Consider the following 72,089-nt stretch of genomic DNA (forward strand, 5'->3'; position numbering starts at 1 on the left):
CTGCAAAACATTACTCTGGAGTAAATAGCCACCTTGGACTGAGTACACTCTTGAAATAAAAAATCATCCCTAGGTTGACAATTAATGTGAAAATAATTAGGAGTTAAAAAGACACCTTTTATCGCTCAACATTTTGGCGCCATTTCCGGGGAAAGTGTAGCCATTTCTAAAGAGTAGTGTGAATCTGATGAGTGCCTGCTAGGAGAGAATTGGGTATTAAAAACGGAAGTTAAGAACCTACGTACGGAGCATGTAACAACCATGCTTCCTTGCCCGCTTTCTGGCAGATTTGTTAATTTTTTTTTGTATAAATAAACATTGGAGTTGTGTGAATGACTAAGAAAAAAATAGAAATTTTGAAAAACAAATCTCATGATTTCACTCAAGTGGTGATGTAAGCACCACCCACTTCACTAACCAATTGACAGGAACATTTGAAGAAGGAGCCTTGAAAAAAACACATGAAGAACATCTTCTATTATGGTAAGAAATGGCTCACATTGCAACTTTTGAATTTCCTATCAAAGATCTAGGAGGAGTGACACAAATGCACATAATTCCCCCATCTTCTCTACCAAATTTTCATGGTTTGACAAATGAAGACCCAGATACATTCTTATTTGAGTTTGAAATACTTTGTATAGGATATGATTATTACACTAACGATCAAAGGTTGAAAGTGTTTCCTTTTACTCTAAAAGGAGCAGCCCTCCAATGGTTCATGAGCCTAGGTGGGAACTACATCCAAACATGGGAGGACATGAAGAACATATTCTTGAAGAAGTACCAAGACTATTGCAAGGCCGATGAAGATATTTTCAATATGATACAAGGGGAAGATGAAAGCTTGGAGGACTATGTAGAGCGATTTCAATATAACCTTCAAAAATCAAAGCATAAGTATTTGGAAAAAGAGATCTTAAAAACACTCCTACTCAAAGGAATCAAAGATGAATTTTTAGAACTCTTAAATTTGATAGGAAAAGGTGATTTTTTTTAGTTATCATATGATGATGTTTATGAATTGTGCATAAGGTACTCAAGAGGAATCTTCAAGGCTGGTAAGAATTCTAGAGACGTTTGTTCTTTCTTTTCCAAATCTGCTACAAGAACAGGAGATATAAGAGCTAAAACCAATGATTTATTTGAACATTTTAAAATTTATCTTATTAGCTCTTTAAATTCACAATTGGATGTTTTGCAAGTTCAAAAAAATCAAGAAATTGAAGAAGTGTTTTTCCCTCATTGCCAAAAGGAGCATCTCATAGATACTCACTCTTCCTTATCTAGGATGGAAGTAGCATATCAAAGAGATGAGGAAGCTACAACAAGGTCAAAACAATGGAAATCATGGCCTACAGGTATGGTTCAAAACACTTCTTCTCCATTCTCTTACTTGCATAATCCATTATGGAATACTAAAGTGTTAGGGCAGCCATGTCAATCTCAATATAACCACCACCAATCTTGTCTACAAGTTTGGCATGGTTCACCTTATGATTGCATGACTACTCTCCCTCATCTTGTAGCAAAAACACATTTTCCATATTTGTCACCACCTCTTCCACAACATCTTGCTTGCCCATCAAAACCATCCACACAATCCAATCAACCACATCATCAAAATGCTCCATTTCGTACACAATTTCCTGCTCAACTAATTCCACACCGTCACCACAATAAACTAGTACAACATGCTTACAGTGTTGAACTACAAAATTTACCCATCCTTCCCACCCATTCTATCTCACATGCGCCATTAGAGAAAACTTACAATGAGATTCAGAATGTTTCAAATTCAAAAATTGTAGAAGTTATGGGAAAAAATGAGGTTTCTTTTAGTTTGCATCAACAAGCCATTTTAAAAGCTCAAGAACTTCATGATATGATGGCTATGGGAAATCAAGAAATTAAATGATATATTGAAGATTGGTTTTGCTCCATCATTTGTTTGCAGCATCACTCCATACTTCAACAATTTTTAACACCATCTTTTCAAGGGAAGTTGGCTTCTCATACCCTAATATTTATTAACATGCGTTTTTCAAATTTGGGTATGTGCATACTTGAAGCCTTATTTCGAAAATGGCTTCATTGAAAGTACTCTTATATGTAATCATATTCATTTTTCAAATCAAAATAGGTTACTGTAGAAAATAAAATTAAAAAGGAAATAAAATAAATACATTTTGTTTTAATGTAAAACTAGTTGTTATTTGTTGCAACATGCTATGGAAATCAACATCGCTAATTATTTTTTTTAATTTATTTGTGTATGTAGATAAATTATAATGGAAATAATAGTTCTATAAACACTCATATTCACTTTTATCACCAATGAGAAAAAAATTGAATATCATATTTTTTTGGCTTGTGGGCTTGATGAAATTTCAGAAAACACAGTCGGGACAATCATGTTTTGAGGGACCAAAAGGGAATATTTTTAAAACCTATTTCTGTCCTAAGTATCCCTTGATGTTTACTTTCTAACCCAATTGAATTACTCAATTTGGATTTGAAACGAAAAAGTTAGAATTGAAACATTGACAAGATGTCTAGCGGGTAGTTCAGGAACATAGTTGGGACAGTCGGTTTTTGGAGGCCTAAATGACCATATTTTTAAAACTTGTTTCTATGGTAGATTCCCCTATGAATCTAGTTTACAAGGCAATTTTAATCATGCATTTTCGATATCGTATGGGGAAGTTATGATCAAGATACTGACTGTCTATTGTAAATAATCACCCTTAAAACTCTGTCTTTCTAGCTATTCCTTAGAGTATTTGACCTATCAATTCTTTTTTTCTTCAAAACCTATTTCTATTGGAGATAAATAAATTAATCTACTTTCATTTCCAATTTGAATCATTTGAATCCGACATCAAACGAAGAATCTATGCTTAAAACATTCACTGTTGTTCTAAGTGGGGTAATCGAAAACGACTCTGTTATGCAGGTTGTTCTAACTAAAATTGAAATATCATATCATTGATTTTTTTAAAACCTATTTCTATTAGAGATACAACTTTGAATTAGCTCTCATCTGGCTTTGGAATCACTCAATTTGGATGAAAAACAAAAAAGTTGTGATTAAAACACTGCTGGTTAGTATGGTTGATCACTGCTCTCTCGCAGGTGACAAATAAATTTTACTTTGTTATTTTCTCAATGGATTTGTTATATAGAGTAACTACTTGTTGTTTTTTTGCATAATTCTTAGATTAGGGGACTCTGATCACCTCTCTTTCTCCATGATTTAATGTTTTATTGCAGGTAGACACTCGTTTTTTTGTATATCCTAGGAGAAAAAGAAGGTCAATTTATGGACGAGTAATTCTTAAAAGAAATTTTAATGAAACAAGGAAACTTCACCCAATTCATTACCCAACGGATTCATAATTGAAGAAATGAAGAATTTATTTTCATTTGAAGATTCATGTCTAGTCATTGCTGCCAAAACATTTTTCAAAGAGATCATTTTTTTACATAATATCATAATTGTTGTAACTTAATTTATTTATTTACATACTGTTTTTTCTTTTCTAATTTCTCTTATATTTTATGTTTCAGGTGTTGCTTCCTTCAAATTGTGACCTATCCTCAGCATCAATGCAGTGAAAAACTAATTCATTCTTTTGTGTGTCTGCATTTTATGATTGTGAATTTTTGTTGTTCATTTCCGAAGGAACAACACTTAAGGAACAACACTTCTGCATTTTTGTTGTTCCTTGCTGATGGAACAACACTTCTGCATTTTTGCATTTTTGTTGTTCTTTTCCGAAGGAACAACACTTCTACGTTTTTGCTGTTCCTTTCCAAAGGAACAACACTTTTGCACTTTTTCATTTTTGCTTTTCCTTTCCAAAGGAACAACACTTCGCATTTTTGTTGTTCCTTCCGAAGGAACAACACTTCTGCACTTTCGCATTTTTGTTGTTCCTTTCCGAAGGAACAACACTTCTGCACCTCTGCATTTTTGTTGTTCATTTCCAAAGGAACAACTCTTCTACATTTTTGTTGTTCCTTTCCAAAGGGACAACACTTCTGCACTTTCGCATTTTTGCTATTCCTTTCCGAAGGAATAACACTTCTGCATTTTTGTTGTTCCTTTCTGAAGGAACAACATTTTCACATTTTTGTTGTTCCTTTCCAAAAGAAAGTCACTTTTGCATTTTTTCTATTCCTTTCCGAAAGAATAACACTTCTGCATTTTTGCTATTCCTTTCTGAAGGAACAACACTTCTACATTTTTGTTGTTCCTTTCCGAATGAATATCATTTTTGCATTTTTTGTTGTTCCTCTTAAGGAACAACACTTTTTCGCATACATTTTTCTGTTGTTCCTTTTAAAGAACAACACTTTTTTTGGGTGTATTTTTTCGCTGTTCCCTACAGGGAACAACACTTTTTTACATGCACCTTTTTGCTGTTCTCTACAAGGAACAACACCTTTTCGTGTGTATTTTTTCTTTTTGGCATGCATTTTCTTTACTGTTCTCTACAAAGAACAACACTTTTTTGAGTGTTTTTGCTGTGCCTTCAAAGGAGCAACACTTTGTGAGTATTTTTTAGAACAACCCTTCCTTCCTCTTATGGGATTATTCCTAGTTCATCTCAACAACATTTTATTGATTCCCTTTCATGGCATGAAGTACACTACTTTTATGAGGACAAGAATTATGGATTCTATTGAAGCGAGTTAATATCATTCACGTTATGATCTTTAATATGACAACTCCTTGATGATAGATTATTTTCAAAAGGGACACAATTATTTATATATTACTTTACTACATTGTTTTCTGTTGAACATGATATTGATTGATCATTTTAATATGTTAGGGTCCCACCCTAACCCCCTTATTTATGTCATGGGATCACGTCATAATCAAGAGTCAATAAAGCCCATATTAATATTTGTAAGTGGTTAACCCACAATTAATGACGGGACCACAGTTAGTTGCAAATGGGCAGTAGTATTAGATAGATGGTATTAATAAAACCCACAGTATTGGCCCGTGGTATTGCATGTATGAGTCATATATAAAGGATAGAGACTCCCTGCGAGGAGTATCGTCTCTTATTTTGTAATCGAGCTCTGCTCTATTGGAGGTTGCCCCCTCGAAGAGGCAAGTGAACATTACTCTCTGAATAATAAAATCATTGCTATTCTGTGTTCTGGGTATCTTTTCTTCGCATATTCTGTATTGGGTATCATTTTGCAGGTTAAGAGCATAACAAGTGGTATCATAGCACTTTCCAAGGTCGGTGGGATCTCCAATTCTTAGCAAAAAAAAAATTTGGCTAGAGACGTGTTCCGGCGTCTTTAAACCACGGGATCTGTCGTTGAGCGCATAAACCTGCGGATTTGGGGAGGCATGCACTCAGGAAATACAAGAGGTGGTCACGTCTATTGGACTCCCTTGTAACCCCTGTGGGTACCCCTTCGAGTAGTAGCGCATTAGACAGAACCGCGCATGGACTGTCTTCCACGTACCCTCTGGGTATATCGGAAGCCCCTAGGCTCCCTTGAAACCTCGCCATAGATAAACCGTCGGTCGTCTTGTGGCTACAGTACACCGAGAACAGCACTCGGAGAGATTACTCACCGGTACGATAGGGTAGTCGAGTTGTACGGCTAAGGGTACGGTCGATCCTCCTTAGTTAGAGCCCTGAAACATTGGGCCGAGTACTACTGCCAAACCCTTATGTATATTGCGATCTGTAGCACCTGACACTCTTCAAGACCATAGTTCCCTTTTCTATCGGGGGATCGCGCATCATCTATTCCAGATCCACTGGTGCAACGGGGTGCAGCAGCAGCCGACATCAGTCCTGCAGTCTCGAGTTCGCAGATCAGTCATTCAGATCTATTAGAGCCAGCCGATCCGCAGCAGTAGTCTATTCCACCGCCCAGAGCTATCTGATCCGCCATTCAGATCTCTCAGATCCACCAGATCGGAGTTGTTGTGAAGGGTTCCTATACCGAGGTATAATTTTTGCAGGACTTTTGGCCGCATTGACATTTTGAGGATTTGGCAACTGCAGTATTGATCAGGAAGGAGTAAAACTCCGTTAGGAGTTTTCAAAAAAAAAAAAAAAGAGTCTGAGATCTTCCAGGGCGCTTATTGGTGATCTAGCCCATCAAAATCAGGACGACGAGCTGAGCACGGTGGTACCATTCAATTATTAGTGAAAATTTTTAGGTGGTCCCAATTTTTCATCAGGTTGGTGTATGGTAGAAACTAGAGCTCAAGCAATGGCCAATGACAGAATGGACAAACTTGAAGAAACCGTCCAATCCATCAATAAGCAGCTTACCGGACTAAGTCTCCAGGTCCAGCAATTAATCCCGAAGGGCAAGGAGCAAGCCCATGAGGAGGAGTATAATGACAATGAATACAATGAGGGTGAGTCTAGCCACTCTCCTCACGTCTGGCACACCCACCCACCACCCAGTCAGTGACCTCCCAAGTTGGATATGCATAAATTTGACAATTCTCACCCGTCCGCATGGATAGCACAAATGGAGCAGTATTTCAAACTGAATCATATCTTAGATGATGCGACTAAGCTTATGTTGGGGAGCATGTACTTGGACAATGAATGGTGGCAATGGTGGGAATGGCATCAACGTTGCAATGGACCTTTTAAGACTTGGACCCAATTTACCAAAGCTCTTCGAGACCGCTTTGAACAGGAGGACTCTTTTTTGGGTCGTCTTACTAAGCTCCGACAGACAGGTACAGTGGATGAATATATTACAGCTTTTGAAGCCTTAGCCTTCCGCACTTGGGGTCTCTCAAATGTGTTCTACACGGAATGTTTTATCAGTGGTCTTAAAGAAGCCATCAAAGCTCAAGTCTTACTGCACCACCCTCCCACTTGGACAGAGGCTTGCAAGGTAGCCCGTAACGTGGAACGTGCATTAGCAGCCCAATACGGTCGCCCAAATTTCCCCGCTAAAGGTCGTCCCCCACAGGCTCACAACACGACTCAAACACTTAAGGTCCAAAAGGTGTCACCTACGGAAATGGCCAAAAGAAGGAAGCAAGGACTATGTTACTACTGTGATGAAAAATACTCCCCAGGTCATAAATGCAAGGAGCCCAAATTTTTTCAAATAGATGCCACTGACTACAGCTCAACAGAGGAAGATCCACCACTTGAGTAACATGAGGCACTAGAAGAAGAAAACCCAAAGGAGAATGTCTCTGACGAACCAGTTATTTCGCTGCATGCGTTGGCAGGGATTTCTTCCCCTCAAACTCTCAAAATCAAGGATTTTCTTAAACATCGCCCAGTAGTAATCTTGATTGATAGTGGAAGTACCCATAATTTCATCCATCAAAAAATCACAGAAGCAGTGCATTGTTTTGTACGAGCAGTTTTTAACTTCCAAGTCCAAATTGCGGATGGGGGCACAATGAAATGTGAAGGCCGCTGTGAAAATGTAAAACTTCAAATGGGGGATTATCAGTTGAAAACCCACATGTTTTCCATACACATGGGGGGTTGCGACATTGTCCTCGGCGCTGAATGGCTCTGCACTCTTGGGCCAATCACAATGGATTTCCAGGAGTTATATATGAGTTTTAAGCAGAACAACTACACACATACCCTCCGTGGACTCCAGGCGGGAGCCCCCTCTATCATCAACTCGCATCCGATGGAAAATTTGTTAAAAAAGGGCAATCATGGAGTGGTAGCTCAATTTAATGCCATCCAGGTCGTCGAAAGCAAGTCTCTACCAATTCATCCTGAGATGCAACAGATTTTAAATAACCATCTACCGGTCTTTGACAAGCCTCATGAGCTTCCACCCTCGCGAGGGGAACATGATCATAGCATCACCTTGGTTCCAGGGGCCCAACCCCCAAATGTGCGGCCATACAGATATCCGTTCACCCAAAAGAATGAAATAGAAAAAATCATCAAGGAACTTTTGGAAGCAAGTGTCATTCGTCCCAACATTAGTCCTTATTCATCCCCAGTGGTCATGGTGCTCAAGAAAGATGGGGAGTGGCGGATGTGTCCCGACTTCAGGGCCCTCAATAAGTTGATAGTCAAAGATAAATTTCCCATTCCGGTGGTTGACGATTTGCTGGACAAACTCAATGGGGCTCAATTCTTCACTAAGATGGATCTTCGCTCAGGCTACCACCAAATTCGCATGAAGGAAGTCGACATTCCCAAGACTGCTTTCCGAACTCATGAAGGCCATTATGAGTTCCTGGTCATGCCATTTGGTCTTTGTAATGCCCCCTCTACTTTTCAGAGTCTTATGAATCACATTCTCAAACCATATCTCAGGAAATTTGTCCTTGTCTTCTTCGATGACATCCTCATCTATAGTGGCACTTGGGCTGCACATCTTCAGCATGTAGATCTACTTTTACACCTGCTCCGCAAGCATAAATTATTTGTCAAGATGTCCAAGTGTTCGTTTGGCATGGAAGAAGTTAAGTATTTGGGCCACATTGTGGGGCGTGAAGGTGTCAAGGTGGACCCCAAAAAAATCCAGGCAATGCAAGAATGGCCTCAACCTAAGACCTTGAAGAGCTTGAGAGGATTTTTGGGTCTCACAGGCTATTATCGTAAATTTGTCCGCAACTATGGCCGCATAGTGAAGCCCCTCACTCAACTCCTAAAGAAAAACTCCTTCTTCTGGAATGAGGAAGCACAACAGGCATTTACTGCTCTCAAAAACACCATGTGTTCCACTCCAGTCTTAGCACTACCTGACTTCACCAAATCCTTTGTCATTGAATGTGATGCTTCGGGGACCGGTATTGGGGCGGTCTTAATGCAGGAAGGGCGACCTTTGGCCTTCACAAGCCAACAACTAAGTGGGAGGAATCTGGGCCAATCTACCTACGAAAAAGAAATGATGGCCATCTTACATGCAGTCGAGACCTGGCGACCTTACTTATTGGGGTGACGTTTCCAAATCCACACAGATCATCACAGTCTTAAATATTTTTTGGAGCAATGCCTATCCTCCCCACAACAAAATAAATGGCTCACCAAAATGCTGGGATATGATTATGAGATCATTTACAAGAAAGGGAAAGACAATAGTGTAGCAGATGCATTATCTCGCCAATTTGAGGAAGAAAGTACTCTGCTAGCAATTTCCCTCCCCATTCCAGAATGGATTGAAGAGGCTCGCAAGGAATGGTTTTCACACCCTGGGCTATCCCAACTCATTTCTCAATTGCAGGTAGATCCAAATTCCACCAAGGGCTACTCGTGGCAGGATGATATTCTTCGCTACAAGGACAGAGTTGTAATATCCCCAACATCCACCCTCAAAGGTCGCATTTTGGCAGAATTGCACTCATCGCCCATTGCAGGACATTCGGGCTTTCAGAAGACGTATGCTCGCACCAGAAGATCATTTTTTTGGACAGTCATGAAAAAGGACATCCTTACTTTTGTAGCAGAATGCGATGTCTATCAACGCCACAAAGGGGAAACCGTCAACACTCCAGGCACATTACAACCATTGCCCATTCCGACATCAATTTGGACGGAAGTTTCTATGGATTTCATTACAGGTCTTCCAAAGTTCGGGAACAAGTCAATCATAATGGTGGTTGTGGACCGACTATCGAAGTATGCTCATTTCTGCGCACTACCCCACCCATTTACACCAACTTTGGTCTTTCAATATTTCATGGATCAGATTTTCAAATTGCATGGCATGCCCACTTCTATTGTGTCCGATCGCGACCCGATCTTCACCAGTAATTTTTGGTAGGAACTCTTCAGGATACAAGGCACTCAATTAAAACTCAGTGCCTCCTATCATCCGCAAATGGATGGTCAAACTGAAGCCGTCAACAAATGTCTAGAAACCTACCTTAGGTGTTTCACTTAAGAAAAGCAACACCTTTGGGTACAGTGGTTACCTCTGGCTGAATGGTGGTATAACACCAACTATCATGCCACCACCAAAATGACTCCCTATGAAGCAGTATATGGTCAACTTCTGCCTTCCCCTACCTCTTATCTCAAGGGGTGCTCCAAAGTACAAGAAGTGGATCAACTCCTACAACACCGCGCAACCATGCTCGCCCATCTTAGAGAGAATCTTCATCAAGCTCAGAACCGCATGAAGCAACAGGCAGACCAGCATTGCTCAGAGCGCTAATTTCAAGAAGGGGATCAGGTATTTTTGAGGCTGCAACCATATAAGCAAACATCACTCAAAGACAAGGGTTGTCAGAAGCTATCTCCAAAATTCTACGGACCATACCAAGTACTTCAGCACATTGGAGAAGTGGCTTACAAGTTGGCTTTGCCACCTACTGCAAAAATCCATCCAGTTTTCCATGTATCGTGCCTCAAGAAAGTGATCGGGAACAATTACCGAGTTCAAACCAGTCTACCTGAATTGGACGAAGAAGGGTCAATCTGGCTTCAACCCGAACAGGTTCTAGACACAAGAGACAAACACCTGCATGGCCGCATGATTAAGGAAGTCCTCGTCAAATAGAAAGACACCTCTCCGGAAGATGCAACTTGGGAACCAGCCACTATTCTTCAGCAGTTTCCGCAGCTTCAGCCTTGAGGACAAGGCTAGTCTTAAGGGGGAGGGCATGTTAGGGTCCCACCCTAACCCCCTTATTTATGTCATGGGATCACGTCATAGTCAAGAGTCAATAAAGCCCATATTAATATTTGTAAGTGGTTAACCCACAATTAATGACGGGACCACAGTTAGTTGCAAATGGGCAGTAGTATTAGATAGATGGTATTAATAAAACCCACGGTATTGGCCCGTGGTATTGCATGTATGAGTCATATATAAAGGATAGAGACTCCCCCTCGAAGAGGCAAGTGAACATTACTCTTTGAATAATAAAATCATTGCTATTCTGTGTTCTGGGTATCTTTTCTTTGCATATTCTGTATTGGGTATCATTTTGCAGGTTAAGAGCATAACATAATACCATGTTGGTTCCACCCTTCCTGGTTATAATCTTCTCTTTCTGTAATAAATGAGATCATGAGTATATTTTTTTTGACATGTTCAACTTCTTCCACCATCCTTTCTCTTAAGAAGTACTGAGCCTCCCTCTTTTTATCATAAAAATGTGTAATAACAACAAAATTTTGTTCGTAGATGGAAGATAGAGGGTCTCATTACGAGCCAGCCTACCATGTCCATAAGGCAGTAACAAAGTGACATTCCCATTATGGCCACCACACTAGGGTTATGATCCATTAGATAGCTAGATTATCCTTGGAATAGGAGGTCTCATCACAAGCTGGCCTGATCACTTTTGCTACATCCCAGTGAATGGCAGTGTGGTTATCTGGTTACCACGCCAGCACACTGACCTCTTTTGTAGAACAACACTGGAACTCTTTATTTATAAATTGAGGATCCTGGCTCATACAGGTTAAAAAGAAACCCTGCCGAAGCTATGGACACTTGTTGGCAGCAGATGCTCTGCTTATGGTATTGAAATTATATCTTATCGTCAATTATTACTATAATACCCTTTTCTTATTCTTTCTTTTTATCAAAGAAGTTATTTCCTTCATTTTTTCCTTGTTTTGAACCTTTACGCATGAGAAATTGTTTCCAGATCAATCGCATCATTTTCAGCTAGAATACCATCAGCAAAGCATCTTTTTGCCATATTGCCGTCCTTTTTATTTTTTGCATAACTTATCATCAAGCCAAAGCGTCCTATCTCTTATTAATAACTATCTTTATACACTTTGCTCTCATTATAACCATAACTCTTGTTGTCCTATCATTGATATGTGTCCTCTGCTTCATTCACTGTCATATTGTTCATTCCTTTGCCTTGCCATCAGCACAACACCTTTCATAGGTTTTATGGTCATGGAATTCTTTTTCCAATTGGAGGGGGGAAAGTATGCATTATGGGATAGCATGCGATATGATTACTGCACTCTGCCATAACTTGTTGATTTGACAAAATATTAGTATTATACAAAAGTTTTTCTAATTAAAATTTTTGAATGCATCTTATCTGTTGCTATTCAAAACTAACACTGTGGATTCAATAACATTGTATGCAAAAATAGTGATTTGTTTACAGGAGAACAACAAGTATGGGGGGGAAACTCTATTCGCAGCATGACCGCACTATTGCAACTAACAAAAGAGGCTCAAGCAACTCGCCAATGTGAACAATTGTTCAGACATGATGTGCTTGCCCAGATTCCACCTTTTACATCACTTTCAACACCAACTCTACCTACATCAGATTCAACAAATGCCAATACATATATGTCATTCCACATTTTTCTTTTTGGAGGTAAAAATAGCATAATTTTCTAATTTATTACGAATTTAGGAGAATTTCATGAAAATCCATTAAGCATTATTTATCATCATTCATTCCACAGCTTTACCACTTCCCATTTTCAGAGACATCATCTTTCAGTTTGGGGGAGTGTTCCTTTCACTCATTTCTTTCTTATGACCATGTCATTAATATTCTTTATCATCCATTGCTATTCTTATTCATTCTCAACACCTCCCTTATTCCATGTTGTTTTACACCAAGCATAGAATTCAATAGATGGTAGCAACCACCTCAATTTTTTTTTCTAACATTGCATGAGTGCATGCTAATTCTTCAGAGAGGGGGAGGAATTGATACGCATGATGAATGTTTTCTACTTTCTTTCTCATTTAAGACATACAATTTCATTTTTATACAGTGCAGAAATTGATTTCCATAATATTTTTAAAACTATGAACTCAATTCTTATGATCTCTGGAAAACACAGACGTATCATTAAAATACAAAAACCCAGATAATTTCAAGTTAAATTGGATCATAAAATTTCGAAAATCATGCACTATCACCTACAGCCATTTTGTTTATATCTCATGATCCGTGCATCAAAACGATCTGATTTTTGGATCATAGAAGCATTAATATAGTAGAAATCTACTTGCAAAATTTCAACAAAATCTAGTTTGTATTTTTTGAGAAAATGGTTAATGAAGTTTGTTGTTACTTATATCATATTTTGTTGCAACTTCATATACACATAACTTGAACGTCAATGTAAAAATTGTTACGCCTTCATCAAGATTGCTAAAATTGAATATTCATTAATTAAGGAAGAATTCATTTGTTCTATCCATTTCATGAGCTGGGATGAACAATTTTTTTAATTGCTTGGTTAACACATGGGTTTTGTCTTTGGGTTGCATGAAGACATGCAATATATTCAGTTTTTTGTTGCATGAGGACATGCAATATATTCAGTGTGGGGGTGTGTTGGGCCGTTAATATGTCATTATTATTATCACTTTTGAATGCCTATTCCACCCATTTCTACTCTTCTTTATCATGTCATTTATCATGGCTTATCATATAATTCCATCTTATAATGATTTATGCTCTTATGAAAAAATATTATTTATTCTCATTTATCTTTAATAAATGGATGATTATGCATGATTTTATCAATGATGGTTTATTAATAAATTGGTTGTAACATTACTCACCATTTTTAGCCTCTAAGATATTTTCCAGATTGAAAATTTGATCATTAAATGTGCCAACTTAGAAATTCATTGGAATAAGAAGTGACAATTTTTTATTGAAAGTTTTGGGGAAATAGAGAAGAATCTGGAAACTCCAAAACATGGGTTTTGTCCAGAACGAACCAAATTAGTTATAATCTAAGCAGTTTTCCAAAATTCGGTCTGTATTGAGAGAAACAGAAGGTTCACTGAAGACGTTTTTCTCATATTCGCTGTGTGGCCGTTTTTCAAATTATGCCAGTTGCAATGCCAAATTCGACCTATTCCTGTTGAATGCTGATGGAAAGATATCTCAGAGATGATTTTGCTTATCAATTTGTTGAAAACAATCCAATTTTGTAATGAGAATCATATTGTAATCATCACAATTGTAACTGCTCTCTGCTCTCTATGTATTTAAATCAGAACAAAGATCAGAGAAGGGGAATGATGGATTCAAGATTCATGATTCATGATGGATGATTAGAAAGAGAATTAGATGGATTGTTAGATTAGAGATAGATAGGGTAGGATAGGAGGAATGGGAGAATTACTATTGAGAAATTGTAACTGTTATTGTTGACTCTCATTACTAAAGCAGAGAATGAAACTACTGTAATGTTTATGCAATGATTAATATATAAAAACAGTTGCAGTCCTTTGCATCTCCTGGAGTAATCACAGTTGTGCGTCCATGGAGGCTAAGGGCCCGGCCCTAGTGGATCCACTGGCTATTTGTACCATTACTTTACAGTTCCAGTCATGTGATGGTTTGATTTAATTCTTATTTCTTTGAATCGCATTGCTTTACAGTTTCATGTTTTTACAGCGTGCTCTACTAATATTTTATGAAATTGTTTTATTGCATAGTTGTGATTGAATCGCGTGGTCGTTCCTTTCCATCATAACAAAGATTATTATCCTTTTCAACTTATATTGTTATGTTGTTCATTTCAAATATAATGTTGCGCTATTCATATTCAGACTTTGATGTTTACTACATATTGCGGTTCATTTCTATTGAAATAGCTTTGTTGTTCATTCCTACTAAATAAGCTTTATTGTTCATTTCTTTCCTGCAAGTATTTGGTTTTTCTTTTAAGTATTATTGCAGTGAGTGTGTTTATTCCATTTCTGTTAGCAGCATTATTGATTTATCATTTTCAGTTAATTGCTTTAGTGTGGATTGAAAGATCAACCGCTGTTAAAAACATTGACTATAGCTGTCTAAGTTCTCAGATTGGAGATCTTGACTATGATTGATTTTCATTTACATCAGTTTACAGGGGAGAGAGTTATCATTACTGAGTCCTCGGCTGATGATTGTTTGAGTGAATGATTTAGTTTAGAACATTTCAGTTTCTTGCTATTTCGATTAGATTTTGTTTCCAGCATTCATTTACTTTTGCATTTTAAGAACTATACTGCAAAACATTACTCTTGAGTAAATAGCCACCTCAGACTGAGTACACTCTTGAAATAAAAAATCATCCCTGGGTTGACAATTAATGTGAAAATAATTAGGAGTTAAAAAGACACCTTTTATCGCTCAACAATTACTAAGGATTTGACCCATGGTATTGGATAAGGTCTAAGTTATATAAGGATATGAACATAAAAGTGTTTAGTGTGCAAATAATAGGTTGTTGATGAATTTTTTGATCTGAAATAAGGTTTCACAAAGAATGTGATGTGGGATCAGATCTTTTATACTTGAAATGGCTACATGATTTACTTATGGGTTGATCTGTGATAATAATTTTCTAACTTATGTTTGTTACTAGGTTTTCCAAGATTTGGGTTTAACTGAAGTTCTATTGTGCAGTGAAGGAATAAGTCAATACAGATATGTATGCAAGATTGTCTTAGAAAAAGTGCGTACATACATGGGTCTGCCTCTAGATAGTTGCGTGTTGATTTTGCAGTAAGGACAAATATGTACGCGGGTATGCCTCTTGAAATGCATGTACATATGCCAAAGTATTTTGTAAGGGTCGCATACATATGCTAAGGTTTCTAAAGTATGTGCAATTAATGATGTCTGATCATTCTTGCTATGATTGTTGTTGTCTATTGATGAGGTCTTCTTCATAACAATTTGTATGTGATAGTTTTGTTGAAGTTGAATGGTTTGTGAATGAAATATTGAATTATATTGATGCTCGTATGTAATGATCTGTAAGTAGCACAAAGATCTATGATGAAGGATATATGTGTCTGTGATTGATTTCTGTAGTGCAGTGTTTCATTATGAAGGATCAATGTTTTTTAGATCTATACACAGATTCGATTAAGGAAAAATGCGTATACACGGGTATTATTCATAACCATAGCATATACATTTTAACATATTGTTGATCAAGGTTTGCAGTGAAAACAATTGGTTTCAGTGATAGATAACATTGTATGGCTTGATGGTTGACAATGCATTCACATGATCTGTTTTGGATTAGTTTGATTGTTTGCAGTGAGATCCAGTGATTGATTGATATTGGAGGAGGTTGATGCAAGCCTATAATAGGAAAATGATATGGATCTAGACCTAGATGCACTGAATCTACCATAAATAGTAAAATCCTGGCAAGGTAAGGACCCGTTCGCCCTCCATGAACATCAAGTGTGCATGCTAGGTTGAGCGTATATAAGGTAAAAACATATAGCTTCCAAATAAGAGTCAGACTGATAAATATGTTTACTACATTCCATGTCCTAACAACGCAGATCTAGCTTGATGGATCACAGGAGTGGTATTATGGCTCAAATGTATATGGACCTAATATACTGCATGATAAGGCCATGTTTCTTTTATCAATCTCCTAGAAAGATGCGTTAATCTCCCCAAATCTGTGGATACTTGGAGGAGACTTTAACCTAATTAAATCCTTCGATGAGAAGAAAGGGGGATATGATGATTGGAGGCGGAGGCTACTTCATCCTAGGAAACCAAAAAATGCTTAGGAATCATAGAGATCAATACAATTAATGGGGTGTATACCCAAAATAATAGATGAGGAGGTCTACACCAAATTGCCTCAAGGTTGGTTCACTTTCTTATTTTGGAAAACATCTTGGTTTGGGATGTATTCATAGAAGCCTCTATACTCCTAACCCATGGTTCATATAACTAGGAAATCAGTCTCAATCTAGCCTTGAAGACTTGCCTCCATAATCACCCATTTAGGTTTGGAATTTTTTGGCTCAGGCATCTAGAGTTTCTCACAAATTTTCAAATATTCAAAAGTGGTGGGAGGAAATGTGAACCATAGAGGGCTCAATAATGTTTTCTCTCTATAAAAAGTTAAAATACATCACATGAAAATTAAAAGGATGGAACAAAGAGCGGTTTGGGGATATTCTAAAGGAAAAATGAAATCTAGAGCTCAAAATGAAAAGCATACAATAGGGGGAGGCACTTTGAGCTCTAGAAGAATGAAGGAAGTAGAAGGAAATAAGTGGAGGAAGAAATACAAGATTCAATGGCTAAAGGACATAGAGAAGAATATGACCCTTTTCTACAAATCTACGTGACAACATAGACACCACAATCAAATTTATTCTTTGAAAGGATCAAATGGCCAAAATTTTGAAATACACTAAGAGATATCCCATGAATTAACTCACTAATTTCAACAAACCCTCTCAGAACCTTTAGTGGATAACCAAGAGGCCATTATGCAAGTAACTAGGCCCATCCCCTAAATTGTCAAAAAATGAGCAGAATGATGCATTTCTTTGAGAAATTACACATGAGGTGGTTGAATCAACCACTAAGGTGATGCCCCTCAATAAGGCCCCTAGTTTGGATGGGTTCACCATTGAATGCTTCCAATCTTGCTAGTCATTAATTGGGGAGGAGGTCTGGAGGGTAGTGGAAGACTCTTGAAAAGGAAAGACTATTCTGAAAGCATTGGATGCCACATTCTTATTGCTAATCCAAAAAAAGGAGGAGGATCCTAGAGAATATCAATCGATTTCCTTATGCAATGTAGTATATGAAATTATAACCAAGATCATAGCCAACCAACTTAAACCTCTCCTTCCTAACCTTATTTGTCTAGAGCAGACTGTCAGGCAGAAAGAGTCGATAGTGCGGACACAAATCAACCTCCCTAGGAGCCTAAGACTCTCTAGTGACAAACAAGACAAACAAGAGAAATCCTTCTCTAAACATGCATTTACCATATAAGAAATCAAGTGTTTAGATCCTACCTGTAGTCCAACGCTGTTGTAGCAGTCCAGCTCCGCGGATCCGGATGAGCTCCTCCTTCACTTTGAAACCTGCATCCACTAACAATCAAACGATTAAATAGCACTTGATAATCTCATAGAATAAAACATATTTAACACATAGACCAAGGAGTACATGAAACAACTCATAAATAACAAGTTATTGAGAAGAATGGACTCATTTGCATTAATAGGAAACAAAAGGAACAATTACAACCTGAGCCTTGGTGTTGTGCAAGTCCCTCCCAGGGTCCATCAAGAGTTCTCCTTTACTTTGACAAAGCTCACCCACTTCTAAATAGAACAAGTAAAGATGACAATCTCTCCTCACAAGCTTCTAAATGGGAGTCCTAATTCCTGCAGCATCTACCCTTAGAAATGTTTAGCTTTCAACCTCCCCTCCTTCTGGCCCAATGCCTGTATTTATAGTGCTCAAGAGGAAGTTAATCAGGTCCACCATCAATGGGATAATCCCCTCTTTGGATGGGATAGCTCCCTTATTGATGGGATAAGTTCCTCTTTGGTAGGGGTACATGAACCATCTGGAGGCGCTCAATACACGTCGAACAACCTTCTAGAATGCTCTAGAAATGACCACAAGTAACTTTTTAAAGATGAAACTTGCGCATTTTGACCTTTACAGGGGGACGCACCTGCCCCTTTACATACAGAGCGTCCAAGGACGCAGTTTTTGTGAACATTGGGTGCGTACCCGCAGGTAAGGTTGAGAGAACCTGCGTACCCAGAGATAAATACATTTATAAAGACTTTCTCTCTTTTTGGAGTTTGACATGGAGAGCAGAGGCTTAAGACTTACCCAAGAGGATAGCATGACTGTTGATAGAGCCATACTAACTGTACATAGCCATGGTGACATTTTTTAGTGTAACAGATTGCCCCCTAAAGTGCGAAGCCTGTAGTAGATTAGGGTTTTGCAAATCTAGGAAGGGTGAAGCGCTTTATCATTTCAAGGATTATCTCATGGAGAGCCTGGTCAGAACCTGCAATTTTCAACACAAAATACATGTATAAGATTATATCATCACTGAGGTAGGCATTCCCATACTCAGATCAAAACTTTAACTAACTGACTAACTACTCTGATACAGGAATGATCTTGCAGTACATCATAATCATAGACTTTTGTAGACACAGTATGGGCGCAGCCATCTGTTTATGATTAGTCTACTTAGATAATGAATACAAAACTCCTCGCAGCCTGGATAGTGGAAACTAGATCCAGGGTCTTCATTTCCGCTTCCCGAATTGGTACAATTCTAGCCATGCGAATAAATGAGTTGATGTCGAACATGGTAGAAACCACTCGATTACCAGTCGATGATGTAAACTGTTAAAAAGTGTGAGAGAGACCACCAGTAATGTCAATGGTTCTCAAAGTACCCAGTACAGTCCATGAGATGTGAATGAATGAGTTGATGTCGAACATTTCACGGAATCCTTCGATCGAAAGTCAATGATGTAAACTGATGTCAAAGGCGAGAAACCTGCCATTGATGCATGCAGACTTCAAGGCACTGACGATTTCTAAGTCATCTCTCTAGATAATGTGCTGATGTCGATAGAAAGCGACCCGTTGCAGGCAAGCCCACAACACGAAATCATTTGTTCAAGTTGAAGAAATGTTGCTGTAAGGACTGACTCAGGGATGGTCAAATGGATGACAAGTATTTTGCAGATGAAAGTTTCACTTGCAGACCTCTTGAACACATAACGACACAACAGATGGCTTGGTGAGGAATAACTCAAAGTTAATCCCCGGAACCCGGCTGAAGACTTTCAATGTGGTTTGATCAACTGTGAGGTAAAAGATTTCCCAACCCAGGTGAATGAAAAGTGTCGTGTTCAAGAGTGGTAATAAAGTTTCTTCTGAGACAAAAGATAACAAATAGGTTCATTCTTCTCTCTTTTCCCCCACCATTTCTGGCAAGTACCTCTTTATTTTTAACAAGATTGAGGAGGATAACATATGCTTGATTATAAGCTCATCCTTCGGATGAGTCCAACCTAGTTTTGATTCGAACCCTAGGAAGGAGTGGTTCGTTCCTGTTTGTAATTGAACAGGTCCTTTACTGTGAAATTTTAACGAGCCCAGTATAGGAGAAACTCGGCGTTTTTCAATTTTAGAGAGTCTGAAAAACTTAAGAAGACTCCAAGTTGAACTTTTTCGTAGATTTGTGTCCCTCAAGCCTGAAAAAGTATAAAATAATACTTGGGGGAACCGCTTGATCTTGCGACCAAGGAGTACTTTCATAATTAGTGCCACTGGCCTGAAAAGTAAAAAGAGATCAAGGACACGTCGTTTTATTTCCAGTATCGAGTTTGAAACGACAAAAACCCGGCAATCTTTTCCTGTTTTTACGGTCAGAAAAGGGCTATAAGGGGACCGTCTTTTAATTCCATTTTAACGAGTGTAAAAGAAACGCTCGGCAATCTTTTCATATTTTAGGAGTCAGAAAAGGGCTTAAAAGATGACTCTGATATTTTGGTTCGTGAAAAATGACAATTTTCCCTCTAAATCCCTTTATCCTGCACAAAAACGACACATTACTCATACCTGTTCAAGATAGGCAAAAATACATTGAAAAATATCCTTCCATGGTGAAAAATAAACAAACCTAGCATTCATTCATCCAAAAAACCTATAAAAAGACTTTTTACCATGTCATTTTTACCATTTTACTGTTTAGGTTGAGAAAAGGGCTTTTGGCAAGAAACTTCCCGTGGTCGTTGCGGAGAATCCGATCGTCAGAATCGAACGCCGTCTCTTCCAGGTATTTCACAACATCCCCCTCTTCAATTTCATCCAATTAAAATTTTGTTTTAGGTTTTAGTTTTGATTTTTGGGGGGTTTTGGGTTTCAAAAATCGCTCTGCGGGGTACGCAGGTGCCCTAAGGGTGACCTGCGTCCCCCGACTTCCCTTAGAAATGTTTAGATTTCAACCTCCCCTCCTTCTGGCCCAATGCCTGTATTTATAGTGCTCAAGAGGAAGTTAATCAGGTCCACCATCAATGGGATAATCCCCTCTTTGGATGGGATAGCTCCCTTATTGATGGGATAAGTTCCTCTTTGGTAGGGGTACATGAACCATCTGGAGGCGCTCAATACACGTCGAACAACCTTCTAGAATGCTCTAGAAATGACCACAAGTAACTTTTTAAAGATGAAACTTGCGCATTTTGACCTTTACAAGGGGACACACCTGCCCCTTTACATACAGAGCGTCCAAGGACGCAGCTTTTGTGAACATTGGGTGCGTACCCGCAGGTAAGGTTGAGAGAACCTGCGTACCCAGAGATAAATACATTTATAAAGACTTTCTCTCTTTTTGGAGTTTGACATGGAGAGCAGAGGCTTAAGACTTGCCCAGGAGGATAGCATGACTGTTGATAGGGCCATACTAACTGTACATAGCCATGGTGACATTTTTTAGTGTAACAGATTGCCCCCTAAAGTGCGAAGCCTGTAATAGATTAGGGTTTTGTAAATCTAGGAAGGGTGAAGCACTTTATCATTTCAAGGATTATCTCGTGGAGAGCCTGGTCAGAACCTGCAATTTTCAACACAAAATACATGTATAAGATTATATCATCACTGAGGTAGGCATTCCCATACTCAGATCAAAACTTTAACTAACTGACTAACTACTCTGATACAGGAATGATCTTGCAATACATCATAATCATAGACTTTTGTAGACACAGTATGGGCGCAGCCATCTGTTTATGATTAGTCTACTTAGATAATGAATACAAAACTCCTAGCAGCCTGGATGGTGGAAATTAGATACAGGGTCTTCATTTCCGCTTCCCGAATTGGTACGATTCTAGCCATGCGAATAAATGAGTTGATGTCGAACATGGTAGAAACCACTCGATTACCAGTCGATGATGTAAACTGTTAACAAGTGTGAGAGAGACCACCAGTAATGTCAATGGTTCTCAAAGTACCCAGTACAATCCATGAGATGTGAATGAATGAGTTGATGTCGAACATTTCACGGAATCCTTCGATCGAAAGTCAATAATGTAAACTGACGTCAAAGGCGAGAAACCTGCCATTGATGCATGCAGACTTCAAAGCACTGACGATTTCTAAGTCATCTCTCTAGATAATGTGCTGATGTCGATGGAAAGCGACCCGTTGCAGGCAAGCCCACAACACGAAATCATTGTTCAAGTTGAAGAAATGTTGCTGTAAGGACTGACTCAGGGATGGTCAAATGGATGACAAGTATTTTTCAGATGAAAGTTTCGCTTGCAGACCTCTTGAACACATAACGACACAACACATGGCTTGGTGACGAATGACTCAAAGTTAATCCCCAGAACCTGGCTGAAGACTTTCAATCTGGTTTGATCAACTGTGAGGTAAAAGATTTCCCAACCCAGGTGAATGAAAAGTGTCGTGTTCAAGAGTGGTAATAAAGTTTCTTCTGAGACAAAAGATAACAAATAAGTTCATTCTTCTCTCTTTTCCCCCACCATTTCTGGCAAGTACCTCTTTATTTTTAACAAGCTTGAGGAGGATAACATATGCTTGATTGTAAGCTCATCCTTCGGATGAGTCCAACCTAGTTTTGATTCGAACCCTAGGAAGGAGTGGTTCGTTCCTGTTTGTAATTGAACAGGTCCTTTACTGTGAAATTTTAACGAGCCCAGTATAGGAGAAACTCGGCGTTTTTCAATTTTAGAGAGTCTGAAAAACTTAAGAAGACTCCAAGTTGAACTTTTTCGTAGATTTGTGTCCCTCAAGCCCGAAAAAGTATAAAATAATACCTGGGGGAACCGCTTGATCTTGCAACCAAGGAGTACTTTCATAATTAGTGCCACTGACCTGAAAAGTAAAAAGCGATCAAGGACACGTCGTTTTATTTCCAGTATCGAGTTTGAAACGACAAAAACCCGGCAATCTTTTCCTGTTTTTACGGTCAGAAAAGGGCTATAAGGGGACCGTCTTTTAATTCCGTTTTAACGAGTGTAAAAGAAACGCTCGGCAATCTTTTCATATTTTAGGAGTTAGAAAAGGGCTTAAAAGATGACTCTGATATTTTGGTTCGTGAAAAATGACAATTTTCCCTCTAAATCCCTTTATCCTGCACAAAAACGACACATTACTCATACCTGTTTAAGATAGGCAAAAATACATTGAAAAATATCCTTCCATGGTGAAAAATAAACAAACCTAGCATTCATTCATCCAAAAAACCTATAAAAAGACTTTTTACCATGTCATTTTTACCATTTTACTGTTGAGGTTGAGAAAAGGGCTTTTGGCAAGAAACTTCCCGTGGTCGTTGCGGAGAATCCGACCGTCAGAATCGAACACCGTCTCTTCCAGGTATTTCACAACATCCCCCTCTTCAATTTCATCCGATTAAAATTTTGTTTTAGGTTTTAGTTTTGATTTTTGGGGGGTTTTGGGTTTCAAAAATCGCTCTGCGGGGTACGCAGGTGCCCTAAGGGTGACCTGCGTCCCCCGACTTTTTCCCACATAGGAAAAAGGTCGGGGGACGCAGCCTACCTTCAGGCCAGCTACGTCCCGACGCTCTGTGTCCTGAACGCGGGGTGCGTCCCCCGCGAAAGGCGGAATTTGAAACCCCAAACTCCACAAACAACCATCTGAATTTTCCAAAATCAATTCTAACCTTTGTTTCTTGGTGTGTAGGGCACTCACCATGTTGGATTGGAGAGAAAGAGAGCACGAGGACGTTGATTTAGCCGCAATCAATCATCAACCTTCCATTGATGCCCTAAAAGCATGCGGACTATATAAATACTAGGCCATACCTGGCATGAGGGCTCAGGTGAGATTCTTGGAGTGGCTGGTTGAGAGATGGAACATTCATGAGCAATGCTTTTACATCGGAGGACACCAGCTCGAGATAGAGCCCTCTGACATATACTTTCTCACTGGCTTGCCAAATAGGGGCGAGCAACTCAATCTAGCCGGGACTAGGCCGGGTGGCCAATCCCTTGCTAGTCTCCGAGCAGATTGGTGCATACCCAATGCACACCATGCGAAAGGCGTAGAAATCAAACACATCTCTCTGCGTGAACTCAAGGTTATAGCTTTCACGGTTACCAGAATTTGCGGTTCAGCCACTTTACATATTGCCACCGGGTCCCAAATGCGGATGGCGATTGACTGTTTCCAAGGCACCATTTTCAACTGGTGTGATGCTGTGTCGGCCAATATGAAGGGCCAACTGACTAGGGTAAAGAACGGACAACTGAAGACCTTTGGATATGGGCCTCTAGTTGTGAGCTTTGCCTTAGAGAGAGTTCCGATGCTGATCCCTCAGCACCTCACTGTTGAAATCTTGGGTCCTCGGGAGCCAAAGCTGATACGATGGGTTACGGTGATGGCCCGGCATCCTGACGAGGGCGCGGCGGTTGTTCGATTCCCTGATAGTTATTTTCACTGGTTAGAGGACCAGGTTTTTTCGATCCAGGACTTTCCGTATGCCGGAGTAGATTTTCGAGGTGATCCGGACATGGTTCTTCCACAGGGAGAACAATGGGACGATAGAGGTACTTTATTTTTCACAAGTTTTCAAATTATATATATATTTTTTTGTTTTTATATATATCGTCTCAAAACTGACAGTAAAAAAATTTCAAAATGCAGATGTAGGTCCACAGTGTCCAGCCAACCTCCGGCCTTTTGAGAGGAGACATCCAGTTGCACCGGTACCAGCCCCACAAGACGCGGCTGCAGAGTCGCTAGCTGAGTTGGAGCAGGATCTAGAGCGTCTGACGGTGGATATACCTGAGACTACCATAGATGATATTCCTATCAGACTTCAGCGCTATGTAGTCGCAGTCCCTGGACCATTTAGGAGGTTTTTGTGTAAGGTCGCCCGTGCAGTGGTGTCGTATAGAGAGCACCACCAGTGATTGGCTAGTCACTTTTGTAGACACATATGACATTTTGGCTTTTTGTACTTATCATTTTTGCCGATCATAATGTGTTTTTCAACCTATGATCGAAGACGATGTATATTTTTGACACACTCCTATCTATATATATATATATCATTATTACCGGCTTATCTTGTTTAACATATGTGATGAAATGTTTTTTAAATTTACTTGCATGATTATCGTAAATGTCTGTCCAACATTCGAGAAGCAATTGCATCTGCTAATGTATTTAAAGACCTTGGAATATGCTGATATTCAATGTAATCAAATTCACGTTCCAAGAGACGCACTCTCAAAAATAACCTTAATAACACATGATTTCTAATGGCATATACTCTATTAAGCTGTAATACAACAAGTTCAGAATCTAACCTCACTATCAAACGTCGAATTCCAAATGAAATAGATTCGGATAATAATTCAACCACTGCACTGTATTCTGCAATGTTGTTCGTTGTTTGACCGAGGCTTACCCCATGCATAGAGACTAACTCGTCAGAGGGCGAATAGATAACCCAAGCTGCGGAAGAGATATTCCGTGTACTACGACAAGCACCATCAGCAAATCCGATGTATGTTTGGAGAGGCGTCGACATCTGCAATATCAAGAGTAAAACCAAGATAAGCCAGAATAACGACGAAAAACACACTCTCTAAGCTAAGCACACTAACCAAACTAACAAACACACTAGCTAGAAAGAAAACCTAACCTAACTAAAAAATCTCCATACCCACCATTTAAGCATAATACCTCTTTAGGTAAAGTGCATTTCTGGGTTTACCCAAAGAGTCCCCATCAAAATCTACTAGCTCATAGGCCCCTTTTGCTAGCTTTCGCTTTACAATGTAGGGTCCATGCCACATAGGAACGAATTTTCCAGCACCTAGCTTATCGTTAGCTTGATCATATAATAGCACTAGGTCTCCCTCCAAAAAACTTCGAGGGGTCACATTTCTATCATACTGAGCTTTCATTCGCTTCGCATGAGTCTCGATTGCCAATGCAGCGTCACGTCGAGTCTCATCTAACTAAGCTAAGTATAATAAACGTTTCTCCTCTTCGGAAGTAGCTGGGAGTAATTCGACAGCCATTTGAAGTGATGGGATTTCGCATTCAATGGGTAACACAGCTTCCAAGCCATAAACTAGCTGGAAAGGAGTGAACCCTGTTGAAGTTTTTACTGAGGTTCGGTATGCCCATAGCGCTGAAAATAACATGTTGTGCCAATTCGACCGATGAATACCAATGGTTCGTCGGATCATGATAACCAGAACTTTGTTGATAGACTCAACCAAACCGTTGGCTTGCGGATAATAAGGAGTAGAGCTATCGTGGCGCAAACCAAGCTGGCTTGTAAGCTCAGTCATCATGATGTTTCGAAAATGGCTCCCATGGTCAGTGATGATTGCTTGTGGGACACCAAACCTAGTTATAATATGATTGAATACGAAAACTGCAGCTGTTTTTCCGCTTGCGTCGAATGTAGGCATCGCCTCGACCCATTTAGTAAAATAATCAACCGCGAGGATGATATACGCATGCCCCCCGGCCGAGTGAGGGTTACAAGTAATAAAATTGATACCCCATTTGGCGAAAGGACCAACGGCAATTATAGGATGGAGAGGAGCAGGTGGTGCGCGCATCTTGCGATCAAACACTTGACAGTTGTGGCACTTCCGGACCGCAATGATACAATCTTTAAACATGGACGACCAGAAATAGCCAGCGCGCAACACCTTCTGATATGTGGCATACCTAGACATATGACCGCCACATGCTCCAGAGTGACAATCATTCAAAACCCTCTCAGCCTCTTCGTGAGTTAAACAACGTCGAAAAACTAAGTCTGCCCCCCGGCGATAAAGTGTATCTCCAATAATCTTGTATTGCTGGGATTGAAACCGAATTTTTTGACGTTCCGACTTTGAAGCTTCAGGCCGAAAGGTTTGGGTTTGGAGATAGATGATTATATCCCCGTACCACGGATCTAAATTACTGATAAGAAACAAAGATTCGTCCACAATGGACTCCTCTGCCACAGTTTCTGTGTCAGTACGCGGGAAATCACACATCAATTCCGCAAAAACTAAGGATTTCTTAGACTTGGACTTCTCAAACTCCAAGTCGAACTCTTGCAGGATAACGATCCATTTAGAGTACTTGCCCCCTAGCAGTTGTTTTGTCAAAATATAAATCATAGGGTTGCAATCCGAAATAACTGTAGTTTTACGAAGAAGAATGTAGTGACGAAAACGCTGGACAGCTTGAACGGCTGCCAGGGCCAATTTCTCCACATGCGAATATTTTAGCTCAGTGGGGTTTAATGTCCTACTAAGATAATATATCACATGTTCCGCTCCGAATTCATCTTCTTGAACTAATACCATTCCAATAGTGGAATGTGAAGCTACGAGGTATAAGAAGTAATCTTGGTTGTAGTTGGGAGGATGCAACAACGGTGCATGGGTCAACGTGTGCTTAAGTGCATCAAAAGATTGTTGGGCAATCTCGTCCCAAAAGAATTGAGCGTTCTGTTTCAACAACCGTGTAAAACCTTTAGTGACCTCGGCGTAATTTGGAATGAATTGGCGTAAAAAGTTTGCTTTCCCTTGCAAACTTTGGAGTTGGCGCAAACTCGAAGGAGGAGGCAATTTGATGATAGCTTCGACCTTCGAGGGATCGACGTGAATGCCGGCTTTTGAAACAACAAATCCCAGCAATCGACCCGTCTCTATACAGAATACACACTTGTGGGGATTCAACCGAATTCGATAATGCCTACACCTCATAAAGATTGCTCGTAAGTGGACAAGGTGATCAGCTCGATGTAAAGAATGAGCGGGCAAATCATCGAGGTACGGTTGCACAATGTGCTTGATGTCATGAAATGCGTAAGACATCGCCCGTTGAAAAGTGGCTCCGGCATTCTTAAGCCCAAAAGGTAATTTGCAGTAAGCAAATGTCCCCCATGGACAAATGAATGCCGTTTTTGGTTGATCGACAGGTAGAATATTGATTTGATTATAGCCTGAAAAACCATCCATAAAGGAAAACATTTCACTTCCGGCACAATCATCAATTATTTGATCGATATAAGGCGTTGGATAGTTGTCTTTTGGACAAGCTCGATTTATATCCCTATAATCGATACAGATTCTTATTGTTCCTTGTTTCTTGTTAACCGGAACAATATTCGATACCCAATCCGTTAACGGGATTGGATAAATGAAACCTGCTTTCAACAGCTTCTCGACTTCTGCTTTAATCGCAGCCGCTTTCCGAGGGTGAATCTGACGCAACCGTTGCCGGACGGGTTTAGCGTCCGGGTAGGTCTTTATTTCATGAACAACAATGGCAGGGTCGATTCCCGGCATTTCCTCGTAAGACCAGGCAAACACATCGCGGAATTCTTGGAATAGGGCCTTGTAAATTTGGATTTCATCTTCTGTACATGAGGCACCTATATGAATGTTTTCCTCAATTCCGGGCTTCACTGAAATATCAATGGGAATAGTGCGAGAAATATTCCCTAAATTCAACTCTGAATCAGGATGTTTCGTTGGATTCTGAGCGTCTTTGACATATTCAGCGGTAAAGATAGATGAAAAATCATTTTCAAGAACATCATCCTCAGGTAAAAATGAAGATCTGTGATGAAGATCTTCCCATGGTAGATCGTCTACACTTAGGATTTCGCGAAGTTGCTCGTCAGATGACACGACTTCGGGAAACGCTATCCGTTCTAAGGATGATGTGAAAGTGACTCTTCACTGACCACATTCATTTGGTCGATTTGGGTTGAACGCGAGTCAGTAAAAGACATGACGGCTTCAGAAGCAATTTCATATGGACTCAAAGGCATAGCATCACCGAATGAGTCTATCTCAGATTCAGATGGGACAATCCAAGGATCATCGTAAATAATGGTGTCTGATGTAATCATATGAATTGATGCAAATGAAGGGTCTGCGTTGATTGGAGGGAAAGGAAAAGTTCCCAGTAAATCGGAATCTTTAACTAAACCTACGCCAACGTCCCTATAAGGGATTGTCGTCTTACCGACATGCTGGATACTCTCTGAAGAGGCTGGGTCGGATGAAAAGTATGTCAGCTGATCAATTGTCACGATCTTACCATTATGTGGAAACTTTATTACTCTGAAGACCGATGAAACAACCGCTGTCATAGCATATGACCAACTTCGACCCAAAAGAAGGTTGTAGTCTAGAGGGGCATCAACCACCTCCACATCCAGACTAACGGTTTTACCTTCTACCCCTATAGGCAATTCCTGTAGAATACCAAACGGACGGAACCCACGGCCATCAAAGGCCTTAAGAATGGTCGGGGATTGGTTCAGCGAAGGAGAACCAAGCGATCTCCAACACTGAATCGACATAATACACGTAGAAGCTCCCTCATCAATCACAGTCCGATGAATAGGCCTGTTTTTTACTATCACTGGAATTTGGAAAGCCATTTGATGGGGTAGACGCGGTGTACTATTTTCTAGATCGAAGATTATCAGATTCGGGTCCTGAACATCAACAGCTCCGATAGCCGACAAAAGTAATTTTCGTTGTGCTGGGCATGATTGCAGCACTTCTAAAGCCGACATTGCTGAGGGTGAAACAGCTAAGTCCTCAACAATGTTGTAATTCTAGGCTGCTCTCACATGTGGATTGAAAGCAGACCTTCGAAGTACACCCTTGGCGGGCGGTTTAATTACTAAGTCCGGGTTAGGTTTTTCGATCTGTAGTGGATCGGAACCAAGAGCTGAGGTTGATGGATTAGAATGAGAAGATTCTGCTTCCTTACCATCAACAGGATTCTTACTACCATAATCTTGCGACCGAGTCGCAATCCTCACATGAGACATCATCAAAATGGGTTCTTCACTGGCAGTCGAGGAAGAACCTATCATCTTACTCTCCTGCTTTGGAAATGGATCTTTCAACACAGCAGGAGTGGGAGAACCTTTGACTATTTTCACAACCTCGGCCCGATGAGGGCAATCTCTTGTAAAATGATCTTCTTCACAAATAAGACAAGGATATCGAGGTTTGCACTTTTCGTCATTGGTTTCCGACTTTTCTGTTTTCTCCTTCGGAGCCTTGTCTGCTTTAGCCTTCTTCTTCCCTTTCTTCTTTCCACCGTTTTTTGATTTGGCCATAGATGACTCTACAGCGTGAATATCGGCGGAAAGTTCAGGAGAAGACTCTCCTGTCGGGGAATCAGGCAAGGTGATTATAGGAATAGTAGAACTCTTGGAAGACTTCTTCTTGCTCTTTGTGTTCACCGTACCAATCATACCATCAGCGGCATGAGATCCCGAAGGAGCAGCAGCGATTTGATTTGATTTTGGAAGATCTGGAATCTTCTCGTGTAACGTACCTGACTGAGTATAAACTAAGTCAAGGTACTGCGCCTGAGCAATGACTTGCTCCTCAGTAACTACTCCGGCCTTAGCTACATCTTCAGTAATCTTCGGTAACAATGATTTAACAAACCATTTAGCTAAGATTTGGTCCGGAATAAAAACTTTCACTAACCTCCTTCGACGTCTCCACTCATGAATGTGATCGGAAATATACGTGGACGTCGATTGTTTTAGTGAAGTTAATAACTCCGTGTCGTTATCGTATCTGACCGGCAACTGAAAGTGAGTTAAGAACGAGGTAGCTAACTGGCTAAAATTGTAAAAAGAGGCCCGTGGTAACTCAATGTACCACTTGGCCGCGAGACCAATGAGTGTACGCTGAAAAGGACGTAAGCGGATCGAATCATCCGAGATAGAATTTGAAGCACACCAGAGGTGGTAAGTCATCACATGATTGGACGGATCCTCTCCAGGCTTACCTTCGAACTTGGGTATATCACTGGGCAACTTATTTGGCATTGGCGGCCAAAACTGAAGATATTGAATTGGATCATTCGTTAGGCGCATCAAATCTGGTAAATCCAAAGTTGCGATAAACGGTAATTGCCGGTTAGGATCTCTAAAACTCTGAGTCATGACACCAGCCCCAGGAGGAGGATATCCAGGATAACTAGGAACAGGAATCGCATTAGGGATATTATATCCTCCTGGAAAACCAGGATTAACCGGACCGTACTGGGGTTGTTGAGGTTGTTGATAAGTGTACCCAGGATACGGTTGATACTGGTAAACCGGTTGTTGGACAGCTTGCCTTTGTTGGTACTGTCCCTGGTACAGTTGTTGAACAAAATGAGGTTGAGAAGTGACAACCGTACTTATACCAGGCTGACCTATAAGCATCTGGACCGTGGTTTGAATCGTAGATCCAGACAACGGTAAAGATGCCTGAGGAGTGGTTGCAGAGACAGTAGAAACCGGAGCTGTCGATACTCCAGAAGTAAGTGCGGTAGACACAGCGGTAGTTGCAGCAGCCGTTTGAGATGGAGTACTAGGTGCAATTGGCGGCTGAGTAACTACCGAAGTTACAGAAGTTTGAACATTTGACTGGACAGGTTGCGGTTGTTGGGGTGAACCAGAAATTACGGGTTGTCCAGCTTGAGGTACCAACTGTATACTTGGCTGCAACACCTGTTGACCCTATGATGGATCCCACACTAACATTCCAGGGTATTGACCCGTAACAGGTTGAGAATACTGAGGTCCATAACCAGATTGAGGATAGGATTGATAATTGAAAGGTGCAGTTCCCATACCTTGACCATATGACTGACCTTGAGGTGACTGATAACCTTGACTCGAGTATTGACCTTGAGGTTGATAACCTTGGGGTAAATACTGATACTGGGGTTGACCTTGACCTTGAGGTTGATACCCTTGAGGTTGATACCCTTGGGGTTGATACCCTTGAGGTTACCATCCTTGAGGTTGATATTGATACTGAGGTTGACCCTGGGGTACATATTGAGGCTGGGGTTGACCTTGAGGCATGTATTGCACCATAGGTACATACTGACCTTGAGGTTGCCCCCCAGACACAATTTGTGTACCTTGAGGTTGCCCCCCAGGCGGTAATTGGGGCTGCCCCCCAGGCGGTAATTGGCCACCTTGAGGTTGGGAAATGGGAGCTGAACCTGACATCATGTAAATGTCTCCTACACCGAATGGTATATTACCATTGTTTCCAGCTAATAACCCATGATCAACGGGTTGAGGAGACGCCCCCGCAAAGGTACCAGAAAGCGACTGATACCCAGTGGGAACAGAAGGACCGCCGTGTAAGAAAGATTCAGGAGTTTGAGTAAACACGGACGACTGACCAGACATATTTACAGGAGTATAAATACCTCCAGGTGGAAAAGGAGTATGAGGTGGAGAAAAACCTATCCCTGAGTTGTCTAAATAATTGGTTAACGAAAGGTACCAAGTAGTACTTCTAGGAGGACTGTAAAAGATAGATTCACGCTCCCTGAGCTCAATAGTAAGTTGATCTTCAAGGTTAGAGACACCTATTTCTTCCTCTGGAGCAAGTTCTTCAATAGCAATCAAACCAGTGGGAAGATTTTCGGTGATAACTCGTTCTACTCTTGGTGAATCTGGAACACTAGAAGTCGGAGTAACAGGTTCAGATATTTCAGGTTCTTCGCCTATATCACTAGTAGACGAAAAACTACCAGCAAGCTCAGAAACTGTAACAGCTTCAGGATTATAACCTGTCTCTAGACTTTGGTAATCTGGATGGACTACCAAGGAAGATTCTCCTTCTTCAGGTGAACCTACTTTACTGCCGCTAGGAGGAGTTACAAGGACCTTCAACCCTTCGTACTGACCCGGGACGTCTTCAGGAGATCCACCCCGTGATCTACGGAGTTTCCTCAACAAATCAGTTCCGGTAACAATCTCAGGTGACTTGCCCCGAAGTCTACGAGACTGTCTCGGTAATTCCACCACAGCTAAAAACTTTTAACTACTACACACGAAAACAAAGTAAAATCTCAAATCAAACCACCTAAAGTCGCTAAAGAACCAAACAAATTTGAATCACACGCCTAAAGAATCTAGGGTGTCAAACCAAGCACAAATAGTAGCCTTCCAGACCGAAAACGCTAGTTGGAGATGAAACCCAACATCGCCGGATTCAGTACAGAAGTGGCGGGTGGAACAGTTACCCCGGCAACCTGCTTAATGAATAGACCGGCACAAGTTCCTCCACTTTAACCGTCTCGAGTGAAGTGAACCCCCCGGAAAATCCAAGTGAGTCTAGCCGACGTCTGCTCCAGGTACAGTGGGATCTTCCCTCCACCGTCACCTCGGTAGAATCCTAAAGATAATGGTCACTAAGGTTACCAACCGCAACAAATGCACCTGGGGGAACTGTCTACACTCTGACAGCACGCAAGGGCAGAGTATCAAGCTCAATCCCCTTGCCGGTTCCTTGACAATAATCCAAGGTTTACCGACAAGTGACCCCTGGCTCCTCGACAATGGTTAATCCGAGGTTTACCGTTTGTAATACGTGCGTGTCTGGCGTCGTTCCCAACGAGGGAGGATTGATCCCCTCACTGGTTCGGACACGAGCTCGTGCTTCTCCTTTAAGAGGAGCTTTCCCAGAGTACAAATGAGACAATTGGATTTATTCTATCACAAGATAAGCTACTTGTTTGGTTTTGTTGTCTTGGAGAGTTAATTACTCTCCTACTCCAAGACACTAGCCTGATCTAAATTGGTGTTTCAGAGCCCTAGTAAATAAAAGTTACTAAGTTGATTTTACTTTAAGCGTTAATTTTATGGTTTTTCTTAAAGACAAAAGGTAGCGGAAGTGAAACCAATGGTGTGTAGACTCGACTCAAACCACTACAAAGATGCACCTAAGATGATTTACGCTACTTTCCTCTTTCAATGAAATTCCTAACTAAGAGAGTTGAGAGATGCAAATTTTATAGAAAACAACTTTCTTAGTAAAGACAATCAAAGAAACAATTCTCTTTATCTTTTCAAGCATACAAACATGACCACTCTTTACGTGCACGAAAAATTCTTTTTCTTTCAAAATGCCTCAAAGCTACTTGAAACAAAACTTTTCAAAGGAGATTTTTTTGTATTTTCTTTTATCTAATAAAGCATATAAATCTATTTTAACGAAAATTAATCTCAAAAACTATAAAATCTATGGAAAATCTACTCACAAGCAAATCAAAAAGAAATTTACTCTAAGCAAACCTAACGAGGAAAAAGCCTACAAGAATGATTCTAGGTTGTTTTACTTGACCACAATCAAGCCAAGGACCAGCTAATGCAGAATCAAAAGACCAGTCAAAACAAAACTCAAATCTTTTTGTTCTTTTTGTAAAATGGAATTCAATACTCAATCAACAAGCACTTCGAAATTTGCCAAAGAGACCACTCAAAGGTAAGTTGCTCTCACAGGTAGACTTTATGACAGGTCTGACTTCTAAGAAGGCTGACAAAACCAGAGAGATCTAAGGCTTGACAACTTCTACCGCCAAAGTCACTACAAGACCTACTCAAAAATCAAACCCTAGGGCTTAAACTTCTATGAAATCCACTAAAACACTCAATGCTATCGAAACAAGTTCAGGTGAAGATCTTTGACAAGAGACTAATGGATCTGGGCAGTAAAAACTAAGAAAAGGCAAAATCTAAGAGAAAAAATGCAAAAAATGGAATTTTCTTAAATTTTAGCAGGGGACGCAGGCAACCCGTTAAGACAGGTGCGGGCCCGCTCTGTGAACACAGCGACAGTGCGTCCAGGGACGCACTGTGCAATACTCAGAGGGTGCGTCCTACTGGAAAATTCAAGAAAAACTAAGCTAACCCACCCAAAAACAAAGTCACGGAGCCAAAAACCAGAAAATAAATGACTTTTCTCAGATCAAAGTTACATACAAAGGAAAAGACTTTCACATCAATGGATTCCCCAGCGGAGTCGCCATTTTGTCAGGCGGAAAGAGTCGATAGTGCGGACACAAATCAACCTCCCTAGGAGCCTAAGACTCTCTAGTGACAAACAAGACAAACAAGAGCAATCCTTCTCTAAACATGCATTTACCATATAAGAAATCAAGTGTTTAGATCCTACCTGTAGTCCAACGCTGTTGTAGCAGTCCAGCTCCGCGGATCCGGATGAGCTCCTCCTTCACTTTGAAACCTGCATCCACTAACAATCAAACGATTAAATAGCACTTGATAATCTCATAGAATAAAACATATTTAACACATAGACCAAGGAGTACATGAAACAACTCATAAATAACAAGTTATTGAGAAGAATGGACTCATTTGCATTAATAGGAAACAAAAGGAACAATTACAACCTGAGCCTTGGTGTTGTGCAAGTCCCTCCTAGGGTCCATCAAGAGTTCTCCTTTACTTTGACAAAGCTCACCCACTTCCAAATAGAACAAGTAAAGATGACAATCTCTCCTCACAAGCTTCTAAATGGGAGTCCTAATTCCTGCAGCATCTACCCTTAGAAATGTTTAGCTTTCAACCTCCCCTCCTTCTGCCCCAATGCCTGTATTTATAGTGCTCAAGAGGAAGTTAATCAGGTCCACCATCAATGGGATAATCCCCTCTTTGGATGGGATAGCTCCCTTATTGATGGGATAAGTTCCTCTTTGGTAGGGGTACATGAACCATTTGGAGGCGCTCAATACACGTCGAACAACCTTCTAGAATGCTCTAGAAATGACCACAAGTAACTTTTTAAAGATGAAACTTGCGCATTTTAACCTTTACAGGGGGACGCACCTGCCCCTTTACATACAGAGCGTCCAAGGACGCAGCTTTTGTGAACATTGGGTGCGTACCCGCAGGTAAGGTTGAGAGAACCTGCGTACCCAGAGATAAATACATTTATAAAGACTTTCTCTCTTTTTGGAGTTTGACATGGAGAGCAGAGGCTTAAGACTTGCCCAGGAGGATAGCATGACTGTTGATAGGGCCATACTAACTGTACATAGCCATGGTGACATTTTTTAGTGTAACACAGACAAGATTTGTAGAATGAAGACAGATTCTTGATGGAATCATGGTGGCCGACAAGGCCATCCACTCATTGAAGATGACTAAAAAACCATATATGATGTTTAAGCTGGATTTGTATAAAGCATATGACAAACTGAATTAGGACTTCATGTTTTGCACTTTAAGAGCCTTTGGATACACAAATGACTGGATTACATGGGTATAAAACTTGGTTTCCTTAGCATCCTTTTCAATCCTGATCAATGGCTAACCATCCACATCTTTTCATTCCTATAGGGGGGTTCGGAAACGAGATCCCCTTTCCCCTTTTCTTTTTATTTTGGCGATGGAAGGACTGGGGCATCTTTTTAAGACAACAACAGCTGAGAGAAGATTGAAAGGACTATGATTATATAAAGAAGACTTTCCACTAACCCTTCAACAATTTGTTGATGATACGATGGGCCTAGGTTTACCAACAGTGCAGGAAGTGAGGACTTTCAATAAGATCCTAGACATTTTCTTGATGGCCTTAGATATAGAAATAAATAGAACAAAATCTTAGGTTTTCTTTTTTAATACTCCTGTGAATGTGTAGAGACACATTGCGAGAATCTTGGAAATTCAAATTAGCAATATCCATTCCAAATAGACTCTCTCTATTGGAACATGTGGTAAGAGTCACTAAAAAATTTCAAAAGAAATTAATAAGCTAGGCCTTTAGATATCTAAATATGGCAAGTCGTTTAGTCCTCCTCAAAGATGTGTTACATGATCTACCTCTGTATATGTGTTCTGCAATGATGGCTCATGTGTCCATTCTTCAAGAATTGTAAAGAATTCAACGAGCCTTCCTATGGGGAGGATCTAGATTAGAGAAGAAATGGCCCCTAGTAGCTTTAGATAAAATGTGTTGCCAAAAAATGAAGGGAGGTATGGGTTAGCGGGACCTTGCAATGATGGCCATGGTGGTTGGGGCAAATATTTGGTGGAGATGGTTTCAAGGAGGGATGCATCTTTAGAAAAATATATGGAAACACAAATATGTCACTACAATCCTCGTCAAAAATAAATTATATTTGGTGTATTTAACTTGGAATCATTAATTTGGACCTTAGCAAAGAAGGGTATGGGCCCGATTCAAAGGCACTTCTTCTGGGAATTTAAGAATGGGTGCTTAGCGTTGTTCTAACAGGATTCATGGAAAAAATCTCCAAAGCTGGGAAATCAAGTGGAGCTTGAAAAAATTAGAATGCAAATGAATACCCAAGACAAGGTCAAAATAGAGGATTATTGGGAGGAGGATATGCAAGACCATCGATGGTGCAAATGGATTGCCCTGAAAAATTGGAATCCCAAACCAATTGAAGAAATCTAGTGAAAATTATGGAGGGATCTACAACACCAGTGGATCCCTATCTCATTTCAAGATGACAAGATCATTTGGGGTTATGGTTCTAAAGGTGCCTTCTCTATTAAGGAAGCAGGTCATCATGATCAACAAGTAGAGGAGGTATAAATAAATATTTGGAAACAACATTTATGGCCCAAAGTCTCAATATTTATATGGTCGTTAATACAAAATAAACCTTACATGGGACAATATTCACAACTAGAATCCTTAGGGACACTCCTGTTTCCCTCTTTGTTTACTAAATAGTGAAACTTTGGAGCATTTATTTAGTCTCTTTTCATTCTTTTGGGGACTTTGGAAGAAGCTAGCAGATTGCCTCTCTAGATCAGATTAGATATTGCAGAGTCCATAGAACACTATAAGAAGTTGGAGGATGCAAGCTTTTGACAACCCTATCCTCAATTGCATTTGGGATATCTCCCTTGGTTTCATCCTCTGGGGCATCTAGAAGGAAAGAAACAAGAGTATATTTAAAGGAGGTGCATCACCAGTGAAAACCACATGGAACATCGTTGTAAAAAATGTTAAGGAAATGGTTCTTGCACTAAAATAGTTGGCCCAAGAATGGAAAGTTTTAGGAGGTGAATCCAAGATTATGTGAGACTGGTTCATTCTATCCCTGAGGGTCTATCATTTGTATCCCTCCCCCCCCGCCCCACCTTGTTGTCATTTCTAGCCCATCCAATTGGTGCCCCCCAACCCTGTTCATGAAACTCAATTTTGATGGTGTAGCTAAGGGAATCCCTAGCCCTATTGGTTATGGAGGTATAATTAGAAACCACACAACCATGGACATATAATATGTTCATCTTTTTAGGGACAATTGGAATTAATGTTAATAATGCAATGAAGTTATCATGGCTAAGAATGGGATTGGAATATTCCCAGAATTAAGGATTTCAAAACATCAAGTTTGTAGAAGGGGACTCCCAGATTAATATTAATATCATGGTTCATAGATTACAATCAGGGTCCCATATTCACAAGGTGTAAAAAGGCTAAAGATTGGAATCCATGTTAGAACACGTTATGCATCTTATCTCCTATACCCCATGTCTTATCCCATCCCATATAAGGAAAACAAGAAATAGGGTTGTGGACTTGTTAGTGAATTATGGATGTCTAGAGATGTTTATACCTTTGGTAGTGGCTTGGAACTATTGTTTGAGGTATCTTATGAAAAGAGCCAGCTAGAAGATGATTCAGGAAGAATTTCCTTCCCTAGATGGGGTGATGAATAAGGGGAATGGGGGAATGGATAGGGAGAAGGTCGTCACTGCCCCACATGAATAATAAGTTAGGGGACATGGCAGTATACCCTCAACTAGTGTAAGAAAATAAGCAAAGCTTATAATGTCTTGTGACTATACTCCCATGCAAGGATGATGAAGACTTGCAGGAACTAGCATTGCATGTGTGAAGGAAAAGGTGGCCATAATGAGGGGCATGGAGAGTTTAATTAGCTTGCAAGGATTAACAACCCAAAATGTTGGGGCAATTGCATATTTAAGTTTTCAAGGCTTGTTGACAAAGCCCTGGCATGAGAAAGTTAATGGAAGGGAGGAATATAACCAGGAAAGAATTTGTTGGGGGCTGAGATTTAGCACCCAACCGGGGGAGGAGTTATGAGAGACTCGTCTGGTGGCTATGCAAGAGGCGACAATTACTGGATGCTTCATCATTGATGGACAAGTGAGCATAGTAGGTTACCAAATTTGCACTCAAAGAAGGAAGAATTCATTCTAATTTTTGTTGGTAATTTTAAACATGTAAGGTGGAAAATTTTAGCTCCTTGTTCATGTAACAACTTTCGCTTGGTTCCATTCTTATGAGTATGTTTATTGTTTGTCTAAATTGAATGAAGTTATGGGAAATCTATGGTTTGTTGTGCAGATTTTGTTGTTGTCTGTATCTGTGCATTATTTACATTTATTGTTTTTCCACAATCAAGTTGGAAGTGGAGCCGAGTGTGGAGTCTAAAGAGAATTTGGTCTAGAATTTTCCTGGTGGGGAATAGGCATAGTGGGAATGGTGTTGGTTTTTTTGTCTTTGTAGGTTATGGGGTATATTTTATCCTTGGATTTTGGTGTGGTCTGTTTGGTGTGGATAACCCCACCGCAAATGGGTGGAATTAGGCCAGGTTGGTGTGCTTGTTGGCCGCGAGGTGGCACGTGTTGGTGTGGGAATATTTTGGTAGTGAATGTGATCTTGAAGACCTTTCAGTGGCGTGGGATGTAAGGAGAGGGTGTCCTTGTCCTCTTAGTTTCATGTGGATTGGGTGGTGTTTTTATTTTCTTTCCCTAGGTCGGGGTGTGAACTTAGGAGGGTGGAGCTAGTGGTGAGGCAAATCCATGTTTATTTGGTATTGGAAAGTTTACAGAGATAAAAGTTGGAAAGCAATGTCAAATTGGCATTTTCCCCACTAGTCAGGGTGTCTCCCTAACCAAAGAAACACCCTGCAGAAAGCATATCTTTTAGTCCAAGTCCCAATGGTTGTTTTCATAATGCCGAGGGAGAGAGGCCATGTGAGGAGAGGGGATGCATACTACAAGGAGCAAGCCCACAGAGGAACTCTCGATTACAAAATAGAGTAGCGAGTTTTGCAGCAAGGTAAAAGGAGCATATTCATGTACATGTGTAGGAATAATTGACCTAGTTAGAAGAGGAAGCCTCCTCTCAAAGAACTTCCCTCTCAGATTTCGAATTGATGGCAGAGTGGACAAGATGGATCTCGGACACAGGGCATACATGAGGCAGAGCTAATCACTATATGCAAACAATGGATTTGTACAAAAAGATGAAGTTCCAATTGGGAAGTACGTTATCTGGGTGTTGATGAGAGACCTATTACAAACCTTGGATCATATGCATGGACATCTTAAACAATATGATTATAGGTTGGAGATGATGGACCACAGGTTGGTGATGATTGAACAACTTCTCGTCATTCCTGTAGTAGTGGTTAGATCCTCGGTAGACCCAACAACCCCTATCCCTGTAGTAGGTTTAGATTCTAAACCAATCCTCTGATTATATGATTATGGTTTTCTTTTTGTAGTGGATTATGATTATAACCAAATAGGTCAATATCATAGCATAGACTTGTTTCGATGCACTTATGTTAGTTTTTGTTTCTCTCTTTTGTTCTTTTGGAAAATATAATATTGGTTATAGTATGGTCTTCCATACAAGATCCATATGACTTGTAGTAATTTCTCATATAATCTCCAATTTTTAAAACAATAAAATTCAAGTTTTTAAAAATTAAAATAAAACATATAAATTTTGATAATTTTTCATGTAATCTCTGATTTTTAAAACAATAAAATTCAACTTTTTAAAAAATAAAATAAAATTTATATTTACTATTATATAATAGTAATAAGATTTTAAATAACATTTATTTTCAATAAAAATAATTCAATATATATATATATATATATATATATATAACATTTACAGTAAACTTTCTATGAAATGTATGTAGGTTCACGAGCGTCCTCAATATCATTAGTTAGCTTACATTGATTTAATTGAGTTCACTCCCAAACATTTTTCATTAATATATTTAGCCACGCCAAAATACCAACATCTTTTGCGTTTTATTGATCCAATGGCAAATAATACGAATCCATCATTTATCATTTCAGTGTGTGATGGAAAGGCCCTAAGCGATATATTCACAATTTTTTAATTTCTTCTGGAAAGGCCATGATAGCTGCCTTGCAATCCCAGATCCAATATTCACTGCTCAAAACTTCATGCAAAGTCCATAGTTCAATAGGCCTTGCTCTTTTGAATAAGCCTCCCACTAAAGCAGAAATATTTTCACTAGACACCTGATTTGTCATGTTTGATTCTCCAAGGACAATGGTAATGGGTTTGAATCCCTCACTATATCAGAATGATATCCCCATCTCCACCAACAACTTGCACCTGACTTGCACGAGGCCAGGATCGAGCGTCTCTATAACAACAGAATTGAATATATAAACTCAATTGGTATCAAAGGACTTATAACAACATGCCTAATTCACATCGATGGGCACAAAATCTACCTCGACAATCTGTCATGTGACGTAAAACCAAACATTTCAAGACCATCGAGGCTTTCAGGAGGACGTAGAGGAAGAGTGTTGTCTCTGCCAAGGCTTTGTGGTTGTATAGTTTGTTTATTCATTTCTTTTGCACTAGTTCCCAGCACTTCTGAACAGATACATACATGAACACTTCTGTTGGGTGACCCTTCAAAATTCCATACATTAAGAATCACAAACAGCAATCGACTTAACAGATAATGGTTAAAATTCATCAATAACAATTTCTAGTAATGTTTTATACATGTCCACAGTAAATCTTCCATCCATCTTTTTCCACTCATATATTTTAAACCTATTCGTTTAATCCCATTGTCAACAATAGGCCCTGATTCTCAGATAATATATTGCAACTAAGAAAAGGGAGAAACGTAAACCAAAGAAGCTGATAAATAGAATTTATGATTTTTAGACAAATTTACCAGGATAATGAAAGGAAACTTCGATGCATTTCGAAATTAATGTATGCTTAATCCTTATTGGAGATTCTGCTGCCTCTTGGTAGAATGACCCTCCTAAGTAGTGAAGGATCACACTAACTACCCTCTAAAAGTCTGTGCGGTATCTATATCTATATAGATCCATAGAGGATATCAAGATTAAATTGCAGGGCCTCATGTTTCTGACAAACAAGATTGGTTGTATAGAATATTGCATTTAAACGTTTGGAAATGAATATGATGTAAGTTGTAACTATCCAACCGATAAACATTGCCATAAGTAGAAACAAATGACATTTATATACAAGTACACCCTTGTGATTATTGTTATCATTGACGAGCAACTTTTGTGTCATTTGTTGAATGGTTTGCAATTTCTATAACAGTCTAACTCTACTCTTAACAATATATAAGAACAAGCAGCAACATCTTGTGACGTACAAAAATGCTGAAATCTTTAGAACAGTTTATATGGAAAAGGGCTAAATATGATTTTCGTAGATAGAATTAGAATACTGAAGACATTCTATGCCTGGATGTCTTATCTCCGACAATGAGGGGGAAAAGTTGCCTACATCTTTTAGTCCAATTAATTAAACATTTGCTCCATGTTTAGGTTATACTTATCACCCTATGGGAAGTTCAGAACAACTTCTCAACAATCAGAAGTACTTCATTCACATAGAATATCTGTGCTTTTCACCTCATGAAATTATAGGAATTCCCAATAAATACTATAGAAGCTTTATGCTGTGAGTTTCCCAATGCAATCAGCACAAGTTGAAAGTTCATTGAAGCATGGCATATATAAGGGAAATAAATAACAAGCAGCATATCTATATGTTTGTGGGGCAAAGAAACATGGAAAATTATTTACTTGGAATAGACTCAAACAAATAACGACAGCTTGAAATACATAATACAATATGAACAAAACAAGATTGAAGAAAAAAAATAACTGATGGAACACACAAAGATATAAAACTTCTGTAAAGCTTCAAGGTTGACCAATCTAAGCCTTAAATATCCTCTAAAGAAACATTGTCTCTAAGGCTCATAGAAAGATTGCTTAATGAGCCAAGAAAGCATACGCTTTAACACAAGCACATAAAGAAGAGAACTGTAAATGTGTAGAACATATCAACTACACTCCAAAGCCTAATAGGCACAATTCGAAGATGGACTCATAATAACTTTCACAGTTTACTCTGAAAGCTGAACGTATCAAATGTCATGGTCTAGCAATTAGCGAAGTTTCATAATAAGCTGTTTGTACTGACCTCTTGCTCTATTACACAATCTTGTAGACATATGAAATGCTTAATTCAATCTGTATAAGATGGTTGAAATCTCACCATGGTGATGCAATTGTCTCTAGAAAGGTTCATTCTATAGGTTAACAAACCTTAAGAAAGGTAAAAGTGAAAGTATTCTTTCAAATAGATTGCAATCTACTAAGGTGTCTTCGCATGAATGACATGCACAGCAACAGGTCAGGGTGTCTTTTCTTCAAGGCTTCGTGATCTTGAATCAAAACCTTCATGAATCTGCATCATAAAGTATGTATCAGATGATATAAAGTCACTGTCAAGTTATAGACAAACTTCAGACACAACTACCATGGTAAGATAAAGTATTAGGACTAGAGAAAATCAAGTTTTTGAGAACTTTGGTGAGATCAAATTTCAGTTAATGATCTCTTGCTCACAGGATTATGATATTTGCAGACAAATGAAAGGAGAACGATTTACAAATTAGATTGCTGTTAACATTGAAAGGTAAGAGGAAATCAATCAAGCGCATGTGAGATTGCTAGAGTTTCTCATAGATACAAGGCTGCTTGTGACAAATTTGATTTAACTGGTGGAAGAGGCATATTACTCCAGTCTATGCTACCTCCTCTGCCAGATTGGCAAGCATTGTTGGAAAGATGATATTGACTATATTTAAATTATGTAAAATAATTTAAAATAATACATGTCTCTGATATTTAAGAGATTATAATTTTTATATTCTATTCAGACAACATGAACATAGAGCATACTGACAAGGAAGAGTATTTCACCTTCACATCTTGATAGGTTGGTAGGAAGGATAGCACATTATCAATTAGGTAATGGAAGATATGAAATTCATGGAAAGAGCCACCAGAGAGTCTCGACTCTGTATCATGTCAACCATTGGAGACTAAACTCGATAGAACATGTATTACCTTGAACAAAGGTTGCTTCACTTCATCACCCAGAGCTCCTGAAATGTAACTGCGTGTTTGTGTTGGGTATAAAACACTGTAGAACGTTACACGAATTTTATACCCTGCATAGAATTGGAGTCAACATTCCAAATTTAAGATCATTACAAAACACTAGTGCCAGTGACACTGGTAAATCCTAAAACTTGCGAAAGACATGGATTTGAAACTTGTGACAAACAAGAAAACTAAGAATGCACAGCACCTTTGGGAAATATGGTCCAGCTGTCGTACCAAGGCTTGCAGGGCTGGATAACTCCAATGTCCAAAAGATCAACATCATAACTAGCTTTCTTCACAGGATATCTACTGGAATAAGAAAATCCCTCTGTAAATCTTCAAACATATTTGGATACCCTGAATGAACCTTTATTTCATTATCCAGGTGTGTTATACCAGAAACCACCCTTCTTTGTTAGAACTTAGAAGCTGCATTGTAACATGGCTGTCAAGGATCTGCACATCTGCCTCTTCTAAGAGTTTAAATTTGCAGGAATCCCTTGACTATGAAGAATTTCCAGTTGAATATAAGTCCATTAATTCCTTCCTGTCATGTTTCAATAAAGTTCCAAGATAGGAAAAAATGTTTCTTGGGCATAGACAATGGAATTTTTGCACTACCAATTGAGTTTGCTTGATCTGGATTGATCTAATTTTCATCTATTGTACAAATTTCAAGGCTGCAGATTCTCTCTTGAGATGGTTTTGTTTGTAAGAAAAGGAAATGTCTTTAGTGTTTGTCAACTTCTGTATATTTTGTTCAATTTTGCAATTGTGGACATGCTCCTCAGCAAATACAACACCAACTGCTGCTCTACCAATGCAATTTTCTGCATCATCTAAAGCTCACACGGAAACAAACTTTTGCACACTCTCTCTTATCCAAGACTCCCATTCTCATCCTCTTCACAATCACTAAGTAGTATAGCTTCAACGCCATTTGTTGATTCTGAATTTTGTGCCTTGGCAAGATCCTTACTATTTTCTCTATCTTGTTTCAAAAATCAAAGGCAAATCCTTCAAAGGACTTGTCTTTGATTTGAATATAGTTTTTGAGGGGGAAATCATGAGGCATCTTGCATAAAGTGATGTGGTGTTACATATTGAACACCCAACAAGTTTTTATGTGATATGCCTCATCATTTTTCCCTCAAAATCTATGTTCATATGGAAGACAACTCCTATGAAGGATTTTCCTATGATTTTTAAAACTGAAATCCAGGATAGACAAAATAATAAGGTTCTTGCCAAGGCACAAGATTCAGAATCGAATGTTGGAAACTATACTACTTAGTGACAAAGAGGATAAGAATGGGAGTATTGAAGAAGAGAGAAAGATAGAGAGCATGCAAAATGCTTGTTACCCTGGAAACTTTTGATGATGTATATCATTGCAATGGTAGAGCAACAGTTGGTGTTGTATCTGCTCAAGAGCATGTTCACATTTGCAAAATTGAACAAAATATACAAAAGTTGACAAACACTAGAGACATTTTTTTTTCTTACAAACAAAACCGTCTCCACAGAACATCTATAGTCCAGGAAAATTATACAATAGATGAAAACCAAATCAATCTAGAGCAAGCAAACTCAAATGCTAGTAGAGACATGCCATTGTCTCTGCCCAAGAAACCTTTTTTCCATCTTGGATGTTCATTTGGGAAATGACACAAAGGACTTAGAAGGCTTATCTCCAATTGAAACTTCTTTACCTTCAAGAAATCCCTGCAAATATAAGCTCTTAGAAGAGACAGATTTGACAGATCGTTAGGAGCCATGTTACAAATACAATGCAGCTTCTAACACATCTTAATGCAATAATCTACACAACCAATATCGTTTTTCAGAAACATGAGCCCCTGCAATTTCTTCTTGATATTCTCTATTGATCTATATAGATATAGATACTGCATAGAAATTTAGCCCCTGCAATTTCTTCTTGATATTCTCTATTGATCTATATAGATATAGATACTGCATAGAAATTTAGAAGGTAGTCAATGTGGTCTTCCACTATTTTGGAGGGCCACTCTGCCAAGAGGCAGAAGAATCTTTGAGAAGAATCTCCAACAAGGATTAAACATACATTAATTTTGAAATGAAGTGCACTTGCATTATCCTATTAATTTGTCTTCAAAACAGAGGTTTTATTTATCAGCTTCTTTGGTTTACTTTTCACCCTTTTCTTAGTTGCAATATGTTATCTGAGAAGTGGGGACTACTTTTGGCAATGTGATTAAACGAATAGGATTAACTAAGTGGAAAAGAAATAGATGGAAGATTTACCATGGACATGTATAAAATAATAAACATTAACCATTAAATCTATTAGTCGATTATTGTTTGTGATTTTTAGTGTATTCAATTTTGCAGATTACAGTTGAGGGCCACCTAAAGGAAGTGTTCATGTTCAGATTTGCTGGGAACTAGTGCAAGAGAGATTGAATAAAAAAATTATGCAACAAATAAATATTGAGTATGTGGGTGTGGGGGGTATGGGTAAGATAAAAAATGATACTTTAACAGTCTAACTACACTCTTAACGATATATAAAAACTAGCAGCAACATCTTGTGATGTGCAAATATGCTGAAATTCATCTTGTGGTGTACAAAAAAGACGAAATTCTTTAAATGGACAGTTTATATGGAAAACGGCTAAATATGATCTTCGTAAATCGAAGTAGAATACTGAGGTCATTCTGTGCATGGATATCTTATCTCCGGCAATGATGGGGGCAGTTGTATACGTCTTTTAGTCCAACTAATTAATTTTTCTCCATGTTTAGGTCATACTTATCACCTTATGGGAAATTCAGACACAACTTCTCAACAAGCAGAACTGCTTCATTCACACAGAATATCTGTGCATTAAGGAATTCCCAATAAATACTAGAGAGGCTTTATGCTGTGAGTTTCCCAATGCAAACAGCACGAGTTGAATGCTCATTGAAGCATGGGAAATATATAACAAGCAGCATACGAGTATGTTTGTGGGGAAAGAAACTTTTTTGATACTTGGAATAGACTCAAACAAATAACGACAAATTGAAATACATAATACAATATGAAGAAAACAAGATTGAAGAAACAAATAACATATGGAACGTATAAAGAGATAAAATGTCAAGGTTGACCAATCTAAGCCCTGAGGTACCCTCTAACGCAACATTGTCTCTAAGACTCGTAGAAAGACTGCTTAATGAGCCAAGAAAGCATACGCTTTAACACAAGCACATAAAGAAGAGAATTGTAAATGTGTAGAACATATCAACTACACTCCAAAGCCTAACAAGGACAATAGCAAGATGGACTCATGATAACCTTCATACTTTATACGGTCTAGCAGTAGCAAACTTTCATAATAAAATGTACGTGCCGACCTCTTGCTCTGTTACACAATCTTGTGAACATGTGAGATGCTTAATTTCCTTTGTATAAGATGGTTGAAATCCCACCATGGTGATTAATTATCTCTAGAAAGGTTTAAACTTTATTCTATAGGTTAACTAACCTTAAGCAAGGTAAAACAGCAGGTATTCATTCAAATAGATTGCAATCTACTAAGTCTTCACATGAATGCCATGCACAGTAACATGTCTGGATGGATTTTGTTAAAGGCTTCCTGATCTTGAATCAAAACCTTGATGAATCCGCATCGTAAATTATGTATGAGATGGTATAAAGTCACTGTAAAAGTGACACATCACTACTAATATGCACTTTAGTAGAAATATAGATACAAGCTCTAGTCGCAACTACTATGGTAAGATAAAGTATAGGACTAGAGAAAATCAAGTTTTTGAGGAGAACTTTGGTCAGATCAAATTTCAGCTCATGATCTCCTGCTCACAGAATTACGATACTTGCAGACAAATGAAAGAAAAATGATTACAAATTACATTGCTATTAAATACGAACATAATTTAACATTGATAGGTAAGGGAAAATCAATCAAACTCATGTGAGATCTCTAGAGTTTTTCTCGTGGAGGAGGCATATTACTCTAGTCTTTGCTACCTCTGGCAGATTGGCAAGCATTGTTGCAAAGATGATATTGACTATATTTAAATTATGTAAAATAAGTTTCACAGCAAAGCATACATGATACATTGATACATGTACCTGATATTTAAGAGATTATAACTCTGATATTCTACTAACAAAACATGAACATACAACATACTGACAGGGAAGAATATTTTGGTAGGAAAAATGGCACATGATAAATTAGGTAATAGAATATGTCAAGTCCATGGAAAAAGCCACCAGAGAGTCTCGACTCTCTGTCATGTCAACCATTGAAGAAAAAACTAGATAGAACATGTATTACCTTGAACAAAGGTTGCTTCACTTCAGCGTCCAGAACTTCTGAAATGTACCTGCATGTATGTCTTGGGTCTAAAGCACTGTAGAACCTTACACCGCTTTTATACTCTGCATAGAATTGGAGTCAACATTCGAAATTTTAAGATCATTACAAAACACTAGTGCCAGTGACACTGGGAAACCTTAAAGCTTGCAAACGACATGGATTTGAAACTTGTGACAAACAATAAAACTAAGAATGCACAGCACCTTTGCGCAATATGGTCCGTCTGTCATACAAAGGCTGGCAGGGCTGGATAACTTCAATGTCCAAAGGATCAACATCATAACTAGCATTCTTCACAGGAAGTCTACGCGCAGTAAGAAGATTCCTCTGTAAATCTTCAAACATATTAGGATAACCTGAATGAAACTTTCTTCCATTGCCTGGGTGTGTTATACCAGGAACCACTTCTCTTTGTTCACTGCGCTTGAATGCTGTTAGAAGCCGCATTGCAACATGGCTCCTGAGAATCTGCCACATCTGCCTCTGCTAAGAGATTAAATTTGGAGGAATTTCTTGACTGTGGAGAACTTTTAGTTGGGTAAATCTTCTAATTCCTTCTTGACCTGCTTGACATGCTTGAATGAAGTTCCAAAGATAGTAAAAGGGTTTTCTAGGCACAGATAATGGCATTTCTGCACTACCAATTGAGTTGATTTGATTTGGATTGATCTGGTTTTTATCTATTGTACATATTTTCACGGCTGCAGTTTCTCTGTACAATTTTCAAGGCTGCAGTTTCTCTATTGAGATGGTTTTGCTTATAAGAAAAGAAAATGTCTTTAGTGTTCGTCAACTCATGTATATTTTAAGACATTTTCGTTGCTTACAAACAAAACCATCTCAACATAGAATCTGTCGCCCTAAAAATTTATACAATAGATGGAAACCAAATCAATCCAAATCAAGAAAACTCAAATACTAGTATAGACATGCCATTGTGTGTGCCAAGGAAACCTTTTCCCATCTTGAAACTCCATTCAGGGATGACACTAAGAAATTAGACAACTTTCTCCAACTGATACTTCTTTAGAAAGAAAAAGTGATAGATCCTCGGGAACCATCTTACAATGCATCTTTAACAATCTACACAACCAATCTAAGTTGTCAAAGACATGAGCCCTACAATTTCTTCTTAATATCCTCTATTGATTATGTAAATATAGATACTGCATAGAAATTTAAAAGGTAGTCAATGTGATACTCCAACATTTAAGAGGGCCATTCTGCCAAGAGGCAGGAGAATCTCCAACAAAGATTAAGCATACATTGATTTTGAAATGCATTTTTGAAATGCACAAAAGTTTCTTTTCATTATCTTAGTAAATTTGTCTTAAAATCAAAAGTTTTATTTATCAGCTTCTATGGTTTTACTTTAGCCCTTTTCCTAGTTGCAATAAATTATCTAAGTGAGGACTATTTTTTGCAATGGGATGAAATGAACAGGATTGAAATATATTTGAGTGGGAAAATGTTAGATGGAAGATTTACCGTGAATTCAAATTGTTATTGACGAGCATTAACCATTGAATTTATTAGTCACATTGTTATTGATGAGCATTAACCATTGAATTTATTAGTCAATTGTTGTTTGTGATTTCTAATATATGAAAATTTGCAGGCTAAAATGTTAGAGGTGTTGGGAATTAGTGCAAGGTAGATTGAATTAATAAAATATACAATAAATAAATATCAAGCAAATATTAGATATTTATGTGGATGGTGAGATAAAAAATGGTGAACTTGACTATGTTATAATAGAGGAGATGGACCCTCAATTTGATGGACTCCCAATTCTAATGGCTTCTAAGTAACATATAAGATGAAATAACTGTCCCCTAAATATATTAATGAAACTACTGCAAATAAGTGATTTTTTAAAAATAATTATCAATCTAAAAAGAATATGAATACCAAATTAGCATCCCTACAAATGAGACAATTGCATATTAATAAAATTCTCTCTAACTTTAACCTTAAACATCTACCATAATTATGAATAAACAAAGTCCATTCCCATCCCACCAACACATGAACTTACTAAATAAAACCAACTTTTTTACCCAATCCACTTGTACAAAAAATTTTCAACTTAACAAAAACGAACATGAAAATATATTAAAACAAATTTTACAATAAGTATTTACTCCACAATGCTTTCTCATTTTTTTCTTTTCCATTATATCATATTAAATTCTTAAAAACTTATTTATAATTTCTCAGACTGAATGCTTATTCAGGATAAAAAGATTTATCACATTAATTCATTTCATCTAACAAACATTAACACTATAAATAATATCCAGACAATCATTAAATAAATCAATGCAAAATAAATTAACCTAAAAATAACCTAGAAAAAAGAAAAACTGATTTTAACCATACTAAATATCTACTGCACCAATTCTATTTAAATTCAGACCTGGTGCAATCACTTATACAACAAATTCTAAATATTTACTGCTATTTGTACAAATACTAAATATTTACTGCTATTTGTACTTCTGATCGTGTATAGCTAGTGCGTGGAAAGAAGTCACTTATACAACTCACAGCTCAACCCGTGACGCGTTTAAGTTCATGCAGGATAAGTTTTTGGGGTCAAAATACAACAGGGGAATCACTGATAGAGGGAAAACCAGTCTTGAGCCTTAGCATTGCATAATATACACATGCAGTCGAGGTGTCTGATCTTTGAGTCTATTGAGGGAATGGGTTGGGTTTAATGGTTGATTTTCACGCTAGTTTTTAGCTAATATTAAAAGATTGTCTTATTTAATACTCAGAAGAAAATTATAATAATATATTATTTAATTTTTTATTTTAAAAATAAATTCTAATAAGATTATATTTATCACATTTATATAGTTATTTTGATTTCATAACTAAATATAGAAATAGAAACAAATATTTAAGGCGAATTAATCTAAATCATTTCATTATACCTAATCTACACACAAAAATTATTGTATTCACACAGGTAGTTCCAAGAGCACACAAAATCTAAATCACTTCATAAAAATATTTAACTCTTTCTTTCACCATGCCTCAAAATTTTTATGACATTTAAATTCAACTAAATAAAAAGATAATAGAGGATGATTAGATAGTTGTGGAGTTTTTTTCTTTCTGACCAAGGCAAGCTCCTTTTTTCTGTTTCACCTTTTTACTGTGTCTATTGCTATGCACCAACTCGTGGCTATGCACCAACTCGTTTTCCACTTAGTTTATTTTTAAAACCCACCCTGAAGACTTACCTATGATCTCATCCTCAAGCCTTGACCAACCACACAAAAAATCACCCTCAAGGCTAGCCTACGATCTCACCCTCAAGCCTTTGTGTCGGTTGCTATGCACCAACTCGTTTTCCACTTAGTTTATTTTTAAAACCCACTCTGAAGACTTACCTATGATCTCATCCTCAAGCCTTGACCAATCACACAAAAACTCACCCAAGGCTAGCCTACGATCTCACCCTGAAGCCTTGACTAACCAGACAACCCCAAAAGTATACAACTCCTCAAACCCTAACCGTGCACAAAATTAAAATTACTTTACATATTCAACTCTTTCTCTAATTGTACTTCAAAATTTAAATTCAAGTTAAATAAAAAGACAATGGAGGATGATTACCTACTTGTGGAGTTCTTTCCTCTTCACCAAAGCTAAGCTCACCAGACAACCCCAACAATATGCAGCTCCTCAAACCCTAACCCTAACTATGCACAAAATTAAAATTACTTTATATATTCAACTCTTTCTCTAATTGTACTTTAAAATTTAAATTCAAGTTAAATAAAAAGACAATGGAAGATGATTACCTACCTGTGGAGTTCTTTCCTCTTCACCAAAGCTAAGCTCCCTTTTCTGTTTCACCTTTTTCCTGTGCGGCGCAAACCCTCCTATAAAAATCAGTTACTAAAACCCTAGCATTACCCTAATAGTTAATGTTTCTCATATTTCCATAAATCTCCCTTTGTGGTAGAAATTCTACCTACTTTTCCCTTCCCCCTCATTCTCCCCTTTTCCCTTTTACTAATAAGGCCTTTCTATTTATAATACGATGCACTACCCACACCTCATCTTTTCCATGTAAATTCCCGATTATCAACACACCTGGGGTTGACACCTCATCGTTTCATGCAATTTCTAATTTATTACATTTTTTTCTTTTAATTCAAAATAAAACCCATGTTGCAAATCATTAAAACCCATGATGCAAGTAGTCAAAACCCATGTTGTAAGGTTACTTACGAGCTTCCTATTTATTTATTTATTCACACCTCATCTTTTCCATGCAAATTCCCGATTATCAACACACGTGGAGTCGACACCTCATCATTTCATGCAATTTCTAATTTATTATATTTTTTTCTTTTAATTCAAAATAAAACCCATGTTGCAAATCATTAAAACCCATGATGCAAGTGGTCAAAACCCATGTTGTAAGGTTACTTACGAGCTTCCTATTTATTTATTTAATCTATTATATTTTTTTTCTTTTAATTCAAAATAAAACCCATGTTTCTAATCATTAAAACCCATGATGCAAGTAGTCAAAACCCATGTTGTAAGGTTACTTATGAGCTTCCTATTTATTTATTTATTCACACCTCATCTTTTCCATGTAAATTCTGGATTATTATTTATTTTATTTATTTATTTATTTAATGATATTTATTTATTTAATGATTACTTTATTAATTGTTTATTGCATATTAAAAAATATCTTTCACACATTTTCTTTTTTGGTAGGTAAGCACCCACGGGGGATTTGAACTAGTGACCTATCACAAGGAGTGCCTTAACAATGCACCCATTCATCATCAATCCAAAGCCCCATGGGCTACTCCATTTATACCTTAATACCCTTCCCAAATGATTAATTATCTACTATCCATGATCCTTTAAGGGTTATTGGTTTATCTTACTTAGCTCTTAGTGGGGACACTACTAGCTAATTGTTGACTGAGGATTCCCCACACTTACTTTTATGAACTTAGACAAGATGGACTTTGGGTCCTGTCTCTATGACATAGGTATCATTGTGTTATTGTTGAATATTCTTTGTCTGCTCTAGACTCATCCAACCATAATTGTAAGCTCATACTCGTGTGTACACTAGTTTGGCAAGGCCTCAACTTGTACCTTGCACATACACAATCACTTACATGGAAGTAATCAATGTGTGTGTGTGTTTGAATGGGGTTATCTCGAGTTATTGGGTGGAATAATTGTTTTTTTTTTTTCTAGTTAAGACTAACCTAAGTACCCACGGGGGATTTGAACCGGTGACCTATCGCAAGGAGTGCCTTAACAGCGCACTCATTCACCGTCAATCCAAAGCCCCGTGGGCTGGGTGGAATAATTGTTATCTTCCCCACTTACATTCAAATACATGCTAGTGACATGATGAGCTATAATTCTTTGATAAACTCTGTTGTAATGGCTTCATGCCTTATGAACTGCTAATTGAGTATACCTGTGGACTAGCTTGGTACTATCAACCTCACTATGGCCCCACAACCTCACTCTAGCCCTTGAGATGAGAGGGAGGTTGATTTCTTTCCTCAGGCATATATATATATATATATATATATATATGCTCAATCATAAATTTCCTTTCCATTGGTCATCATTTTTCTTATAAGTACTATACTCCCCGTGTAAAGGTTTATTGATTCACAACATCAATATTCTTATTTGATACCATTTCAATTATCCATTTTTATATATACAAAAGAATGTGAGTCAAAATATACCACTTCATTATACCCAGCATATGATTCATCGCCGTATCCTCATATTAAACTAAATAATATATGTACATATGAAGAATATAATTAGTATTTGTACCTCATCATTCAAGCGTGTGATTTATTATTCATCCATATATAAAAATAAATAGTAAATGTACACATTTGGAATATAACTAGGAAAAATGGTCCAAAACTAGTTATCCAATATACTTAACAAGTTCATATAAGAGGGGCATTACACACATCCTTTCTTAAAAATATCTAGCCCAAAGTTTCTTACGTAAATAATTGTGAGTATTCAAGATGCATAGTTGTCGCATCTGCCCAAGTGGGAGAACTCAAATTATAATATCTTATTGGACCTTTACCTAGTCCACTAGGTGACACCTAAGCTGGTGGGTATGATGGTCTAATATGCATATGGGTTATGCTTTCAAGACCCCTTCACTAGTGACCTGCAAATGATTCAATTATTTTCAATCTATAATCTGAATCAACGATATAATGCCTCAAAATAGGTACATGAAAAATACTAGAGTATCCACACTATGCAACACTAATGATAGAGCAAGACAATAAACTATAGGTATAATATTTTCCAAAATTTCAAATATCCCCACAAACTGATGGGGAAATTTGGATCCCTTTCCATATCTTATGGAAATTTTCTAGGGTTTAACTCAATGAAATACATGATTCCCCATTTCATAGCTATGATCCTTTCTATGCACATCATCATAGCTCTTTTTATGATCTTGAGCTTCCTTTAGTCTTTGCCTAATTAAGGATAGTTGTTCTTCCATTTACTAAATGTGATGTTCCCAATTTTTGTGAGTGAAAAAATAACTAAGGAGTTTTGATAATTTTTCGTGATATTAAATAAAAAAGAGAAAATATTATTTTGTGAGAGAAAAGCAAAAAATATTATTTTATGGAGAATGGTGACACAATAATATTTTAATGGAGACTGGAGGAAAATAATTATTTTATTGGAGAATGACGACAAAATAATATTTTATTGAGATAGACATGTTATTAATTTTATTCAAAATCTCGGCAAAAATCTCCTAGTGGAAAATGGGCCCCACCCATAAAATAAAAAGAAAAAAAAGAGAGACTAGAAGCTAGAGGAAGACTCCATGGAGAATTATAAAAGGGGGAATGGATCAATTGCAAATGATTCTATTCCTATGATTTATATTTGACTTTAAGAGGAAGCTCAAACAAGTTTCAAGAGTTTCAAGTGAAACTCAATAGCTAATTTTGGTGGACTTCAAGTGCCACCCTAGTTATCTCTTGTGGAAGATTACCTTTGATCTTCCAATTGTGCCTATTGCAGGGAGTTTCCATCATTGAATGAATTGTTTGCAAGGTATTCCACACGTTTTTTTGTCGAAAGATTTCATAATTCTCCAAGGAGGTCGAATTCTGTTTGTACAAGAAGGGCTGAATTGTTGTAGGCCAGATTGCTTTTCTCTCCATTCCTCTTCTCAGTTAGAGGCACAATTTCTAAGGAATTAAAATAGAAAAAAAGTCACTCAAAATAAGAGAGGCAGAGTTGATTAATTACTTCAGATCCCAAGAACCAAGTAATATTCTTGTACCTGAAGTTGAAGTGCATTTTCAAGGAGATGAGGTTGAATTGTTGTAAAATTTTAGAGAGGCCATGTTGGGTCTTTCTAGAAATCATTTTCTTAGCCAATTTCTCGAATATTGTCCATATTGATGCCTTTGAAAATAGGGTTTGGATAAGCTAATTACACCCTAGAGGAGGATGAATGATTTACTTGCATTTCAAAAAACTTGGGTTGAACTTGTGGTTGAATTTACTACAACTAGTGGGCCAAAAAACTCTGTTTTAGGGACTAATATTTGCATGTTAATCTTAGATATGAAGGTGCCACAAATTTGTCATTTATGGGGATGAACTTTGCTAGACTAAATATTGTTGTACCTTTGCATTCATTTCTTGAGTATGCCTAGGTGTTGGGAGGTGAAAAACAATTATTAAATCTCTGTTGAATAATGCATGTAATTGTTGATATTATTACTCTGAAATATGACCTCCATATGTCGTCATTTGCTCATTATAGTGGTTGGAAAAAGGGAAAATCTCTTGTAATTATGATGGTTGTACATACTGTTGTTGTTGATCTGGATTTAAACAGGAACACAACAAATTATAGATATAACCATAAATACAAATATGTAGCAGAAATAAAACATCCTTTCATTAATATCAAATACTAAAATATGCTTACAAACAAAATGGAAATAAGACTAGCTCGGGCGATGGTAGCTTATCTCTGAGAAGAGATGTGGTTGTTACATGCCTATGAAATGTGTTACAATGAGGCTCAAAGGCCTATTTATTATTGAGAAACAATGGAAAACCCTAAACATCCAAAAACCTAACCCTAGGAGATGAAGCGCCTAACTATAGGCCCTGTTTGGGTAAATTGGTACATCATCTTCCCGAGGTCGTAACTTCGCCATACGATCTTCGTTTGACGCGCATAATACTTCGTTAGAAAGATCTATCTGAGGACTACAACTTTCGAGTGGCCAACATTGATTCATTGGAAATGTTGGCTCTCATTTTCCCAAAAAAACATCGTTTAGGGCCTTAAAATGGCTCCGGAAGTTTAGGACCCGAAAAACTACCAAAAATAGTAAATTGTGCTACAAATAAGGAAACTAAAAAAATGAAAGAAACGATAGTGAGGGTCCAAGTGGAATAGGTGGGTGGCCACCAATATCCACCTGGATCAGTTGCAAAGGTGTTTGTGTGAACAATTAATCCTGGTATTTGTGAAGGAGTCATCAAATATAAACTAGGTTCTTCTCATTCTACCATTATCATTTTATATTTTTGTATCAGTGTCCAAAATTAGTGTATGGTTCTGTTTTCTCTTTCTAGTATAAATTCTGAGCTTTTATTGAAATAATCATATGTTCTGGACTGAGTGTACTTTCATGAGCATAAATTAATGGGATGTTGTTCAATCAAACCAAATTTAAGAAGAATACCTACAGTAATACCTTCGACAAATTTTTGACGAAAAAGAAAACAACAACAACGACAAAACCACATGTTGAAAACTCATTAGTATTTTGGGTCATTTCCTAGTGGGAAAATTAAACTAAATTAGTTCAAGTCCCACCAATATCTTATCTTCCAATCTGTCCCAAATTAACGAGTTCTAAAAGGTCTACCTTATAGTAGTTCAAATGCTACCATTCCAAAAAAACATTAGTAGTTATTATTATGATCTAGTATTCCTTTGATACCAGCACTATCCAAGATGTATTCTTCGGTTGATGTTAGAAGAATTGCATGAAAGAGCATGTAAAAACCATATATGCAAACACTTAAATAAGAAGCAACATAAAGGAGATCATAAATACAATGCACACAATGTTTGATAACAGAGTTAATCCAATGTGGACTATGTCTCTGGGACCTACTTCAATAGTGGGGAGGTCGCTTAATTCATCTCATAAAAAAGAAATGAAAGTACACGGGAAAATACATCGTTATACCTCCAATCCTGGAAGTGACTTGAAATTTGATTACTCAAAACACAACAATCACAATACCATTAAGTATGTCTTGTCCTCCTGAGACTCTTGACTATAAACATGACCCACTTCTGAAAGATGCATTGTTATCTTGAACTTGGTGCCCAACAATTAATTAAGAATGTGGGTTTATGCCATAACCCCTAAGACTAATTTCTCAGAGCCCAAATCTGACAGCACCATTGAAATCCTTATGAAATTCTGAGTAAAATGAGTATAAAATAAGCTATATTTTGCCATTGTCATCCCTGAACCCCCTAAAGAATCTTTAGATTCCATAATAGATTTTACATAAGAATATTCTTGGAATATTACACTAGAATATTCCTCATCTGGAACTGCATTGTCAAGGTTCCACGCTATAGGTTCCCTCACATAGGGTTCCCTATGTCACAGTTCCATCGAATCTCTCGCTCACGGCTCCGCCATTCATTCCGATTGAATGATTATGTTTTAAATATGTTTCTTTGGGCAACACTATCAATGAGTTAGTCATTGGAGTATTTGTTGGCGCATGGTAAAATTGGCAGTAGTTTGGTTGGGGGTCCCAGGGTCAAATGCATGGGCCCCCATTTATTTTTACATATAAAACAATACCATAACTTCTCGTCATGTGGTTTGTCTACTGTCAAAAACAACATTATATCCTTCTGCCCATTTAACATATAACTATAGTAGGTTCTATTTAATCAACCCTTTGATTTGTCGTTTAGATTAACATTGGTTGGCAGTCAGTGTGTTTTTAAATCCACCAAATTTGTTAACCGTTGGCTATGTAACACTAACCGCTATAAAAAATTTTTCGCCCAAAATAGTCAGCCTTCCAACCATAAACTGTTTGTCAAACCCGTGAAGATTTGAAATTTATAACAATTCTACTTATACTGCCAGGCCTTGAATTGTCCGCCAAGTCATGGTGGTTAACTGCTAAATTGGTCATAACCACTATTGGTTATAACCATTCAATTCAAACCGGCACCGATCATGTCAAACCGTTTGGTTGCCATTTGGTTCCAAGCTAATAAACAATATATTTAAACATCGCTACTTATTTTTAGGGTTTTTCCAAGTGTTTTAAACCATTTCAATGTTTTGGTTGGGCCTAACTAGCTACCAAATGGGTGCCATGTGGTGCCATTTCATTGGGACACGTGGCCGCATACCATTGGGCCAACAAAATGCCTCCAATTTTGGTGGTGGTGTCGCTAACTTTGGTAGTGTCGCTACTTTTATTTGGAGGTCCATTAAATTTAGCCCCCAAGGCACTAAATTTGGCTAGACTACTAAATTTTACTTGGTATAACTTTCACATATGAGCTTATATTGAGGCATCATCTGTGTCATTGGAAATCTTGCAATGAGCTCTTCAATCTAGCCCTAGTTTCGCTGTGATTCAAGGACTTTGATTTTTGAGCCATTAGGGATCCTCCTAGATCGTTCCTCCCCACTAAAGGACTTTTGGTCCTCCAAAAACATAAAAAGGTACTACAATATGATGTACTCTAATATGCATAACAAATGTCTCTAACATACCACCTTCCCTTTCCTTCAACTTTGTACTTCAGAACTTGGAATGATGAAATCGATACATGTATCCATATGCAAATTTGTAGTTGCCAATACATCTCCAACTTGCAAGATTCCAAACAAGACCATACTTGCCAAGAGTTTATAACACACTCATGGTCAATTTTTATATTAGTACCCATACCCATTACAATCCAACTAAAATCTAAAATATCACCATGTTGCATTCATAAGTGATTTTATAATTCATCCATTTTACAAACATTTTCATAGCATGTGATTTACAATGGTGGCTATGCTAAAATACTTAAAAAGGCTACCCATATCTTACCTAACCATACTAATGGGATTTCTTCATATAGTTGGCTTGTTGAACTGTTTCATTGGCCGGTTCCTTTACAAGTGCTTTCATATGTTCCCTGTCCTTATTTGGGCATTTCTTTGGATGGAGCTTCCAACAAGTGGTTGTATGATGTCCACCCTTGTTCCAATTACTGCAATGGTTTTTCTCCCTCCAAACTTTATTTAACTTATTTTGTGTCTCCTTCCTATTTGACATTTCCATCCTTGAATGGCTGTCTTTGGTGTAAGCCTGGTGAGGAGAGCTTGCCTTAGCTCTTCCTTTGAAATGCTCACTATCACTGGAATGTTGTGACATGCTCTCAACATCTTGCATTGTATCAAACTTGTCATTTGAAGACTCCTTGGCTCTGTAGGTTTGGAGTGTCTTTCATCGGTGATATTAGAGAATGTCCCATCTCCCTTTCCGACATAGCCTAGTCCTACATATTGAGGTACTTCCACCACTTGGATGGGATTCACAATTCCTTGGCCATGAACTCCTAGGTCCTTTCCTTCATATCCCATCTTTTGCATCAGCCTCAAACAAATGCCTATAGTTTTCTTTTCAAAAGCATTAAAATCATCAGCATAATGTGAACATGAAATTGAAGAATTACTGACACTATTTACCTTAGTTGTCGATTCTGAAGCAGGTAATGATGGCTTTTCTAAGCCTACACTACACTTCAACTTTTCCAAGGCCTCTTTCATGGATTGTAACTGAAGTTGCAATCCATGCTTCTCCTCTTTTCCTTCTTGTAGAAGCCTTCTCAGTTCAACATTCTTTGCTTGAATGATATGGTTTATCTCCTCAAGTTATTGGAGCCATGTAGTCTTTGGTGTTGTTCTCATATTTATTGTAACACTTGCTGCAATCTTTGTCTCATCGCTTGAATTTGAACCCGGGTCAATTGGTCCATCAACTACAATCCCAATAGATGTGATTTTCATTTCATCACCTGAATCAGAACCTAGGTCAATTGGTCCAACACCTACAATCCCAACAACTCTGATATTCATCTCATCGTCTGAATCAGATCCAAGGTTTTGTTGCACTATAGCAGCCATCTTCTTCTTATTTTTTCAACCATTCCTCTTTGCCTTCAATTCTGCATGCAATTTATTCTTTCTCACAATGAGTGCAAGAGGACTTTTCTTCCTTTTCTTTGTTGTCGTTGCCTTCTTTGCATGGTTGTCTTGTTCATACTTTCCCTTGCTTTCAAGCTAAATGGCTTTTACACTAGCTGTGTCAAGAGTAGTGGGTTCAAACAACAACAAATAATGCCGAAGCTAATTATTTAAAGAACCAATATATTTTATCAAAGTATTAGGTGAATCTAAATGAATGCCTAATGTCAATGCTTTCTTCCTAAATTCCTCTTTGAAAATTTGAACATTCTGACCTTTTCTTTGTTTCAAAATTTTCCATTCTATCATGGATTTCAGTCGGTATCCCAATGGACAAAATTGTTCTTTCAAAGAAAAAAACAAATTCACACCAATAAAAGGAGTTTACCCACATGCTTGCTACCTTTATGAAGTTTTCTCTCCCACCATGTAAGAGTTGTGCGTCCCAGTCGAAGGGATGTTAATTGGATCTTTGCCTCATCCTCTTCGATCTTTTGTATGTGACAATACACTTCAATATGTCTAATCCAGTTTTTTAACTTTTCTATATTAGGTTCTCTGATAAACATTGGCAAATCAAACTTTACATCCAACTTAAGAAAAGGCTTTCTAGAAGCATTTCTATGTTGTCTATTATAATGATGAGAATAAGATGATGAAGAAGAAGAACATTCACTAGAATATGGAAATGGAGGTTTAAGAGCTTCTCCCCCATTTTCCTGATTTACTGATGCATTTTCCTCTTCTTTTTATTCCTTCTTCTTTCCCTCACTTCGACTCTCTTTTCATAATCTGCAAACAAATTTTCTACCTTATTTGCTATGTTGTAGTAGTATTTTTCAAAATATTTTTCATTCTCAGCACAAACATCATAATCTATCATTTTCCTTCTTCATGTTGCACATCCAATCTCTGGACTAAATGACTTAAGTTTACCTTCACCCTTTTTAAGCTTGTTCTTGGTTATCATTCACACTTGCAATTCACATAAGCAAGAAGACCGCTTTGATACCAAACTTAATCTGATATTCCTATGATACCGACATTTTCCAAGATATTTTCTTCGGTTGATGTTAGAGGAATTTCATGAAATAGCATGTAAAAGCCATATATCCAAACACTTAAAGAAGGAGAAACATAAAGGAGATCATAAAGACAATGCACACAATGTTTGATAATGGAGTTCGTCCAGTGTGTGTTGAAAATTGTAACTAGGTTTGGTCTTCATTATGATGTAATTGTAATCATGACATTGTATATTCTTTATAGAGAAAGAAAAAATAAAGAAAGAGAAATTATATTTAATTTTGGAGTATGGGTTTCATACTCAATTTTGAGTCAAAAGCATGTTCTTAATGCTTTTAGGTCTTTTTAGGTCTTTCTAGGATAAATCTTAATATTGGTCATGTGCCATAGGCCCATTTGGAATCATTGTAACGAAGAAAAATATTTATTTTATCATGTAAAAGCCATGGATAAGCCCAAGAACAAGTCAACCCAAGAGCAAGGAGAATTCAGCCTAAGGGAGGGTTATTCGACCCTCAAGAAAGGCTATAAAAAGAAGGGAGATCAACCTCATTTGGACACTCATTGAAGCCAGTTCGATCTGCAATAGCAAAGGTGAAGAAGAGTAGATGGAGGACGAAGAAGAGGAGCATAAGTCGAAGTTTGTCAAGGGTTATATTTCTTTGTCTATCTTGTTATGGTTTGTGAAGCTACAAGCTACAAGAAGCCGAAATTCTTAAGAAGTTACAGGGCTAAAATTCTATAGCTAGAATGAAAGTTGCAGTAGTAGCGTAGTAGTATCAAAGTAGTGGAAGTTGTCTCAGGGAAGATCTCGTCAGGAGCTGGCTTGGGTCTTGGAGGGTTTGTTGGCTTGGGTCTTTGGGTCTTGGAAGTCTCTTTTGTAAGCATATTCTATAGAAGAAGAGAAGCATTTTATGGTTTTTCCCCTTGGAGGAGTTTTGCCCTGGCTTGGAGCCAATATCTTGTGTACTCTATCTATTTGCAATCTTCTTATTTTCGTAATTGCTTGATGAACATAATTAAAGAAGTAATAAAAGGAAATATAACATCACAAGCAATTATAAAGCTAAGGAAAATAAGTTAGAATATGCAAGTCTCCATATTTTCCAACATGGTATAAGAGCTAAGGTGTAAGAAGGACACTTAAGATCACATCTTTGTTGGTACTATGGCCAGGGTTATAAGGAAGGGTTTTAGGATTATTGAAAATATTCTATCTCTATCAAGAACAACATATCAAAAATAATATCCAAACTTGCAAAGGAAGTAGCAGATGGAATATTGTTCTACGCTTTATTCGGCACATTCAAGGACGAGAATATATTGAACTTGGAGACAACAAGTGCTATCCAATGAAAGGCATTGGGTCTACATCATTGGAGCTCGAGTCAAGTGGAAACATTCACCTCAACAACATATTATATGTTTTATTTCTTGTCTAGAGAATAAGGGTAATAGAGTTGCTTTTGTTGATGGAAATGTTTTGGTTTGGGATAAGAGATATAGATTGGGGTTCGTGAGGGAACATTGTATAGAATCTATACACCTCTATCTCAAGCCCTAGTTCATATAGAAGTGTGTCCTTCCAAAATATGGCATAAAAGGCATGTGCACCTTCATTATAAGAGTTTTCCATCTATGAGTCAAATGTTCAATGGAATCCTTGAAATAAAAGATGATCATGAAGGAACCTATAAGGGATGTGCTCTAGGCAAGAATGTGAAGAAACCATTTGCAAGTAGTGAAACCATATCTAAAGAAATGTTGGATCTCATACACTCAAATGTATGTGGACCTATGATAGTTAAGTCTCTTGGTGGGCATCAATGTTAGGTAACCTTCATTGATGATTACTCAAGAAAGACTTAGCTATACCTTCTCAAGAGCAAGATGAGGTATTCAATAAGTTTCAGGAGTTCAAGAATGAAGTTGAAATTCTAACCGAGAGAAAGATCAAAATTCTAAGGTTAGATAATGGTGGAGAACACACCTCATAAGAATTAATATATTTTTGTAATGAAGTAGGAATCAATAAGGAGCTCATTGTTCCATATAATCCTGAAGAGAATGGTGTGGCAGGAAGGAATAATCGTACTATTGAAGAATGTGCCATAGCTATGTTGCACAATCAGGATATACCTCAATTCTTATGGGGTGAGGTATGTATGGCAATTGTTTACTTGCGAACCAAAGTCTTCACAAGATCCTCAACAACATGACTCTAGAAGAAGCATTTACCGGAAAGAATCCAAGTGTGGATCATCTTCGTATATTTGGGTGTCCTATTTATATTCATGTACCTAAGGATACAAGGAAGAAGTTAGATCATACTAGTCTAAGGGGCATCTTTGTTGGGTATAGTGCTTCATCTAAATCATACATAATATATATTTAGGATGATCATCAAATTGAGGTAAGTAGAGATGTCATCATTGATGAAAACATAGCTTACAAGAAATCAAAGGATTTTATAGTTGACTCTGATGAAGAAGATGTTCCTATCTTTGAGGATTTCTATAGGGACAATGATGGTCAAGAACCGGGACCTACTCAAAAATATTTTGAAGGTCCTCATGAACCTATACAACAAGTAATTTTTCCGGAAAATCAGAAGAGGCTTGTTTGGTTGAAAAATACTCTTCAAGAGGCAGAAGGACATACAACATCAGGAACATCAGAGAAAGTAAGAAACTGAAGAGGTATTCCAGATATGTTTCATACATGACAAGGTTGATTGAGGAAGAACCTTCCTCCTATGAGGATGTAACTAATGATCAAGAATGGAGGAATGCAATGCATGAATAATACCAGTCCATAATGAATAATGATGTTGGGAGATTGTCCCTAGGCGTAGTGACAAATCGATAGTCACTTCAAAATGGATTTATAAGATGAAGCACACTACAAATGGGATCATAGAAAAATACAAAGCAAGGTTTGTACTAAGGGGCTTCTTACAGAAAGAAGGGATTGATTATGTGGAAACCTTTTCTCCCACAACTAGGTATACAACAATTAGATCACTTGTTTCATTGGATACTTCTATGGGTTGGAACATACATCAAATGGATTTCAAGACAACTTTCCTGAATGGGACCATTGATGAGGAGGTCTACATTGAGAAGACTCAAGGTTTTGAAATAAACCAAAGAGAAACTCATGTATGTAGGTTGAAGAAGGCTCGATATGGCTTATAGCAAGCACCGAGAGCATGGTATGCAAGAATGGATAGATACCTCTTGAGACTTGGTTTTACCAAAAGTACTGCACATCCTAACATATATATCAGGGTGGTCTGAGATGAGTCAATTATAATTCTCTTGTATGTGGATGATCTAATAGTCATAGGTGTAGAGCATCATATTCAGGAATGGAAGAAGCGATTAGCAACAGAATTTGACATGAATGATCATGGGATTATGTACTATTATTTGGGGCTAGAAGTATGGAAAAATATAGGAGAGATATATCTTGGTTAAGGTAAGTATGAGATCAAGATGCTTTTGATATATGGCATGATGGATTGCAAGCCCATGATGACTCCTATGATTTCAAATTTGAAAAGGTTGAGGGGTTCATAAACTAGTCTTGTAGATTTGACTTGCTACAAGCAATTGATTGGGTCCTTAATGTACTTGTTGAATGCTAGGCCAAACATTTTTTTTGCAGTAGATATCCTCACTCAATTGTAGATGGAGCCAAAACATTATCATTGGATTGCAGCTAAGCGTATCCTAAGCTACTTGTGTGGGACTATACATCACTACCTCATGTATATTGGGAATGAAATTTAATTTACAGGATATATAGATTCAAATTGGGGTGGAAGTGATACAGAAAGAAGAAGCACAATAGGAGGATGTTTCAGCCTTGGATCTTCCATGTTTTCATGGATGAGAAGAAAGTAGGATACGATTGCTTTGAGTAGTGCTAAAGGTGTATATGTTGCTGCAAGCGAGGTTTATTGGGAAGCAGTTTGGCTCAAGAAGTTACAACCAAACTTGTTTGAAGGACGGTTAGCCCTATATGGATACATAGTGGTAATTAGAGTTGCATAAGATTGATGAAAGACTTGGTGTTTCATGCAAAGATGAAACATATAAACAACAAGTACCACTACATTAGAAGCTAGGTACAAGATGGGGTCATAGAGTTGCACTATCTACTATATTGACTAATGTGTTACTAACCAAGAAGATTGAGTACCTGAGAGGCAATATTGGTTTGGTGAATATCTCTTACTTGGTTGAGATGGTTTGATATCAAATAGTTAATTTTTTTATGGGTTAGGCACTAGACTAGGACTAATAGTTGTAAGTATTGGTGAAGGAAATAAGGAAATAATGGAGCCCAAAGGATTTGATAAGCATCTATATAAAAAATTCTTATGGATTGGAGAATCTAGGGAAAGAGGTTGGTGACCGATACACTTTTAGGGTGAAATAGGACATCCAAGATAAGAGTAGTCAAAGAGGACCGACATTCTTTGAGGATCCAGGTTTGGGAATCCAAGATAAGAATAGTCCTAAAAGGACATACCTTGTGGAAATATATATGGGGTATGTATCTTAAGAGGTAGTGTGGCAACTCACATAAAGCCTCCCAACATAATGCTCATAATTAAAAATGAGCTTGTCTAGTTTAAGGCCTTTTGGGACAATGTTGGTTATGATATAAAGATGCTTGACAAAAGATGACTTATAAATCTAACTCTTCTTATGAGATTTAGTCAAGATTGAGATTCCTTGTACCATGAATACCTCCCTAGTTAAGAGGGAGTGTTGAAAATTTTAATTAGGTCTGGTCTTCATTATGATGTAATTGTAATCATGACATTGTATATTCTTTATAAAGAAAGAAAAATGAAAGAAAGAGAAATTATATTTTATTTTGGAGTATGGGTTTCACACTCAAGTTTGAGTAAAAATCATGTTCTTCATGCTTTAGGGTCTTTCTAGGTCTTTCTAGGATAAAGAATAATATTGGTCATGCATCATAGTCCCATTTAGATTCATTGTAATGAAGAGAAACATTTATTTTATCATGTAAAAGCCATGGATAATCCCAAGACCAAGTCTGCCTAAGGGAGGGCTATTGAAACCTCAATAAAGGCTATAAATAGAAAGGAGCTTGACCTTATTTGGACACTCACTCAAGTTAGTTCGATCTGCAATAGCGAAGGCGAAGAAGAGTAGCTGGAGGAAAAAGAAGAGGAGAGCTTGTCAAGGGTTATCTTTATCTTTCTATCTCACTAGGTTTTGTGAAGTTGCGAGCTGCAAGAAGCTAGAATTATGAAGCAGTTGCAGGGCCAAAATTCTATAGATGGGGTCTGTACTAGAAGTGTAGTAGTATCGAAGTACTAGAAGTTGTCTCAAGGAAGATCTTGTTGGGGGTTGACATAGGTCTTGGAGGGTTTGTTGGCTTGGGTCTTTGAGTCTTGGAAGTATCTTTTGTAATCATATTCTAAAGAATAAGAGAAGAATTTTCCAAGTTTTCCCCTTGGAGGGGTTTTTCCATGGCTTGGAACCTATATCTTGGATACTCTCTCCTTGTGATATTCTTGTTTTGGTAATTTCTTGATGAAAAAAACTAAAGAAGTAATAAAAGAACATATAACATCACAAGTAACTATCAAGCTAAGAAAAATAAGTTATAATATGAAAGTCTCCATATTTTCCAACAATGTGGACTATGTCTTTGGGCCCTGCTTCAATAGTGGGGAGGTCACTTCTTTCATCTTATAAAAAATAAAGGAAAGTACATGGAAAAATACATCATTATACCTCCAATCCTAGGAGTGACTTGAAATTTGACTGCTCAAAACACAATAATCACAACACTAGTAGGTTCATCTCATCCTCCTAAGAATTCTGACTATAAACATAACCCACTTTTGAAATATGCATTGTTGTATCGAACTTCATGCCCTACAAAAAATTTGGAATGTGGGTTTCTGCCATGGCCCTTGAGATTCACTACTCAGACCCCAAATCTGACTGCACCATTGAAATCCTTGTCAAATTCTTAGTATATGAGTATAAAATCAATTATATTCCATCAATGTCATCCCTAGACTCTTTAGATTCCATAACAGATTTTTCATAATAATATTCTTAAAATATTCCACTGGAATATTCCTCCAGTAGAACCATGCCATCAAGGTTCAACCCTCCAGTTTCCATCACGCAAGGTTCCTGTTGACACCTAATCCTCAACGGATGGGTGAACTGGAACGCGATCAGTCATCAAGAAGATGAACTGATCCGTCCTATTTTTGTATATAAATAATAGTTAGCTAATGAATTAAATAATCAGTTTTTTCCCTGACCATTCTGGAGTTACCCTGGCCTGACATGGTATCAGAGCGCAGGTCCCAGGTTCTTAAAATAGCCGTAACTCCTTCATTTCTGCTGTTTTCCTCTGTCGTTCTGCCACTGTCTCTGCGCATTGATTGTCTGCCTGAAACACATTGATTGTCTGCGCATATGCCTAAACGTTTGCCATAACGCTCTCCTCCCTCTCCGTCTACCCTCCACCATCTGCCGCCTCCAGTTACACGGCATCTGTATCTGACATATCAGATTTGGCGAAGCGAAAAGCGAGTGTGAGTCCCGATGAGGCACTGCAACTGCTATGGGCTTCGCTAGTTTCCACCACGCCTTTGAACGACGTTTTCCTACCATTTTACACCGGAGGCCCGCATAAGATATTGCTGTGGCTCTATACTTGAAGCGGAAAGGATCCCGAGGGTCTTTTTCATGCATTCATTGAACACGAAGCTGTTTGAATAGTTTTTGAATGCGCTGTTTTTAAGCCTGACATGGTATGTGCTGTTTTAAGGTTGACATGGTAAAAAAAACTGCATTCATGGTATAGAAAGTAGTGAGTTCGAATAACCGCGCGACAGGAGGATATGGTATGGTAACTGAATGGCATCCTGTTTTTCAAGAAAGACTTTAAAATTGGCGCAAATGCCATTTGTTATTTGAAAACAAAAAGGTGTAGCATCAAAATACTTCAGTAGTAAAGCAGTTCATAGAAATGAAATTTCCTCGTTTCGTTCTCTATTTCAAAGTTTTTTCAGTAGTGCTCTTCATCTATTTCGAGTGAAATTTTTTAGAGCCTTTGATGTATGAAGGAAAATGGAACACCATTGAATCTGTTCTCAAGTAAAAGACTGTTTTAAGGTTGAACACGAAGCTATTGAATAGTTTTTGAATGCGCTGTTTTAAGGTTGAACACGAAGCTGTTTGAATAGTGATGCATTGTTACATACAGAGGTTACATACAGAGGATGGAGTCAAATATGGTTGTTCTGGGAAGATTGTAACATCTGGCGTCGATTTGAATATCGATTTGTTTTGCATAAATTTTTGATACAAATCTTGAGTGTTGCTATGGTGATCGATTGTAATTACCAGAAATTTCTAAATTCCAGATCTATTTAGATGTGTGTTAAACGTTTGACATTGACTTTGTGTGAAAGTGCTGAGGATTTGATAACAGTATGTCAAAACGTAGTACAGCAAATGAAAGGCAGAACGATGGCACGGCAATTGGTAACCATTACAGATAAATTAACGCAGGTAAACAGAGTTTTGTATTAAAAATTGAAGTGAGACCGCTAGCAGTTTATGTGATTACGCAATTTATGTGATGGTATGATAGCAGTTTTGGTATAGTGTTGAGATCGAATAGTGTTGCGCAGTTATACATCATTCAAAACATTTTATATATCAAAGCATTTGTGGAGGTGATATAGTGATATTGCACAGTTTTTTATTTTTGGTAATGCTGTATTGAAGCATCAAGTGATATAATATTTCAATTAAATTCTGATGCCTTCTGTCACACATTAGAGGGATTTGTAGAAAATATAGTGCATAAGGCTGTAAGGAAGTTTTCTTTTTTCAAGCAGAAGTATTTTTTTACAAAATGCATTCAATCATTTCTATGGTAGGAATAGTTCTCACTGGCAAGGAGAACTATTCAGAATGGTCTCGGATGGTAAAACACACCCTCATCTACAATGAGTTGTGGAAAGGAGTGTGTGTCGGAGAAGAAGACAAAGACCCTGTGCAGCCTACATCAGATAAAGAACTTGTCATTTGGGAAAACAAGAACAGCAAAGCCTATGCATTGATCGCAGCATCTGTAAATGAAGAAGTAAGTCGTCATATTTCATCCTATTCCACTGCCTTTGAAGCTTTACAAAAGCTGAAAGAACTCTATGATTCACATTCTGCACTTGAAGTTGTTCAGCTCATGATTAAACTCTTCACTCTTGAACTGAAAAATAATGATCCTCTTGCTCTTGCATCTGAAATAAAGTCTATAATGCATGATATTAAATCCACTAAGGTTGAGCTGGATATTTCACTTATTGCCTTTCTCAAAGCACTCTATCCTACCTACTCCAATTATCTTGAGTCTTTACAAGCAAATGGAAATCTTAAAGACATAACCTTTGAGTCTCTTGTGAAAAAGTTTGCTGAAAGAGAGAAAGCCTTTGGAAAGAAAACAGTCCCTGAATCTTCTGAAGAGACTGTTTGCCTTGCTCATAAAGAAAAGCATCCTGCTCAAGATTCTACAAGAGGAAGAGGTGGACGAAGAGGAAGAGGAAGATACTTCAGAGGCAGGGGGGGTAGACATTCTCAAGTAGAAAAGGCAGATCTGCATTGCATTCGCTGCAAATGAAATGGATCACATGATGCTTCTACATGCAAGCTACCATGGGACAAAATTGAGCAGAGAAGAAATCAGCAGAAAGGTAAAACTGATGACACAGACAAAGGTAAAGCACCTGAATCCGCTCACTATATTAAGGCACAATGTAACATTGGAGTAAATGAAGATTTGTTTAATGCTTCACTTGCTTCTTCGAAAAATGACTGGTTGCTTGATTCAGGAGCAACCTGTCATATGACTCATAGGAAAGATTTTTTTTGAAGATTTCACTGACAATGTTGATGGAGCAGTATACTTTGCAGATCAGTCAAAAATCAAGCCATCAGGGCTTGGCACAATCAGGCTTAAATTGCCTGGTCTTCCAGACTTTCTTCTGGATCATGTTCTATATCTCCCACAGCTCAAGAGAAACTTGCTGTCCCTGGTCCACATCCGCCAGCAAGGTCACTCCATTCACATGTTTGATGGAAAGCTTGAGGTAAGAAAGGCATCTGACCACTCACTTGTCATGAGGGGTATAGAAGAAGAAAGACTTCTTAAACTGCAAGGAACCTCTGCTCATGCACAACATTTCTCATATATTTCTCATCATGAAGAAGGTACACTTCCGTCAAGTTTATTATGGCATGCTAGATTTGGACATTTAAACTATGATAGTCTCCGCTTGTTGAAGCAAAATGGTGTTGCTGGTTTGCCTACAATTCCTAGAAAACATAAGCAATGTGATGCTTGCATTCTAGGAAAGCATAGAAAACAGTCTTTTCATGATTCACATTCAAGAGCACATAGGAAGCTTGAACTCCTTCATTCAGATTTATGTGGTTCAATGCCTGTTCCTTCTGCAAATGGAAATAAATATATCATGATATTTATTGATGATTACACCAGAATGTGTTGGGTTTATTTATTGAAGAACAAATCTGATGCTTTTCAAACATTCAAGAATTTTCATAAGTGGATTGAAAATGATGCACAATCTCATATTGGGTCTATTTGCACTGATAATGGAAAAGAATATACATCAAATCAATTTGAAAACTATCTTCGCCAACATGGGATCAAACATCAAACAACTGTACCTTATAATCCCCAACAGAATGGTGTAGCAGAAAGAATGAATAGAACAATCTTGAATATGGTATGATCCATGCTTTTCTTCAAAAATGTAAAGACAATGTTTTGGGCTGATGCTGTTCTATGTGCTGCATATATAAAGAATAGATGTCCATCTAGTTCTATAAGAAACAAGACTCCTTATGAATTGTGGTATGGACATGTTCCTTCGGTAAAACATCTCAGGATTTTTGGTTCCACCTGTTATGCTTTAATACCAAAGGTACATAGAAACAAACTTGGTGCTAGAAGTCGTAAGTGTATCTTCCTGGGGTATTCAAACACATCTAAAGCATACCGCCTCTATGATGAAGTAAATAAAAAGTTTGTTTTATCTAGAGATGTCATTTTTCTTGAATCATCCAAATCTGACAGTGTTGTTGAGCGGCAACTTGATCGCTTGGATAGATTCACAAAACTGAAATCATTTCAAGAGTTTGATAATCAGATTCCACATCTTGAAGGGGGGATTCCTATACTAGATCAACATGTGGAATCTTCTTCTGAAGAACAATCTCCCCTGCATGACACTCCAACAACGGATGATGCTTTAAGTGATGTAATTGATAGAATTTGGAGACTCAATCTTGATTCAGTCCCAACTCAATCAACAGAGCAGCCTGGACCATCTCAGAAAGGTCCCCCAAAGTGGTTGACAAAGACACTTGAAAGTGTTCATCCTGATGAAATTGGAAAAACAGGAACCAGAAATACAAACCGACAAGATG

The 72,089-nt window shown here is 38.0% G+C and overlaps 1 protein-coding gene across 2 annotated transcripts; it reads right to left on the minus strand.

Annotated features, from left to right (window-relative positions):
- Window positions 1-42,610: 42,610 nt before the first annotated feature.
- Window positions 42,611-49,744, minus strand: LOC149160310 (lysine-specific demethylase JMJ15-like). Of its 2 annotated transcripts, none has more exons than XM_089433687.1 (5): window positions 48,403-49,744; window positions 48,158-48,261; window positions 44,061-44,132; window positions 43,788-43,891; window positions 42,611-43,122 (listed from the first exon to the last, which is right to left on the minus strand). In XM_089433687.1, exons 1-3 carry the CDS (start codon window positions 48,674-48,676, stop codon window positions 44,112-44,114), a joined length of 399 nt encoding a protein of 132 aa, XP_089289813.1. In that variant the 5' UTR covers window positions 48,677-49,744; the 3' UTR covers window positions 42,611-43,122; window positions 43,788-43,891; window positions 44,061-44,111. The 2 variants fall into 2 exon arrangements, with proteins under 2 accessions (XP_089289813.1, XP_089289812.1); XM_089433686.1 differs by having other exon boundaries at window positions 44,032-44,132.
- Between the last annotated feature and the right edge of the window lie 22,345 nt (window positions 49,745-72,089).

Source organism: Pinus tabuliformis, chromosome 5_2, assembly GCF_031772625.1.
Source record: "Pinus tabuliformis cultivar Carrire ecotype Pingquan chromosome 5_2, CPIR1, whole genome shotgun sequence".
Taxonomy (NCBI): domain Eukaryota; kingdom Viridiplantae; phylum Streptophyta; class Pinopsida; order Pinales; family Pinaceae; genus Pinus; species Pinus tabuliformis.

Excerpts from the sequence above, each read along its gene's own strand:
- LOC149160310 (XM_089433687.1), bottom strand. The coding sequence starts at position 48,676 with ATGTGGCAGATTCTCAGGAGCCATGTTGCAATGCGGCTTCTAACAGCA. Across the intron at positions 48,262-48,402 it reads ACGGACCATATTGCGCAAAG|AGTATAAAAGCGGTGTAAGG; the intron begins GTGCTGTGCATT and ends AATTCTATGCAG. Across the intron at positions 44,133-48,157 it reads TGAAGCAACCTTTGTTCAAG|ATATCCTGTGAAGAAAGCTA; the intron begins GTAATACATGTT and ends TTATTCCAGTAG.